At 39.7% G+C, this 60,948-nt stretch overlaps 2 protein-coding genes and 1 non-coding gene across 7 annotated transcripts; 2 read left to right on the top strand and 1 right to left on the bottom strand.

The window, feature by feature from the left end:
- Positions 1–915: 915 nt before the first annotated feature.
- ZNF383 (zinc finger protein 383) lies at positions 916–22,918 on the top strand. Of its 5 annotated transcripts, none has more exons than XM_026482432.4 (5): positions 916–1,267; positions 10,594–10,682; positions 15,080–15,206; positions 15,515–15,610; positions 20,669–22,918. In XM_026482432.4, exons 2-5 carry the CDS (start codon positions 10,674–10,676, stop codon positions 21,862–21,864), a joined length of 1,428 nt encoding a protein of 475 aa, XP_026338217.1. In that variant the 5' UTR covers positions 916–1,267; positions 10,594–10,673; the 3' UTR covers positions 21,865–22,918. The 5 variants fall into 5 exon arrangements, with proteins under 5 accessions (XP_026338217.1, XP_048079513.1, XP_048079510.1 ...); XM_048223553.2 differs by having other exon boundaries at positions 956–1,267; positions 10,116–10,682; XM_048223556.2 differs by lacking the exon at positions 15,080–15,206 and having other exon boundaries at positions 15,263–15,610.
- Positions 22,919–23,045: 127 nt separating this feature from the next.
- Positions 23,046–23,117, bottom strand: TRNAN-GUU (transfer RNA asparagine (anticodon GUU)). Its single transcript has one exon. It is a non-coding gene; the product is annotated as a tRNA-Asn (tRNA).
- Positions 23,118–50,431: 27,314 nt separating this feature from the next.
- On the top strand, positions 50,432–56,722 carry LOC113243263 (zinc finger protein 568-like). The gene is made up of 6 exons (XM_057314636.1): positions 50,432–50,486; positions 50,747–50,805; positions 53,597–53,717; positions 54,931–55,057; positions 55,759–56,302; positions 56,378–56,722. The coding sequence occupies exons 1-6, from the start codon at positions 50,432–50,434 to the stop codon at positions 56,720–56,722; spliced, it is 1,251 nt and encodes a 416-aa protein (XP_057170619.1).
- Positions 56,723–60,948: the final 4,226 nt, after the last annotated feature.

Genomic DNA, 60,948 nt, shown 5'->3' with positions numbered 1-60,948 from the left:
ATGATCTTTTAAAAAATATATATATATTTGAAACTATGTGTTTTTGATTTTCCAAAAGTCAAGTAAAATTGATGGTACCAGAACATGCACTCCAAGTACCATTAGTTTCAAGATGAAGAAAATGAGGTAACTCACCCAAATTCACATATCACCTTATACACATTGGGGCCATTCTCTGAGTCACCACAATCATCTTACACACACGCAGCCTGACATTCCAGACAACGTGCCACCAGCCCCTTTCCAGGCTTTTGGATTACTCATCTTCAGTTTCTCTTGTGGTATTCAGGTCTGAGACTCCCAGGTTCCTGTTCCCTGAGCAGTGTCCAGGTCTTGCTCCACACTCATCCACTGAGGAAGGCAAAAATGGCAATGTAGTCAGTCAATCCTAGGTAGTGTCAGTAGGTTATGTGAAAATACGGGGAAACCTCACTAAAGTAGAGTCAGGAGGCTAAAAGAGGGTCTGTCAGTTAGAGGAAGAATTGTCAATTAAGGACCCTCAACAGGAAAGAATGTAATGTAAATTACAAGCCCCAAAGGGGAAGGATGTACAGTGCGTCACCTACAAGAAATTGACTACCCCTGCAGTGGATTTTCCTTCAAAATAATTTCCCAACTTCCTCCTTTTCCATGAAAGAGCTGTTTCTCTCCTTTGTTAGCAGGACTTGTCTACCATCTTGGCAGAGCTTTCACTTAATGAATTGCAATTCTGTTATTCCCAACAAACCCATTTTGGTGGTCAAGTAACTGACAGTTTTATTTTCAAGGTTAACAGTTACAAGTTCCAAAAGAGTCTTGGGTGAGGCTCCACTCTTCACTGCGGGCAAGCTTAGCGCAGTTATCTGAGACAAGATACATGGGCGGTAGCCTCGCTCGTTCCACTTCTAGACTACATTTCCCACAAGTTCTTGCGGCTTTAATCAACTTCCGTGGGAACCAGCAACATTTTTCTATTTCTTCGGAAACATGTGGCTCCCAGGCACTCGCAGAGCCCATGGAGGAAGCTTATCTCCAGGACGTCTCCTGTGGGAACCTGACTCGGAGACTGCACTTGGCTCTAAAAGACCCCTTGCAACGATCTGGAGAGGGGAGCAGGGATATCGGCTTGGCCCAGGTTTTTGTGCCAGCAGGAAATCAAAGCGCCAGGCGCCATCTTGTCTGAGTCGACCTGCTTCCGGACTACATTTCCCAGAGGCCCCCGGAGGAACAGGGCCGCTCCTTCACTCTCTTGCCCGACCCTCGGCCTCCTGGCAAGGAGAATTACAAGGTGAGCGGCCTAAGTCTTGGGGGTTCGACCAGGCTGCGCAGGTGCGTCCGTGGGTTGGGGCGGAGCAGCCTGAAGGGGCGGTCTGAGCGGGTCTGGAGTCTCGGGCGCGTGTGAGTTCCTCGGACTAGGGGAAGGGACAAGAGGAACAGGATTCCATGTGTGCGACTGTGACCTTATGTGACTGTGCGGCGCTCCGTGTAGGGGTGTGATTGTCTGTCCCTGTGGTGGGTGTGTCATTGCGACTGACCATGCGCGGACCTCTGTTTGCAGGTGTGGCTGGATATCCCTGCTGTAGGTGTGTGGTTCTGACTGTGCGGCTCCGTGTGTGTAAGGTGTGACTGTCCCCACTGTGGGTCTGTGAGTGTGTGCGTTCGTTTTGTGTGACATTGTGTGTAGGAGGTGGGGAGTGTACAGAATCTGTGATTATGCGGCCATGAGTGTTATCTGAGGAAGTGTTATGTGTGTGCGTGCTTGTGATTGTATGATTGTTAGTAACACTAAGCCTCCTGGGTATCTATGACTTTGTGAGGACGTGTGAGTGTGATCATGTAACTTTTTGTGGCACCGTGTGTGCAGTTGGAGCGTGCCTGTAGTTGTTGCCAGGGTGGCAGTGTGTGTTGTCCCAGGAGTTGTGTGAGGTCAAGACAAGATTTTGGTCTTGGACAGCAGAGACTTCTTCCCTTCTGACATGCTCAGACAGGAATGCTCTGAACAGTCTAGACTCTGACCTCTCTCCATCCCTCCTCTCCATGGGTGGTAGGTGTGATTTCAGAGCCACTACTGCTCTGGTCAGTCGGGCCACAATAAAGGGGTGGTATCTCAGGATTCCTTTCTCCTTTCTCAGCTCTGCTCTTCTCAGATAGGTCCCCAGAGGAAGAAGGAGGGATGGCTGTTGAGGAAGCCAAATAGAAGGTGCAAGGGGTTTGCCTTTTTAAGCTTTCTTCTTCTAGATGGCCTTGTTTAGCATAGACGCATCTATGTGACCTGGACAAATTTCCATTAAAGAAAATGATGGGAAGCTGTAGGGGTGGACACACAGATCCCAACAGTTCCCCTCATTTCCTTCTACATAGTGTTCACATACTAATTTAGAAAATAGCTCAATTTCTCCAATGTATTAAGCTTTTGCTTCTTTTTAAACACACACATAAACACACACATACACACGTACACATGATTATTTTAGAGAATTTGGAAAATGGGAAGTTACAGAAAGCAAGAGTAAACTCCTACCACACAGATAATAACCATTGTTATTGATCGATTTCATTCTAGCACATTTCCTGTGTACATACAGTATACATTATTTCAAGATCAGACTCTCATAGCATTTATCATTTCATATTTTATGTTTTCACTAAAATTTATAGCTATTATGTAATTAATTTTTCCTTGGTTAAAAATTTCTGAATATTACATACATACACAAAAATGCTTAAAATATAGACATACGGTTTAAGACTTATAAAGGGAGGGGTGCCTGGGTGGCTCAGCCGTTAAGTGTCTGCCTTCGGCTCAGGTCATGATCCCAGGGTCCTGGGATCAAGCCCTGCATCAGGCTCCCTGCTCCTCGGGAAGCCTCCTTCTCCCTGTCACACTCCCCTCGCTTGTGTTCCCTCTCTCGCTGTCTCTCTCTGTCAAATAAATAAATAAAATCTTTAATAAAAAAGAATTATAAAGGGAATCTCTATGTAATAAAAACTTGTGTCAGCCCTTCCAGAAGCCTCTGTTCTTCCTGCCCCCAGAATAAACCTATTCTCTTCACCTCTTTAGGTAACCTTTATTCTGACTTTGGTGATAATGTATTTTCTTGTTGGTGTTTAAAAAAAACAATCAAACAATTTATCATATATCTACACATCCCTAAGTAATATAGTTTTGTCTTTTTAATTTTATAGTAATTAAATTGTGCTGAGTAATACTGTTTTGAGTCTTTTTTTCACACAGTATTGTATTTCTTAGGCTTAATCTTATTGCTATAAACCACAGCTATGTATTTGGACATTGATTGTTTCTTGTTTTGGGCTCACTTAAAAGGGCTACTCAGAACATATTTTTATAAGTACTCTGGTGCACATATGCATGCTTTTCCTAGGGTATAAACATGCAAATGGAATTGCCAGGCCATATCTTCAAATTTCCTAGATTAATGCTGAGCTGGTTTTCAATATGGTTATACCAGTTAAAGTCTTGCCAGCAGTTTATCAACGTAGTCATCTGTGTTCTCTCTAATACTTGGTCACTTGATATTTTCATTTTTTATTTGCTGATACAAAGATATATCATATTGTTTTTAAAGTATTACCTACATTCCAAAAGTACAGAAATCAAAGTGTATGACTTGATGAATTTTTTAAAGTGAGCATATTCCTTTAACCAGATCTCAAATCAGATTAGGAAATAGAACATTACCAGCATTTTAGAAGCCCAATTCTTGTCCCATCCATTCACTACTCACCTCTCCCACAGATAACCATCGCTCTGTCTTCTACAGCCATAGATTAATTTTGTCTGTTCTGGAATTTTATATAAATGGTATCACATAATTTGTGCTTGGCTTTTTTTGTTTAACACTGTATTTCACAGGTGGTATGACTGTAATACATAATAATATTATGTAGTATGAATATGCAGGATTCATCCATGTTTCATCCTGTTTTTATGGATCATTCATTATTATTGCTGTTGAAAATTCCATTGTATGAATATAACACTATTTATTTATCCATTCCATTTTTTTTTAAAGATTTTATTTATTTATTTGACAGAGATAGAGACAGCCAGCGAGAGAGGGAACACAAGCAGGGGGAGTGGGAGAGGAAGAAGCAGGCTCATAGCAGAGGAGCCTGATGTGGGGCTTGATCCCAGAACGCCAGGATCACGCCCTGAGCCGAAGGCAGACGCTTAACCGCTGTGCCAACCAGGCGCCCCTATCCATTCCATTATTGACTGGCATTTGAGTTGTTTTCAAGATTTCATATTGGGGCAATTATGGAAAAGGCTACTCTGAACATTCTTCATGTCTTTTGGTGCACAAGTAAATGCCTTCTGTTGGGTATACCCCTAGGAGTGAAATACTTATGTTGTAGGTTATACATATATTCAGCATTAATATACACTGGTAGTTTTCCTAAATAATTTTATCAATTTACATTCCTACTTCATTGTATGAGGACAGACTTTAGAACAGAAGCTTTGCCAGGAAGAGCAATAATTTATAATAAAAAGGTTAGTCCACCAATAAGAAACTATAGTCCTAAATGTACATACCTTTGTAAAATGTTTCAAATATATTTGACAGAATGAAAAGATGCAGTGGACAAATCACAGTCATAGTAGGGGATGTGTTCCCGTCTCCCATTAGCCATTCACAGTGTTTCTTCCATCCTCAATTTCCTTGTCCTTAATAGGAAATAAGAGCTATTGCCTCTTCCCACATGAATGGGAATGCCTTCTGGAAAGTAAGGGATGATACTGGATATTACATTAGAAAAGAATTCTAAAGAATTGAGTTCTTAAAAACTAATTTCACTCAGCATCATTAGTCATAAGGAAAATGTAAATCAAAACCACAATGAGATACCGCTTCTATGTGTAGGATACCTATGATAAAAAAAGAGATAATAACAAGATGAAGCTTTTAGAAATTGCTGGTGGGATGCAACATGGTTCAACCTCTTTAGAAAATGGTTTGGCAGTTCTTCAAAATGTTAAACAGAGTTGCCTTATGACTTAGCCGTCCCATTTCTAGGTATATACTCAAGAGAACTCAATACGTATATTCACACAAAAACTTGTCCGTGAATGTTCATAGCAGCATTATTCACAATAGCCAAAAAATGGAAATAATCCAAATGTCTATCAACTGATGAATGGATAAACAAAATGTGACCTATCCATACAATGGAATATTATTCAGCAATAAAAGGGAATGAAGTACTGATAACATGCCACAATGTGGATAAACCTTGAAAACGTGATAAATGAAAAAATCTAGTCACAAAAGGCCACATGTCCTATGGTTCCATTTATATGAAATGTTAGACAAGTCCATAGAGGCAGAAAGTAGATTCATGTCTGCTTAGGGCTGAGGGAGGAGGGGGAAAAGGAGATTGTTAACGGGTTTTCTTTTGGGGAAGTGAAAATGTTCTAAAATTACATCATGGTGATATAGTAAAAAACATAGAATTTATGTATTTTAAATGATTGACTTATATAATATGCAAAGTATATCTCAATAAAGCTATTTAAACAAAAATCAAAGCTAACCTAAAATGAGTAGAGGAGAGTCTAGATAAAACCATATTGCCCATGACCTGATAATTTTTTTTTAAGATTTTATTTGTTTGAGAGAGAGAGAGTGAGCAAGAGAGAGAGAACACAAGCGGGAGGGCCAGAGGGAGAGGGAGAAGCAGATTCCCCTGTTGAGCAGGTCCCCTGATTTCTTTCAATCACAAAATCAGTCTCATTTTAGTAATTAGAACGTCTGTTTCACTGACTAATTGATGCCATAAACTTTTGTTTTATTTATTTTTTAAAGATTTTATTTATTTGTTTGAGATAGAGCGAGAGCGAGCGAGCGAGAGAGACAGAGAACGCATACAAGCAGGGGGAGCAGCAGGCAGAAGGAGAAGCAGGCTCTCCACTGAGCAGCGAGCCTGACTCGGGGCTGGATCCCAGGACTCTGGGATCATGACCTGAGCCGACGGCGGACGCTTAACCGACTGAGCCACTCAGGCACCCCTAAACTTTTGTTTTAAAAGTTTAACCTCCTGGCTCCTTGAGCTAGAAGCTTCCAGTGAGAAAACATGATGATTGCTTCTCTTTTTCTTTCTCCTAAACTTCTCTGTTTCACTAGACAACTCCTTGAAGTGGGGAGCAGCAAAAAGAGAGGGAAAGAAAAATCTTAATTGTAGGGATGCTGGTTTTCAATTGCCTTGGGGCATGTTCACAACCACTGAGCAGAGGGCAGTGGCTCCACTCCAGGATTACAGCCTGGGCATTAGTCCTCCACGGAGCTCTTTTCTAGAGCTGGAAATCCTTTTGGTAGGCTTAAGAATAAAGCCAGACCCAGGCCAGTTCCTACTATGGGGTCCATATCTCCTTCCAAGATGGAATGTTGCCCCAGTCTTTGTGCCTTCTAAACTCAAGGAAAATTTTCCCAAGACCTTCTGTCACATTCTACTTGGAACCCTTGCAGCACTGAGGTCCCTTTTTTCTGTCCCTGTGAAGTAGGAGGAATACAGAGCACACCAGTGCTTTCTAAAAATAAATAAAGATCTAAAACAGATCTTTCTCTCAAAGACAGCCTCCTCTCATACACTCTCCAATCTCTGAAACACCTTTAGAATAGATGTTGAATTGAACCAAGGGCACAAAATCAGTTTGCAGCCAGCTCCTTTTGCACGATACATAAGATCGCCAGGGTTCTTAGGGCGCCTGGGTGGCTGTCTGTTAAGAGTCTGACTTCAGCTCAGGTCATGATCTCAGGATCCTGGAATTGAGCCCCGCGTGGGGGTCCCTGCTCAGTGAGGAGTCTGCTTCTCCCTCTCCCTCTGCCCCTCCCCTCCACTTGTGCTCTCTCTCGCTCTCGCTCTCTCTCTCAAATAAATAAGTAAAATCTTAAAAAAAAAAAAAAAAGATGGCCAGGGTTCTCGCTGCAGAATGCAGTGTTTCATGACCCCTATTGTCTTGTTTTTCTTCAGGACTTCTCCTAAACTAAGTATGAGAGAGGCATAGTTTAACATCCTGTTATAGACTGAAAACTGTTACAAATAAGAGAATTCAAAAAGGTACATAGTATCCAGAAATCAATAGAATTTTTTATATTTAAAACAAAAATAGATGGAAGATGCATTGGGAAAAGTATAATAACAATTATAAGTAAACAATAATATAGAACACATTTACATATAATAAATACATACTTATATGTTAATTTTGTTATGTAATTACATCTTATACATATTAATTATTATAATTTTATAAATATAATTAATAATAGCCACAAAAATAGTATAAGATACCTAGAAATAATCTGAAAAAGAAATGAGCATGATACACATGAGGAAAACTTTTCAGTATCCTGAAGGACACAAACATTGACCTGAATAAATAGAAATGTATTCTGTGTTCTAGGAGAGCGAGACTCAACATCACAAAGGTGTCAGAACTCCTTAAGTTAAGGTATTCATTTTATGCAGCCTCAAGAAAAATACCAATACATCTTTTAAACAATTTATGCTCATATAGGAAAGTAAGTCAGAGTATCAGGAAACTTGAAGAAGATGAGTAATGAGGGATTATTTATTTATTTTTAATCTAGACAGTCTAGCTTCAGAGCCAAACTTTTTTTTTTTTAAAGACTTTATGGTTTTAGAGCAGTTTTAGGCTTATAGAAAAATCAAGAGGAACGTACAAAGATTTCCCCCATACACCCATAGCCCCCCGTTCATTATCAACTTCCCCCACCAGGTACATTTAGTACACTTTTTTTTATAAAAGTTTTTTTAAATTTTTAAAAAATATTTTATTTATTTCTTTGAGAGACAGAGAGAGAGCGCATGAGTGGGAAGGGAGGGGCAGCGGGAGGGGGGAAAGCAGACTCCCCGCTGATCAGGGAGCCTGACTTGGGGCTGGAACCCCAGGACCTGGGATCATGACCTGAGCCCAAGGCAGATGCTTAACCAACTGAGCCACCCAGGCGCCCCCATTTGGTACAGTTGATGAACCTATACTGACACCGCATAATCATCCAAAGTTCACAGTTTAGATTATTTATTTGTTGTTTTTATTATTGTTATTTATCTGTTTTTTGTTGTTATATTTATTATTTATTGTTATTATTTATTGTTCATTCTATAGGTTAGGACAAATGTATAATGACACGTATCCATCATTATAGGATCATGCAGAGTAGTTTCAGTGCCTCGAAAATCCTCTGGGTTCTACTTATTTATCCCTCCCCGAGCCCTCGGCAGCCGCTGATCTTTTTACTGTCTTCAGAGTTTTGCTTTTTCCAGATTATATAGTTTGAGTCATACAGTATGTAGCCTTTTCGTATTGGCTTCTTTTACTTAGTAATATGCATCTAAGCTTCCTTTATATTTTTTTATGGCTCCATAGCTCACTTCTGTTTATCACTGAATGACATTCTATTTTCTGGGTGGACCAGTTTATTTAATGATTAACCTACTAAAGGTTCCAAGTTTTGGGAATTAGGAATAAAGCTGCTGTGCAAGTCTTTGTGTGGACATAATTTTTCCGCTCCTTTGGATAAATACTAAGAAGTATGATCGCTGGATTGTAAAAGTATGTTTGGTTTTTTTTTTTTTAAATATTTTATTTATTTGAGAGAGAGCACAGAGGGAGAGGGAGAAACAGGCTCCCTGCTGAGCAGGGAGCCGGATGCGGGGCTCAATCCCAGGACCCTGGGATCATGACCTGAGCCAAAGGCAGACACAACCGACTGAGCCACCCAGGCACCCCAAGTATGTCGAGTTTTGTTAGAAACTGTCAAGCTGTCTTCCAAAGTGGCTGTACCATTTTGCATTCCCACCAGCAATGAATGAGAGCTCCTGTTGCTCCTCACCAGCATTTCATGTTGTCAGTGTTCTGGCTTTGGCCATTCTAATAGATACGTAACAGAAGCGGCCTTTTATTAAGACATATTTTTAAATTATAAGACATATTTATTGACATATTTTTAAATTATAATAAATAGAGTGTGTTGCTGGCAAAAGAATAAAGATGGATCACTGAACCAAAAGAGAACTACAATAAATCCAAACATGTATCATCTGTGATAATGGTATAGCATTTAAATCAATGCTGTAGTCACCTGCTGTGAGGCTCACTTTTTTCCCCCTTTGTTTCAGCATATCTGACGTCAGGTAATATCTTATACAGTTTTTATCTTTCTTAGTGGCATATAAAAAAATAGTGCATTTTAAGTGGTATGTATTATTCACATGTGACTTTGGTACACTTGGGTAGTTGGCTTCCTATGAGAGAAATTAAGTAGGTTTCCTAACTCATAAATTACACTGAAATAAAATTATAATTTATAATCTTACAGTATTTTATTAAATAATATTCTACCAAAATAAAATAATAATTGATTAAAGACCTAAGTGTGACTGTGGAAGAAGCCGAGATGCCCATTAACAGATGTATGGATAAAGAAGACGTGGTCCATATATACAATGGAATATTACTCAGCCATCAGAAGGAATGATCACCCAACATTTGCATCAACATGGACGGGACTGGAGGGGATTATGCTAAGTGAAATAAGTCAAGCAGAGAAAGACAATTATCATATGGTTTCACTTATTTGTGGAACATAAGGAATAGCAGGGAGATCAGTATGAGAAGGAAGGGAAAAATGAAGAGGGGGTATACAGAGGGGGAAATGAACCACGAGAGCCTATGGACTCCAGGAAACAAACAGGGTTTTAGAGGGGAGGGGGCTGGGGGGATGGGCTAGCCTGCTGATGGGTATTAAGGAGGGCACATATTGCATGGAGCACTGGGTGTTATATGCAAACCATGAATCATGGAACACTACATCAAAAACTAATGATGTACTGTATGGTGACTAACATAACATAATAAAAAAATAAATAAATAGAGACCTAAGTGTGACAAAGCATTAAACAGAGAAATTTATATAAATATGTATAGGTAAGAAAAAGTCTTCTTACCCAAAAGCTATAAAAGTTGACACTTCGTTTTGCATGTCAAAAACATATAAGCAAAGTTGATTTTTCTTTCTTTCCTTCTTTCTTTCTCTTTCTTTCTTTCTTTCTTTCTTTCTTTCTTTCTTTCTTTCTTTCGAGAAAAACAGAGCTATAGGGTAAGAGTGAGGAGTGCCTCTGTGTATGACTGAGGTCGGGAGTTCTGGGGAGAAGGGAGTTGACAGACTGTTTTGAGCTTGGGAAGTGAGAAGACTTCATTAGGGAAGTCTTAGTCCTTCTAATCAGAGCATACCGGGTTCCTGCACAAAGGATACCATTTGGGTGAATCTGCTTGAGGGCTGCAGAGGCGGGATCTCCTCAAGCAGGTCAAAGCAGCTCTGTCTCCGGTTCACTGAAGTGGGACCAGGTCTGACCTGAATCACGTGGTTAATCAGAGGAAGGAGAAGGAATCTGAGTCTGTATTCCTTTGAATCCACTAGCCAGGATCCATTTTACTGTAGCTAAAACTTCTGGAGCTGAAGAAGTATGATTTATCCCATACTCCCACTGACCACAGTTACATCATAAGACCCACAGTGAAAGCTGTAAAGCCAGTGTGATTTCTAGAGCATGTCTTTGCTTCCCCAGTCCTGCTTTCTCAGAATACTGTCCTTTCTCAAGAAAACAGCCCCAAGGAGGACTGATCCTCTCCTGCAATACTGAAAGCCATGGCCCAGGTGAGTTGATGCTTTTTCTTACCTTCCTGACATTTAGTTTCAAATTAAAAACCTAAATTTTTTTAATGGTCATGTGAGTATTTGTTTTCCTACTCCTGACATTTTTGGCTATGAGGTTTCCCTTTCAGGATCCTTGGTCTCCTTTTTCCCTTGAGTCTAACCAGAGAATCCCTTACCATTCTTAAGTACCACCTTCTTTTGACCCAGCATTAATATTTTCATCTCGCATCTCTTTCCTCAGCCCTGTCCCAGGAGCTATGATGGAAAGGAAATGTATTCTTAGGAAATGAGAATAGATTTGTAGAATGAACTTTTGCTTTCCAGACAGTGATTTGATGAGGTGGCGAAGTATGAATTGCTTAGTTGGGAGCAAACATGGGTTTGTTCTACAGATCAGTATTTACCAGTGAGACAGAATAGGAAGGGATGTTGGTAGTTCCAGATGTTAGGCTGTTGCAAGACCTCCTGGTTTATGAGCGTGGAAGATTGTGGTCTTGGTAGCTGATTCCGACAGACCTCTGTGACTTTTAGGGCATCCACAAACAAAGTTCAGTTTGAAGTTAGATAGGAAGTGTGGATCATGGGGAATTTCTAAATGAATCACCAGTTTTCTTTATCTCAGAAATAAGGGTACTCCCTAAAGGGAGATACCTGCATCTCTTTTAGCTGATTCCAATAGAATATATCCATATTTTAATTAATATTCCTATATTGCTATTTCTTGATTAATCAAATTTTTAGACATTTTGTAGTTGTTTTTTTGCAAGGTATGTGTGGATTTGGATTTGCTATATCACACTCTACTTCGTTTTCCCACAGCAGAGTTGTTTCACAGTTTTGTTTAAATCAATGCTGTTCATATGATTAGAGCCTTGCAGATATTCTGTTCTCTACCAACCCCCCCCTTTTTAAGATTTTATTTGACAGAGAGACACACAGCGAGAGAGGGAACACAAGCAGGGGGAGTGGGAGAGGGAGAAGCAGGCTTCCTGCTGAGCAGGGAGCCTGATGCGGGGCTGGATCCCAGGACCCTGGGACCATGACCCGAGCCGAAGGCAGACGCTTAACGACTGAGCCACCCAGGCGCCCCTTTACCGACCCCCTTTAAAAACCTTTATAATAATAAATTTCAGACATAGGAACGTAGAGGAGTTATGAACTCGCATATACTCACCATCCAGCTTCAACTCCGAGTCAGTCTTGTTTCATTTATACTGATAACCTGTTTCTTCCTTGCACATTACCCTACCCTCACTTCTACACAGGATTATTCTGAAGCAAATACAAATGAGTATGTGTTTCTAAAAGACAAGGATTATTTTTTAAAACAACTATTATGCCATTATTGCCTCTAGAAAAGTTGGAAATAATTTGTGTCATCAGTATCTAGCCAGTGTTTAAATTTTCATAATTGTTGAATTCTTTAATCATTTATCCAGATTAGAATCCAAATAAGGACTGTGCACTGCAGTTCATTGAGGTCTTTTGAGTCTCTTATTTATAGAGGTATAGAAGGTACCCTTCTACCTCTTTTCTTTCTCTGTATGTGTTAGAAAAGAAAAAAAAAATGGTTCATTTGTCCTGTTTGGATTTTGCCGATTGCATCTCTGTGGCATCATTTAACTGTTTCCTGAAAATTGGTAGTTAAGTCTAGATGCCGATCAGATTCAGTTGGGATTTTTTTTTTGTCATGAATGTATCATAGGTGGTGATATGTGATTCCATCAGGAGGCACATTATATCTGGTTCTCTTTCTTTATGTAATGCTATCCACCCTTGATGATTACTGTCTAGATTAGAGGTTGCAAAATGATATTTTAATTCTGCCATTCCTCCTTCAATGATTAGGTGAAATACTCTTCATAAAGTAAAACTTCTCATCAACTGTTTGGTTACCCTAAAGGACAGTCTGTCTAGGAAGGAATATTTGAATAATGAGTTGGTTTCTTAGAATCCTAAAAAGGTGACCAGTAGGTTTTTATTCATTGTTGTTAGGAGCTCAAGAATTAAACTTTTTTTTTTTTATATCTATAGGTCCATTATACTAGACCCTCAAATTATACTATTTTTGGCCAGGCCATTGAGAGGCTCTTCAGTTCGGTGCCTGAGTCCTTGTAACATGATTCTAATAGTTTTTGATAGCTCTCTTGCTGTCTGATGTAACAGAATGTTCAGACTCATCCTGTGCATTTCTGACTCAATCCTGAAATCATTTCTTTCCCCCAAAGGACCTTGGTTCGTTTTATTTGAATATGCTACTTAGGGACTACAATCTAGACACTAGGGGTGCTTATTCCTACCGGATGAATGATTATTTCTAGGCCTTTTCAGTAGATAGAGTCAGGAACTTGTTTGTTTTCAATATATAGTAAACTGATTACCCTTTTTGTTTAGTTAACATACAATGTTATATTCGTTTCAGGTGTACAATATAGTGATTCAACAATTCCATATATTACTCAGTGCTCATCAAGATAAGTGTTTTTCTTAATCCCCTTCATTTATTTCACCCATCCCCCCGACCACCTCTGCTCTGGTAACCATTTGCTTTTTCCCTACAGTTAAGAGTCTTGTGTTTTTTTTTTTTTTTGTTTGTTTTTTTGTCTATCTCTTTTTTTTTTCTTTGTTGATTTGTTTTATTTTTTAAATTTGACATATGAGTGAAATTATATGGTAGTTGTCTTTCTCTGACTTGCTTATTTTGCTTAGCGTCATACTTTTTAGATCCATCCATGTTGTTGCAGTGGCAAGATTTCATTCTTTTTATGGCTGGATAATATTCCATTGTCTATATAAGTACCACATCTTTATCCATTCATCTATCAATGAACACTTAGGTTGCTTCCATAATTTGGGTATTGTGAATAATGCTGCTATGTAAACATAGGGGTGCATGTATCCCTTTGAATTAGTATTTCATATTCAGTAATGCAATTACCGGATCGTAGGGTGGTTGTATTTTTAATTTTTTGAGGAACTTCCATACTGTCTTCCACAGTGGCTGCACCAGTTTGCATTCCCACCACAGTGCAAGAGGGTTCCTCGTTTTCCACATCCTCACCAATACCTGTTGTTTCTTGTGTTTTTGATTTTAGCCGTTCTGATAGTTGTGAGGTGATTTCTCATTGTGGTTTTGATTTGCATTTCCCTGATGATCAGTGATGTCTTCCTTGGAGGAATGTCTGTTCATGTCTTTTGCCTGTTTTTTAATTGGATTATTTGTTTTTGGGTGTTGAGTTGTATCAATTCTTTATATATTTTGGATACTAACCCTTTATCAGATATGTCATTTGCATATATCTTCTCCCATTCAGTAAGTTGTCTTTTAGTTTTGATTGTTTCCTTTGTGATGCAGAAACTTTTTATTTTGACGTATTCCCAATAGTTTATTTTTGCTTTTATTTCCCTTGTCTCAGGAGACATATCTAGAAAGTTGTTGTTACAGCCGATGTCAGAGAAATTACTGCCTTTGGTCTCTCCTAGGATTTTAGTGGTTTTAGGTCTCACATTTAGGTCTTTAATTCATTTTGAGTTTGTTTTTGTGTATGGTGTAAGAAAGTGGTCCGGTTTCATTCTGTTGTATGTAGTTGTAGAGTTTTCCCAACACCATTTGTTGAAGAGACTGTCTTTTTCCCACTGTATATTCTTTTCTCTTTTGTCAAATTAATTGGCCACATAATTGTGGGTTTATTTCTGGGCTTTCTGTTCTGTTCCATTGATCTATATGTCTGTTTTTGTGCCCGTTCCATACTGTTTTGATTACTACAGCTTTATGATTTAACTTGAAGTCTGGAATTGTGATACCTCCAGTTTTTTTTCCTTTTTAAGATTGCTTTGGCTCTTTGGGGTCTTTTCTGGTTCCATGCAAACTTTAGGAGTGTTTGTTTTAGCTCTGTGAAAAATACTGTTGGTATTTTGATAGGGAGTGCATTAAATCTATAGATTGCTTTGGGTACTGTAGAAATTTTAACAGATTTGTTCTTCCAGTCCATGAGCGTGGAATGTCTCCATTTATTTATGTTGTCTTCAGTTTCTTTCATCAGTGTTTCATAGTTTCCAGAGCATGGGTCTTTCATATCTTTGGTTAGGTTTATTCATAGATTTTTTTTTGTACGATTTTATTTTTGGGTGTAATTTCTATACCCAACGTGGAGCTTGAACTTAAAACTCCGAGATCAAGAGTCGCATGCTCTACCAACTGAGCCAGCCAGGCGCCCTCTAGATATTTTATTATAAAATAAACTAATTACTCTTGCATCTCTTTTTTAAGATCCAAAGATACTGATTCTGGGTGATACCAGTACAGTCACTCATTTGCTTTACCCCACAATACAAGTCCAATAGTCTGTGAATTATTTCTTTTATTACACAAGTAATACATATGTTTATTGTTTCAGGGATCAGTGATGTTCAGTGATGTGTCTGTAGACTTCTCACAGGAGGAGTGGGAGTGCCTGGACCCTGGTCAGAGGGACTTGTACAGAGATGTGATGTTGGAGAACTATAGCAATCTGCTGTCAATGGGTAAGGGCTTCTATACCAGTCATTTAGAGTTCTCCTCTGGAATGTTTCTTCCACAGTGAATTTCCCATCTGCTTTTCGAGTTACCGGCTGAATTTCTGCTCCTTATTCCCAAATAAGTGGTTTGAGCTGCAATGAAAAGGAAGAGTTGGAAAATGGGCACCTCCAGTGACTGTGGCAGAAGCTTCATCCTCTTTCTTTGGCTGTTCCTGTAGTGGCATCTCCTCTTTGGCCATCAAGGGACTGGATCTGATTTCTGGATCTGGTTTACCCACAGCATAACCATGTCCCATATCTTTTCTTGTGAGCAGGACTTTACATTCCTAAGCCTCAAGTTATCTCCTTATTGGAACAAGGAAAAGAGCCCTGGATGGTTGGCAGAGAGCTGACAAGAGGCCTGTGTTCAGGTGAGTGAGAAATGACTGGGCAGGAGCAAGGCACTACAGTAAACTCAGCACCTTTGAGATGTTAACTGGGCTTCCGGGAAAAACTAAGTCCTCTTAGCATGAGTTTACAAACGACTTGTTTCATTCCTTCTCTCACTACTCTTTCTGCTGCTCTTCTCCAGCAACCCTCATAATTTCAAGTAGGACAGGCCCTTTACTTCCCCTCCAATAAAACTCTTTTACCCATATTTTAGATTCTGTTCCTTGCTGGCTTTTCTTCCTCTTAGACTCGTCTAAATGTTTTGTGTGTGTGCATGCATGCATGTGTGTGTATGCACTGCCCCTCCTCCAGGTACTGGTCTTCATGAATAATACTTGCCAGTGACCTGTTTTATCAGTTCGTTGTGCCTTTTTCCTTTACCCAGTGTTTTTCATTTACTGATTGTGCAAGGGAGCCTGCCAGGTGCTGCCATTTGCTAATCATGTCAGCTGTTAAGAACTTGGGAGTCAAGGGGCGCCTGGGTAGCGCAGTCGTTAAAGCGTCTGCCTTCGGCTCAGGGCGTGATCCTGGCATTCCGAGATCGAGTCCCACATCGGGCTCCTCCGCTGTGAGCCTGCTTCTTCCTCTCCCACTCCCCCTGCTGTGTTCCTCTCTCGCTGGCTGTCTCTGTCAAATAAATAAAATCTTTAAAAAAAAAAAAGAAGAACTTGGGAGTCAAAAAGTAGTGCTAGGGGCGCCTGGGTGGCGCAGTCGTTAAGCGTTTGCCTTTGGCTCAGGGCGAGTGATCCCAGTGCTTTGGGATTGGGCCCCGCATCAGGCTTCCCCGCTGGGAGCCTGCTTCTTCCTCTCCCACTCCCCCTGCTTGTGTTCCCTCTCTCGCTGGCTCTCTCTCTGTCAAATAAATAAATAAAATCTTAAAAAAAAAAAAAAGTAGTGCTAAAATATATCCATAAATAATTTCCACAAAGTAGAATCTAGTAAAGAGAATCAGGGAGCCCAGCAGAAAGTCCGAGGCTAAATATGCAGAAGTGGAAAATCCATACTGAATAAATAGTTGGGAGTCTTGCAAGTGATTGCAGTCACCTTCTATGATGACAATGTTGGGGAAAACAGAAAGGCCTATAAGGGAAAGGAAGAGGTGGCAGAGAAGGAGAGATTTAGGATAAAGTGTGATTTTATCCTAAATGCTCCAGAAAAGCATTACTATATAGTAAGTATGGGTCCCAGTGCTGGGATTACAGCATTGAATACGACATTCAGAGTTTTGCTGTTCTGGAGCCTATGTTCTAAAGGGTGAGAGAGGAAAAATAGGTATGTTTATAATGTCAGATGGTGGTAAGTGATACGAAGGGAGGTGAGAGAAGGCCTCTTTGATGAGGTGATCATTTAACCAAAACCTGAAGGAAGTGAGGGAACAAGTGCTGTAAATGTCTGGTAGAAGAGATTCAGGCAGAAGGAAAAGGAAGAACAAAGTCCCTGAATTAGGAGCTGTTTGGCTCCTACCATTGCGGTTGGAACAGAATAAGCAAAGAGGGACTTGTGGGAAAGGAGATCAGCAAAGTGGCAGGACGTACGTGCGTTAGTGTGTTTGTGTGTGAGTGCAGGCGAGAGGTGGGGTGGACCTGCAGGTGATGTGGGGTCTTGTGGGCCTTGGTATGAGCTTTGCGTTCTATTCTGAATGAGATGATTGGAGCAGGGGAGTGACATCATGTTTTTAAGGAGGTTGCTAATTTTGGGTTCTTTTTTTTTTTCATATTTTAGCAGATTAATTTTAGATTCTTTTGGATAGAATTTAGGGAGTCTATGAACTTGCATGAGGAGAAGACATACATCTTTATATTTACTAACCTCAAATTGAAAATTGAGTATTCCTGTAACTTTGACATGAATGGAAATCACAGATATTTTCGTATCATTTTACTGTTAATGTAGACATATTGAAAAATTATTTGTGCTCATCTGTATTTCAGAATTACTATAGTACTAAGCTCAGTACTAGGTCTTACTGTTTAATGTATTAAGAAAACTCCAGGGCAACTGGCTCAGTCAGTTAAGCATCTGCCTTTGGCTCAGGTCATGAATCCAGGGTCCTGGGATCGAGGCCCATATCGCGCGCCCCGCTCAGTGGGGAGTCTGCTTCTCCCTCTCCCTTTGCCCTTCCCCCACAACTTGTACACTCTCCCTCTCTGTCTCTCAAAAAAAAAGAAAAAAAATCTTAAAAAAAAAAAAACAGAAAGAAAGAAAACTCCAGGCAGGTGGAAGAACCCCTGTGAAGGCCCTTCTAGGAGGGGAAAGCTTGATGTGTTTGAAGAACTGAAAGAAAGTCAGGGTTACTGGACTAGTGAGCAGGCGACAGTGGAGCATGAGTCAGGATTGGAGATCAGTTGGTCTTTGCCAGTGAGTGTGAGGAGTTTGGATTTGAGCAGTGGAAGGCCAGGCCACATTAATTTTGGTTGCTGAATAGATTAAAGTGTGTGAGAACTTGGTGGGGAGATGGATTGGGAGGCTACTTCAGTGGCCTGAGTAAGAGGTGATTCTGGTTTAGAAGAGAGGCCATTGGCTGTGGACATAGAAGAGGATAGTTTTAAAACTTACTTAGGAGCTTAACTCTATGGAAATTGCTGAAATTTTCTATGGGAATAGGAGAAAAAAAATGCTGGAACGAATTCCTTGTTTCTGGCTTGAGATGTTCCAATAGGCTCCATTTTGATGTCTTAAACCATTTAATTTGCCTAAAATCCCCATTTTTGGTAAGAAATCCTTTCATAATAATAGCTATCAAATACTGAACACTTGACTCAAAGACATTTACAGGCATTATGCCTTTCCCTCCCAGGAATCATGAGGTAAAGATTATCTCCCTTTTGCAGATGAGGAAATGAGGACTTAGATTAAATAATTGCCCAGGACCCTATAGTGAGTAACTGTCAGAGTTGGAATTCCACTCTAATGAGCCTGCTTCCACTTCTTGTCATCTTTCCATGACAGTATTTTCTTTCTGTCTGCCTTAAACTTTAGCCGCCTCCTCTCTCAGCCACTGCAGTGGTATATGAGTAAGTCTCTCTCTTCTCCCAAGATCAGCATCATAAAATACCAAGACAAACAGTATTTTTACTGACTCACCAGAACATAACATATTCTGGGGCGCCTGGGTGGTGCGGTCATTAAGCGTCTGCCTTCGGCTCAGGGCGTGATCCTGGCGTTCTGGGATCGAGCCCCACATCAGGCTTCTCCACTGGGAGCCTGCTTCTTCCTCTCCCACTCGCCCTGCTTGTGTTCCCTCTCTCGCTGGCTGTCTCTCTCTGTCAAATAAATAAAATCTTAAAAAAAAAAAAAAAGAACATAACATATTCTGAGTCTTCCCTATCTGCTACTCACACCAATTTAGCTTAATACCCTAGACTGACTTCAGGTTCTGCCCCGTTGTGGCTAGCCCTTTGTAATCTCTTTCAAATTTCGGCCAATCTATCCTTGCTTTGGAACCTATTCAGTTTCCATTGCAACTGGGAGTGCTGCTGTGCTGACACTAACTGCCCAGAGTTAGCGTAGACCCCACAGATGAATAGCAGAGTTGTAGGGGCGCCTGGGTGGCTCAGTCAGTTAAGCTTCTGTCTTCGGCTCAGGTCATGATCCCGGGGTCCTGGGATCAAGTCCCGAGTTGGGCTCCCTGCTTAGCGGGAAGTCTGCTTCTCTCTCTGCCCCTCCCCCCTGCTCATGCTCTCGCTCTTTCACTCTCTTTCTCAAATAAATAAATAAAATCTTTTGAAAAAACCAGCAGAATTGTACACAAGACTGCCCTCACTTTATCTTATTTTACTTTTGAAAAGATTTTATTTATTTGAGAGAGAGAGAGAGCAAGCACGAGTGGGGGAAGGGGCAGAGGGAGAGGGAGAAGCAAACTCCCTGCTGAGCAGGGAACCCAATGCAAGGCTTGATCCCAGGACCCCGGGATAATGACCAGAGCCAAAGGCAAACACTTAACTGACTGAGCCACCCAGGTGCCTCAAGACTGCCCTCACTTTAGATGGCGGCTGCCAAGTCTCAGAGTTCTTAGACACCTACACTTCTGAGCAACTGGCTATAAATTTGGGGAATTCCATAACTACTGAAAGTTTAATAATTTGCTAAAATGATTCACAGAACTCCAGAAAGCTCTGTACTTATAATTGCAGTTCTACTCTGAAGGATATATATTAGGGCAAGGTCTAGTAGGCTTCCAGATGCAGAGGTTTCACTCCCTTTCCCTGTGTAATCAAAGTGTGTCATCTTCTTGGCACATCACATGTGTTCACCAACCAGAAAGGTCTACTGAGCTTTGATGTCCAGAGTTTTTATTGGGATTTAATCACACTGGCATGATGGAGTGGCCAATGACTCAGTCTCTGGCTTTTCTCTTCCCTCAGAAGTCCAGTAGCTGAAAGTCTACTTTCTAACAACATGCTAGATCTTTCTGGTCACCAGTTCCTATCCTGCAGCTTTCTAGGGATCTGCCATGAGTCATCTCATTAGCATAGCCAAAAACACTCCATCACTCAGAAAAGTCCAAGGGTTTTTGAAGCTCTGTGTTAGAAACCAGAGACAAAGACCAAATTTATTGATCATACTACAGAGCCCAGAAATCTTCCCGCTGTGTGCCTTTATTCCTCTCAGGAAACCTTTAATGGAGGTCAGAAAATTATCCACTTTTTTTAAATACACGTAGTATAATGGTTTCTTACGTGTACATGCTTGCATGCTTACATAGATGTATACATGACTTGTAATCTTTTCATATGCCCAAGTATTATATATTTACCGTCCTTTCCTTATGATTCTGGTCCATCAATATTTGAGAATCATTGTGGTTTCCTTTTTCTGTAGTCTCCTCCCTCACATTCTGTGTTATATCTCATTTCAGTGCATTTTGGGGGTTTATTTTCAGATTAAACAGATCTACTTGAGAACTGTATGTCATTTACGACCAGATACTATTTTCACTTTAATTTGTCCATTTCTATTGTTAAAGTTTAACTTTTCACAAATGGGTGGTGGGAGTGGGGTCGGGCAGTAAGAATATTTACCATTTCATTTTCTTTCAGATTTGGAATCAATGTGTGAAACCAAGTTACTGTCTCTGAAGAAGGAAGTTTATGAAATAGAATCATGCCAGAGGGAGATAATGGGACTTACAAAGCATGGCCTTGAGTACTCCAGCTTTAGAGACATTTTGGAATATAGAAGCCACTTTGAAAAACAGCTGGGATATCAAAGTGGGCATTTCAGCCAAGAAATAGTCACTCATGAATACATGCCCACATTTATTCAACAGACATTCTTTACTCTACATCAAATAATTAATAATGAAGAGAAACCCTATGAATGTAAGAAGTGTGGAAAGGTCTTTAGTCAGAATTCACAATTTATTCAACATCAAAGAATTCATATTGGTGAAAAATCTTATGAATGTAAGGAGTGTGGGAAATTCTTTAGTTGTGGCTCCCATGTTACTCGACATCTGAAAATTCACACTGGCGAAAAACCCTTTGAATGTAAGGAATGTGGGAAGGCTTTCAGTTGTAGCTCCTACCTTTCTCAACATCAACGAATTCATACTGGTAAGAAGCCCTATGAATGTAAGGAATGTGGGAAGGCCTTTAGCTATTGCTCAAATCTTATCGACCATCAGAGAATTCACACTGGTGAAAAACCCTATGAATGTAAAGTATGCGGGAAAGCCTTTACTAAGAGCTCACAACTTTTTCAACATGTGAGAATTCATACAGGTGAGAAACCCTATGAATGTAAAGAATGTGGCAAAGCTTTTACTCAGAGCTCAAAGCTTGTTCAGCATCAGAGAATTCATACTGGTGAAAAACCCTATGAGTGCAAGGAATGTGGGAAAGCCTTTAGTAGTGGCTCAGCACTTACTAATCATCAGAGAATTCACACTGGGGAGAAACCTTATGATTGTAAGGAATGTGGGAAAGCTTTTACTCAGAGCTCACAACTTCGTCAACATCAGAGAATTCATGCCGGTGAGAAACCCTTTGAATGTCTTGAATGTGGAAAGGCCTTTACTCAGAACTCACAACTTTTTCAACATCAGAGAATTCATACAGATGAAAAACCATATGAATGTAGTGAATGTGGAAAGGCCTTTAATAAATGCTCAAACCTTACGCGACATCTGAGAATTCATACTGGTGAAAAGCCCTATAACTGTAAGGAATGTGGGAAGGCATTTAGCAGTGGCTCAGATCTCATTCGTCATCAGGGAATTCATACTGATGAATAATAAAAGTTAAAGCTCTTGTTACCTTCCTAACATTTGAAACAAACAAACAAACAAAAAATTCACATTTGATAGTTACACTTTCACTATTTTTTGTTTTTAAATTTTATTTTACATTTCTTTTTAATTCAAATGTATTTTACTCTAAGTTATGAATTAAGATTCTAAGTTGACGTTTGTCCTGTCCCCCAATCTTATACTAAGGGCAGTTGTTCAATAATGCTTTTCTTGCCCATTATTTTGTTTTACCTTCTTGGTGAGACATTATATCCTTGTTGATATTTGCTTGTATTTTTTTCTTCTCTGACCTATGTATTTTTGCTTACACCAATATCACACTGTTTAAAATTGTGTGACCTTGTATTTTTTAAGTGTAGAATTGTAACCTTGTTTTTGAAGTCAGTATTAATCTTGTGTTTCATTTCACAAATTTGTATTTTCTTATATAAAACAGAAAATCAGAAAACCAGCAACTAAAAACCAAGATTAACAGCAATCATAGCAACTGTCAATGATTACTCTTAAGTTGATAGAGCAAACTTCCCAGAATTTGTTTTTAAAGTCATGATATGCATGCATGTTATCCCTTCACCTGTTTTGATCATGCCAAAAAATATGGTTGCCATTCAGTAAATATAGGTTTTTTAAATGAGTTATATATACTTAGTGACTTTTCAAAATGACTTTATTACTCATGTTCTGTTTGCATTAAATGTTTGCAGTTATGAAATATGCCCTGATTACTATGACCCCAGATTTATCTTTGAATGTTTGTTTCTTTCTTTTAAAACATCTATTTTAATTGCTGAAAGCATGCACATTTTCTCCCTATAAACTGTTTTGTTTCTTTTTATCCACCCCAGTCTCATACTAGAAAGGTAATTAACCACTGTTATCAAAGTGGTGTTTATCCTTCTAGTTTTGTTTTGTTTTTACTTTTTACTTATATATGTTAGTGGCATTTTATTTCGTATGTATTATTAAAAATAATCATGCTGTGTGTATTGGTTTGTTGTGAAGATTCAATGAATTAATAAATGTAAAGTGCTTAGAACTATTCCTATTACACAGTAAATGTTTAGTAAAAGTTGTCCACTATTTTCACTGATACACTCATTTTCATAGTTATCTTCATTATTATTTGTGGAAAGGATTTTTTTTTAAGTTTATTTAAGTAATCTCTGTACCCAACATGGGGCTTGAACTCATGACCTGTGATCAACAGTCACACACTCTTCCGACTGAGCCAGCCAGGTGCTCTTCTTTGTAGAAAGGATTTTGACCATGTTGCTTACCTTTGTCTAAATCAAAGAATTCCTAATGAAAAAAAGAGAAATGAACACAATTAGTATAGGAAAGATTTTCTCATCACTCATTATTCAGCATAGAATTTTAAAAGGAAAAAAATTGTGGATAGTCTTCCTTCAGACTTCTGTGCTTGCACAAAAGATTAATGCCAGTCTGAAACCCTACAACTATAATGGTGAGTAGTTGAAACCACAGCTGTCAAAAAACAGGAAGAGATCAAGAATATTTTTCCTAATAATTTGTTGCCTCCCAAAACAGAAAACATACAGGTCACAGAATTTGACCAGAATGGAGGAAACAGTAACAATAGGATAGCCATCAATTATCTGAATTTTAACTTACTGCTCTCTATTGATTAACATGGGTTAGGGAAATAAGTCCTTAATATACATATTATTTAAATATGAATGAAAATGAACACAATTGAAAAACCTGTGAATGGCAGGTTGTATTGGAAGTTTTATAAGCCATTACGCGTGTATATATTAAAATACTAGAGAGGCCGTTAATAAACAACATAGAACTCAAGGAGCTTAAATAAGCAAAAAAAAAAAAAAACAGTCTAAAATGTGGGTAGAGAAAGGCATTATTAGTTATGCAGAAATAAATGAAAAGTAAACAAATAGAAAATTTGATTATTTGACAGAAAAAGTAGGCATACTTTAGTCATTTGGGGAAGTAAGGATAATGGATGAGCAACATTGTGAAATTGAAAAGACTACATTTAAATTAAAGGGACTTTATCTTCTTGGGTAATGAGAATGTTCTGACATTTGTGGTGTATGGTTGCACAACTTTGTGAATATACTAAAAACCACTGAACAATATACTTTAAAAGGATGACTATAATAGTAATATGAATTTTATCTCAAGGTAAAAGTACTGTAGCTATTTTTATACCGTATCTGAAAATCTGACAAAATATGGGATTTTTATAAAGAAGATGAACTGACATCAAAATTGACTACAGCAGAGGTGTAAAATCTTAATAGCTTCCCCTCCAAAAGGAACATTTTTAAGTTAGAACAAAATTACTTTATTTATTTATTTTTGGTTCTAAGACCTTTTATTTATTTAGTTTTAAATAATTTTTTATTATATTATGTTAGTCACCATACAGTACATTCTTAGTTTTTGATGTAGTGTTCCACGACTCATTTTTTGCGTTTAACACCCAGTGCTCCATGCAATATGTGCCCTCCTTAATACCTATCACCGGCCTATCCCATTCCCCCACCCCATCCCCTCTGAAGCCCTCAGTTTGTTTTCCCAGAGTCCATAGTCTCTCATGGTTCATTCCCTCTTCTGCTAAGTGAAATAAGCCAAGCAGAGAAAGATAATTATCATATGGTTTCACTCATTTATGGAACATAAGAAATAGCAGGAAAATCAGTAGGAGAAAGAAGGGAAGAATGAAGGGGGGGTAAACAGACCAAAATTACTTTAAATGCCAAGAAGCTATACTAAGGAAGACACCAAATTATATATATTTAATAGATGAAAACTATGAAATGTTTTAGAAACTCCTTTAGGACACAGACTGAGATAGCAAGTTATCTATTTCTATTAATTTATAATCCTAATGTTAAAACTTGCTAAAAGAACACAAAAAGATCATATGCCGAGAATTGGTTATGAAAATATGCAATGTTATAAATGCATGGATCAAATCTAGTCATCTATTGAAAGAAAATAAATACCTGTCACAATCTGGATTTAGAAACAAAATGCTTCTGATAAACCCTTATCCAAACTTGCTATTTGCTTTCTGAAACTTGAAAATCAAATTGATTTAGATAACATAGTATCCCTTAGTATCAGAAACTCAGGAACCAAATGGATTGGGACAGTAGGAATTCTTGGAATATAACACAAGATAATTGACATGGATTTTCTAGAGTTCAAATAACTAAAGCACTATATGTGAAAATACACTATCAAGCCCCAATACCTTCTAGATGCACTCTTCTTTTTTTCTTAGCAGTATTTGACAGAATTGGATTTATCTTATAAATAAAAAGAGTTATCCTACTTGCTGCAAAACCACTGCGTTCATCCATTTGTATCCTGTCTAGTTCTCACTTGAAGAGTCTTTAAAACATAGCCAATGAATGCAATTACTGCCATGCAAATTAGCATGAGGGTGTATTAGGAGGAGGGAAGGAGCTTATTAACCACAGAATTTCAACTTTGATTGCAATTAGAGCGTAGAGGACTATGAAAAGCCTTCACTTCCATGACCGCAAGAGAAACCTTGACAAGATGAAAATCATACTTTCATATGGGACTGTATAAGAGAGGTGGAGACAAAGAAGCATTGAACTGAATTTCTGAGGCAAAAAAGCTCTTTTTAGGTAAACAGATTGCTGTGTGACTTTCCATACCTAAGTGCAGTGCATGTTATGGGGATGAAGATGAAGGAATACAGATGAAGAGACCGTAGAGATCAAGAGAAATGAGAGCCTACAGTGATACTTAGGACTTTCCGGATGGATTAAAATCTGGAAAAGCCCCAAATGCAAAAGATTTAAACAATACTATCGACCAACTTTACCTAATTGATATATTTTTTAAATGATACTTTCTGTACAATCTCTACCACAGAACATACTTGCTCTTCAATAATACAGGAAACACTATGATAGACCAAATGTTGGGTCATAAAAAAAGATTCAATAACTAGCAACAGACCTACATCACACAGATTATGTTCTTTAATACAGAACAAAATGCAGCTCAATGATTAAAGATTATATAGAAAATCCTGTTTTCTTCCAGATGCTTAATAGTCTTAGCTTTTAACTTAGTATATGATTCACCTAGAATTAATATTTGTGTATTAGGATAAAGTACAGGTTGGGGTTCTTCCCCCCCCCCCAATGCAGATACTCAGTTGTTCCAGTACTTTTTGGGTTTTTTTAATAATTTTTTATTATGTTATGTTAGTCACCATACAGTACACCCTTAGTTTTTGATGTAATGTTCCATGATTCATTATTTGTGTATAACACCCAGTGCACCGTGCAATATGTGCCCTCCTTAATACCCATCACTGGCCTATCCCAATCCCTCACCCCCCCTCCCCTCTGAAGACCTCAGTTTGTTTCCCAGAGTCCACAGTCTCTCGTGGTTCATTCCCCCTTCTGTTTACCCCCCCTTCATTCTTCCCTTCCTTCTCCTACCAATCTTCCTATTTCTTCCATAAATGAGTGAAACCATATGATAATTGTCTTTCTCTGCTTCACTTATTTCACTTGGCATAATCTCCTCCAGTCCCATCCATGTTGCTGCAAATGTTGTGTAATCGTTCTTTCTGATGGCTGAGTAATAATATTTCATTGTATATATGGACCACATCTTCTTAATCCAGTCATCTGTTGAAGGGCATCTTGGCTCTTTCCAAAATTTAGCTATTGTGGACAATGCTGCTGTGAACATTGGGGTGCATATGGCCCTCCTCTTCACTACATCTGTATCTTTGGGGTAAATACCCAGTAGTGCAATTGCTGGTTCATACTGTAGCTCAATTTTTAACTTTTTAAGGGACCTCCACACTGTTTTCCAGAGTGGCTGTACCAACTTGCATTCCCACCAAGAGTGTAAGAGGGATCCCCTTTCTCCACATCCTCTCCAACATTTGTTGTTTCCTGCCTTGTCCATTTTTGCCATTCTAACTGGCATAAGGTGGTATCTCAATGTGGTTTTGATTTGAATTTCCTTGATGGCTAATGATTTTGAACATTTTTTCATGTGTCTGTTAGCCATTTGTATGTCTTCATTGGAAAAGTGTCTGTTCATATCTTCTGCCCATTTTTTGATTTGATTATTTGTTTCTCGTGTATTGGGTTTGAGAAGTTCTTTGTAGATCTTGGATACTAGTCTTTCCCTTAAGATCAGGAACACGACAATGATGCCCACTCTCGCCACTATTATTCAACATAGTACTAGAAGTCCTTGCAACAGCAATCAGACAACAAAAAGGGATAAATGGTATCCAAATTGGCAAAGAAGAAGTCAAAATGTCTCTCTTCGCAGATGACATGATACTCTATATGGAAAACCCAAAAGAAGCCACTCCCAAACTATTAGAAGTTATAGAGCAATTCAGTAATGTGGCGGGATACAAAATCAATGCTCAGAAATCAGTTGCATTTCTATACACGAACAATGAGACTGAAGAAAGAGAAATTATGGAATCCATTCCATTTACAATAGCACCAAAAATCATATGTTATCTCGGAATTAACCAGAGACGTAAAGGACCTATATTCTAGAAACTACAAATCACTCTTGAAAGACACTGAGGAAGACACAAAAAGATGGAAAAATATTCCATGCTCATGGATCAGAAGAATTAACATAGTTAAAATATCCATGCTACCCAGAGCAATCTACACTTTCAATGCCATCCTGATCAAAATACCAATGACATTTTTCAAAGAACTGGAACAGACAGCCCTTAAGTTTGTGTGGAACCAGAAAAGGACCCGAATCGCCAAGGAATTGTTGAAAAGGAAAAACAAAGCTGGGGGCATCACGTTGCCGGATTTCAAGCTGTACTACAAAGCTGTGATCACAAAGACAGCATGGTACTGGCACAAAAACAGACACATAGACCAATGGAACAGAATAGAGAACCCAGAAATGGACCCTCGGCTCTTTGGGCAACTAATCTTTGACAAAGCAGGAAAAAACATCCAGTGGAAAAAAGACAGTGTCTTCAATAAATGGTGCTGGGAAAATTGGACAGCTATATGCAAAAGAATGAAACTTCCAGTACTTTTTGTTAAAAAAGACTTTCATCTCCATTGAGGTGCTTTGGCACTTTTATCAAAAGTCAATTGACCTTCGGGTGCCTGGGTGGCTCAGTCAGTTAAGTGTCTGTCTTTGGCTCAGGTCATGATCCCAGGGTCCTGGGATCAAGCCCTGCATCAGGCTCCCTGCTCAGTGGGGAGTCTGCTTCTCCCTTTCCCTCTGCTACTCTCTCTCTCTATCAAATAAGTAAAATCTTTTAAACAAATCAATGGACCATAAATAAAGCAACACTTTTATATGAACAATGTATAATTGTAAAATGAAACAAAAATACAGTTTATAATAATATCAAAGAATATAAAATACTTAGGAATAGGGTAATAAAAGATATGAAAGACCTTTATATGGAAAACTGCAAAACATTGCTGAGAGAAGTTAGACAAGATCTAAATAAATGGAGATGCCATGGCTGTGGGTTGGAAACTCAGTATCTTTGGTCAATTTTCCCCAAATTATCTACAGATTCAGTGCCACCCCAATCAAAATATCAGCATGTTTTTTAAATTTTTAATTGGTAAAATTATTCTAAAATTTGTACTGTAGTCCCCCCACCCACTGCTTTATCTGCAAGGGATATGGTTCCAAGACCCTCAGTGAATGGCTGAAACTGCAGCTAGTACAGAACCAGATTTTTTTCTTTTCTTTCCTTATTAAGTTAAGAACTTGCACCTTTTCACTTAAAGGAAGTACTTTACAGCTTCTCGTTGACATATCCAAATTGCCAGCACCACTACTCTTGTGCTTTGGGGCTATTAAATAAAACAAGGATTACCTGAGCACAGGTGCTGTGATACCACAACGGTTGATCTGAGAACCTAGACAGCTAAGTGGCTAATAGGCGGGTGGCATAGACAGTGTGGATACACTAGACAAAGGGACACGTCCCGGGTGGGACTGAGTGGGATGGCAGGAGATTTCATCACACTACCCAGAATGGTGCATGAGTTAAAACTTACAAATTGTTTACTTCTGGAATTTTACATTTACTATTTCTGGACTGTGGTTTGACTGTGGGTAACTGAAACCCAGAAAGGGAAGCTGTGGCTAAGATGGTAGCTACTATCTGTACCCAAAGACCTAGAATAGTTAAAAATCAGTATTGAGAAAGAACGAATTGGAGGACTTGTGGCATCTGAATTCAAGCCTTGCTATAAAGCTATGATAGGCCGATAAAGACTAGAGTGTTTGTCTAAGGATAGACAAAGAGGTCAATGCAGTAGAATAGAGTCTAGAAATAGAAAACAATAAACCCGAGTTCAACTTGTATATTCTGGTGTGTCACAAATTAATTTGACCATGCAAACCATTTTCTTCCTCATGGTCATTAACATTTGTGAGAAATAGACACATCTGGGAAATAGTTACTAACTAAAGCACATGAATAGAAGAATAAAGTTGTGGAAAATACTGTAGGTAGTTAGCCAAGTATCTGGGGCTAGCGCTCTTCCACGTCTCTAGTATTAGGCTCTAGTTTGTCAGGGAAATGGGTCCTGCTCTGCAGAAGGAATTGTCCCCCACCAAAGATCTCATAAATCTTTCATTCCTATATAACTTCCTCTCCAGTCAGATCCTGTGAGAGAGATTTTCTTGAACACTGAATTATGGTAATTTTTATAGGAAAAAGTGATTCCAAACCTTTCTTTTCCTCATATGCATACATTTTTAATGTATCTTTTATTATATTCCTCCACCAAAATTACAGCAGTAATATATTTTCACTAGTAAACAATGAACACTCATATAAATAAATATCATGCCCCCACCTCAATTCTTTCAGACCTGTCCATAATTTCAGCAAAGCTTATTTATCTTTTCATGCCTTTCTCCCTGCTCATATCAACGTCACACACGTCGATCTGATTTGTCCTTGTTCAGGTTTTTAAATGGCACCAAGCTCAGGGCAACCTTCTGGCTCAGTTGGTGGAGCATCGACTCTCGATCTCGGGGATCATGAGTTCAAGCCCCACATTAGGTGTAGAGATCACTTACAAAATAAATAAATGGCACCAAGCTATGCATCATTTTCTGTAACTTTCTTTGCTCAAGCAACAGTCTATCTCGTACATCCCTCCAGATCAGTGGGTTTAATCTTACTCTCTAAAATCTGCATTATATTGTGCATTATGTCCCCGCTCGTGGTTATTTGTGCGTCTTCTTTTTCACTTGATTAGTTTCTGTAGTGGTTTATTAATCTTTTGAAAGAATGACTTCTCGCTTTCTTGATAGTCTCTATTGTGTGGTTCGTCTCTTATTTATTATTTATTTTCTATATTTGTAATTTTCTTACTCAACTTTGGGTTTAATTTAATGCAGTTTTTATAATACAGGTGAATTTTTGTTTCATTGATTTTTACCATTTCTTCTTTTCTAATATGTATATTGATGACTATAAATTTCCTGTAAACTTTACCTCATCCCGTTTCTTATGTTTTATTTTGATTACCATTTAAATAATTTTATAAGTTCAATGGTAATCATTTTCTTTAATCTATAATTGTAGAAGGAGGTCCCACGTACTCTGCACTCAGTTACCCTTAATGGTAATATTTTGCATAACTATAGTACAATATCAAGAAAAGAGTTTACCAGTTTTATATTCCCTTATTTCTGTATGTAACCGTTCTATATAATTTTATCACGTGTGTAAGTTTCTCGTAACCACCACAATACACAAAACTGTTTAATCACAAGGCTACCTTGATGCTATCACTTTATAGCCATGCCCACCCCTTCCCACACCCTTAAGCCCTGCAACTATTAATCTGTTCACCATTTCAATAATTTTTTAAATTTCAAGAATGCTATATAAATGGAGTCCTACAATATGTAGACTAGTGTGACTGGCTTTTTCTCTTTTTTCTCAGTGTAATTCCCTTGAAATCCACCCAAGGTGTTGCATGTACCAATGATTTGTTCCTTTTTATTGTTGAGTACTAGTCCACAGTGTGAATATGCCACAATTTTTTTTGTTTTTTTGTTTTTGCTTTTTAATGTGCTACAATTTAAAAAAAACTAATCCTCCATTTAAGGATATTTGAATTATTTCCCAGTTTTGGCTATAATAAATAAGGCTAATATGAACATTCATGTACAGATTTTGTGTGAACAGAGTTTCCAGTTCTCTGGGATAATTGCATAAGAGTTCCACTGCTGAGTCATATGCTAAGAGCATTTTGAGCTTTATAAGAAGCTGCCAAACTATTTTTAAGAGTAGGATGTGCTGTATTACTATATTACATATACTGCAGTGTATGGGTGATCTAGTTCACCACGTCCTCACCCCCACCTGCTGTTGTCACAATTTTTAGCCATCCTGATAGGTGTGTAGCTCTCCCAGAATGGAATCTTAAACCAGTCATTCAGGAATTGTGTGACCAGCATTAATAAGGTAATCTGCTTAATGGACTCCTGCTATCCTCTAAAGGAAAGTAACCTTGCAATAACAGATCTGGTGGTGGTGGTGGTGGTGGTTATTACTATTATTATTATTTTGCCTAGTACAATTTCCTTGTTCCCGCTCCCTTCTGACTATAAAATCTCTTGCTTTGTATGGCTCTTTGGAACTCCTTTTTACATGCCAGATTGAATGCTACCCAATTAAGGAATGTTGAATAAAGCCAGGGAGATCTTTAAATTTTACCCGTTGAATTTTAATATAGCAGTGGTCTCTAGTTGCCTGGTATCTGGCTCTGGGATGATTTAGGGCAGAGGAAGTACTGATTTGAGGTAGATAAGGAGATGGCTGGGATATATAGACTCTGGTTTGGTTGATTAATATGTAAAAGACATGCTTCTTGCTAAGCCGCTTGCTATCTCTAAGAATTGGCTAGCCCTGGGAGGGACTCCCTCTCAGTCTATAAGGCTCCCAAATGCCAGAACGTAAGAATACAGAAAATAAGAAAATATACTTCATGCAATTGGCCCTGTGGTGAATAGGTGCCAAACAAGACAAACACAGAGTCTAAGAAAACACAGAACACAGATATACAATAGAGGAATACTCATCAATAAAAAGGAGTTAGCCATTGATATGTGCAACAACTTGGACGGAACGTAAGGGCATTATGCTTAATGGAAAAAAGGCAATATCAAAAGGTACATTTTGTGTGAGTCTATTTGACATCTTCAAAACAGCAAAACTATAGTGACAGGGAACAGATAAGTAGTTGCCGGAGGACAGGGACATGGATGGGGTTAAATGGGTGTGGCCATTAAGGGGTAGCAGATGGAGTTCCTATGTGGTTATGGAACTGGTGGTGGTGGCCGTTACAGGAATCTGGACATGAGGTCGACTTGCCTCGCGCTATGTCAGCACACGCATACACACGAGTGTATGTACAAACGGATGAAAATGGAGTAAGGTGTGTAACCTGGCTAACACTATTGTACAAAATCTATTTCCTAGTTTTGATATTGTACCACAGTTTATGTCACTGTGGGGGAAGCTGGGTGAACGGTTCGGGACTGAATGTACTGTTTTTGTAACTTCCTGTGAGTTTATAATCATTATGAAATAAAAAGCTTAAACATAATTTTAAAAGTAAAAAATAAATAAATAAAAATGTGAGAGTGAGTGCCAATCCCAGACCAATCTAAAAGTCTTATTTTTTAAATTTGTTGTCCCTGTTTATTACACTGATCACAGACCTACGATCATAAACTGCTGGTATTGGAGGCAGAGTAATGCTGTCTTCAAATATGTAGGCCTAAGGTGGCATCTCTCATGCAAACAAAGCAAAGCAAAACCAAATCAACGTTTGCAAGCCGTTCGGGGGAGAATGGTCTATGCTTTTTTTTTTTAAATTAATTATTTATTTATTTGTCAGAGGCAGAGAGTGCACAAGCAGGGGGAGCAGCAGGCAGAGGGAGAAGCAGGCTCCCCGCTGAGCAAGGAGCCCTTGCATGGGACTCGATCCCTCATGACCCGAGTGGAAGGCAGACGTTCAACCAACTGAGCCATCCAGATGTCCCATGTTTCATTTTCTTGTACAAAAACCTTTTACTCCCAGTTTTCAGCCTCAGCAGAGCAGCTCTGGCCTCAACCTTTCCATCCCCACAAAGGCGCCCGTGGTGTGGTGGCTGGGGCTCCTGCTCCCAGGCAGGCACAGCCATCACCGGGGAGCTGAAGACTGTCAGGAATGTTGCCATGCGTACAGCCTCCCCTCTGGATGGCCCAGTCAGGATGTCCTCACAGGCCCCAGTATGTCACTGCAGCCTCACAGCAGGCTTCCTGGTGGATCGAGCGGCTTTCGCGGCCACAGCCTGCGCACTCGCAGTGCTCTGACTGGGCTGAGTGGGCACTGCCTGTGTGACGTCTGTTTGGACAAGGAGAGTAAACTGAGGGGCACCTGGGTGGCTCAGTTGTTAAACGTCTGCCTTTGGCTCAGGGCGTGATCCCAGCATTCTGGGATCGAGCCCCGCATCAGGCTCCTCTGCTGGGAGCCTGCTTCTTTCCCTCCCACTCCCCCTGCTTGTGTTCCCTGTCTTGCTGGCTGTCTCTCTCTCTGTCAAATAAATAAATAAAATCTTTAAAAAAAAGAGTAAACAGAAAAGAGCTTCAGTTTTGTCTTTCATTGTCACTTTAAATATGCTCACTGTTGACAAAGCAGGAAAAAACATCCAGTGGAGAAGACAGTCTCTTCAATAAATGGTGCTGGGAAAATTGGACAGCTACATGCAAAAGAATGAAACTTGACCACTCTCACACCATGCACAAAGATAAACTCCAAATGGATGAAAGACCTCGATGTGAGACAGGAATCCATCAAAATCCTAGAGGAGAACGTAGGCTGCAACCTCTTTGACATCGGCCACAGCAAATTTTTCATGACACATCTCCAAAGGCAAGAGAAACAAAAGAAAAAATGAACCTGTGGGACTTCATCAAGATAAAAAGCTTCTGCACAGCCAAGGAAAGAGTCAGCCCACAGAATGGGAGAAGATATTTGCAAATGACATTACAGATAAAAGACTAGTATCCGAGATCTACAAAGAACTTTTCAAACTCAAGGGGGAATGAAGCATGAGAGACTATGGACTCTGAGAAACAAACTGAGGGCTTCAGAGGGGAAGGGTGGGGAATGGGATAGGCTGGTGATGGGCAGTAAGGAGGGCATGTATTGCACGGCGCACTGGGTGTTATATGCAACTAATGAATCATCGAACTTTACATCAAAAACCAGGGATGTACTGTATGGTGACTAACATAATATAATAAAAAAATATTATAATTAAAAAAAAGAACTTCTCAAACTCAATACACGAGAAACAAATAATCAAGTCAAAAAATGGGCAGAAGATATGAACAGACACTTTTCCAATGAAGACATAGAAATGGCTAACAGACACATGAAAAAATGTTCAAAATCATTAGCCTTCAGGGAAATTCAAATCAAAACCACATTGAGATACCACCTTACGCCAGTTAGAATGGCAAAAATTGACAAGACAAGAAACAACAATCCTGGAGAGGATGTGGAGAAAGGGGATCCCTCTTACACTCTTGGTGGGAATGCAAGTTGGTACAGCCACTCTAGAAAACAGTGTGGAGGTCCCTTAAAAAGTTAAAAATTGAGCTACGGTATGATCCAGCAATTGCACTACTGGGTATTTACCCCAAAGATACAGACGTAGTGAAGAGGAGGGCCATATGCACCCCAATGTTCATAGCAGCATTGTCTACAATAGCTAAATTGTGGAAGGAGCCAAGATGCCCTTCAACAGATGACTGGATTAAGAAGATGTGGTCCATATATACAATGAAATATTATTACTCAGCCATCAGAAAGAACGATTACACAACATTTGCAGCAACATGGATGGGACTGGAGGAGATTATGCTAAGTGAAATAAGTGAAGCAGAGAAAGACAATTATCATATGGTTTCACTCATTTATGGAACATAAGAAATAGGAAGATCGGTGGGAGAAGGAAGGGAAGAATGAAGCGGGGGTGAACAGAAGGGGGAATGAACCATGAGAGACTGTGGACTCTGGGAAACAAACTGAGGGCTTCAGAGGGGAGGGGGGGCGGGGGATTGGGATAATCCAGTGTTGGGTATTAAGGAGGGCACATATTGCATGGTGCACTGGGTGTTGTACGCAAATAATGAATCATGGAACATTACATCAAAAACTAAGGATGTACTGTATGGTGACTAACATAATATAATGAAAGATTATTATTAAAAAAAAAGAAAAGAAAACTGAGTGAAGATGAGGGGAGGAAAAACCCTGGAGAAGCATGTAAGTAATTTATTCGGAAAGGGGATGACAAAACGTGTCAAGAAAATGCCCTGGCTTCATTAAATTGAGTAATAAATTTGAAAAAAACAAAGAAACAAACAAATAAATAAATATGCTCACTGGAGCTAGATCTTCCCTAATTCTGTTGAAAATTTATTTAGAGATCATGATTTTTTTTTATCACTCCTACCTACTACAAATGGTTTCAGCTCAGTAATATAAATGTCCATTCTTCATGGCTGAGTGAAAATTAAGACTTCTTCCTCTGCTTCGGTCTGTTTGCTGTTTATGGCAAATTTTATTTTCCAAAAATGAGTGCAACTATAATTTTGGTCCCACATGGTCTTCCAGAACCTTGCCACTTTCCCATCAGGAAGCGAAGACAAAATCCCCTTTCCACTGAATCTGGAGAGGCCTTTAAAATTGTCAGTACTCCTGGCGCCTGGGTAGCGCAGTCGTTAAAGCGTCTGCCTTCGGCTCAGGGCGTGATCCTGGCATTATGGGATCGAGCCCCACATCAGGCTCTTCCGCTATGAGCCTGCTTCTTTCTCTCCCACTCCCCCTGCTATGTTCCCTCTCTCGCTGGCTGTCTCTCTGTCACATAAATAAAATCTTTAAAAAAAGTAAAATTGTCAGTACAATGGAGATGATGCTATGTGATTCTGAAGCTAGGCGTAAAAAGTGATATGGCTTCCATCTGGATTATCCTTGAGACTCTTGCCTTTAGAACCTTGAGCTGCGGTCTAAGATGTCTGAGGCTACCATGCTGTTAAGAAGCCGAACTGGCCCACACAGACCACATGGAGAAACCCTGAGATTACATGAAATAAGAGAGATGTCCCACCAACTCCCAGTGGCTCCTGGAACTCTGCACTGTTCCAGGTTCAGCTATCATGAAAAATTTGAGCCAAAACTCTCCAGTCAGATTGTTCCAGAATTCCTGACCCAGAGAAACCATGAAAGATAATAAATGATTGCTGCTGTTTGAAACCATTAAACTTGACAGACTGGATATACAAACAGACAATGCAGATCATATATGACAACTGAATCCTGACCTACAAACTCTGCAGCAACCAACTAGTTTCCAAGCAGGAAACCAAATTACAACCTTGGCAGTGATCAGCCCACAACATTTAGGCTTTGGACAATGAGTGCTAGCTTCCCAACCCCTACCGCCCCCCCCCCCCCTTTTTATTCCTCTTCTTCCAGTTTAGGAGCAACCAGAGAAAGCCAAATTCGATCCCCAAACCAGTCATATAATATGCACTGCTTCTCTTTAGCTCACCTCCAGCTTCTCTAACCCAATAACCTCCAGGGTATTCCCGAAGCCTTCCATTTTTCACTGTGAAGTTTTCCTACTCCCCTGCCTGCCTTTGAGCTCTGCCAAACACGAGTGACGGTGGTTGTAATACCAGTAAGTTGAAACAACCTAAGGATAACAAGACGATTAAATAAGTGGCAAGTAGAATTTACAAAATATTGTGGAAGAACACCTCGTGTTCAATATATATTTGATTTTAAAAACAGGTTAAGATGACATAAATATTCACATAAAGGATGTAAGCTTAAATACAGCTACATCTAAACAGAGTAATTAGAGGCATTTTTTTACACCTGATTGTAGACGGCGGAGGCACGTGTCGTTTTTGTGCGTGTACATCTAACCCTCACGAGCGGAACGTCTGCTGCTGAGACTCTGGGTTCACCTGCGCGGGCCTCGCCTCCCGGAGGGGCTCCGAGCGCGCCCCCGGCCCGCGCGGGTCCTTCTGGGAATTGTGGTCCAGCCGCCAGGCCCACGCGCCTCGTCGCGCTGGGGCAGCAGCTGCTGGGTCTTCTCGGTCCGCAGCTCGGGTGGGCCGCGGGGGTTCCGGGGGACGCGGCCCATGAAGGTCTCGTGGCAGCCTCCGTGCCCAAGACCTCCAGACGGACGCCTGGAGAGGGGAGTCCCCCAATCTTACGGGCTGAGGGCGGCGGAAATAGCCGAGAGTGCCGGGGTCGTGCTAAGGGGGAACCAGGAAAACCGAACATTCGGGGCTCGCGGGATCCGAGGGGCGACATAGGGGGCTTCTTGGTTCTATTGAGATGCGGCGGATGGCTGCGACTGTGTGTTCCCAGGTTGGTGAGCTGTGATGCATCCTTGGGTTTGGGCGGGGAGGTGCAGAAGCCAGGGACCCTTGGATAAATCCCATCGGGCATTTTGGTTTGGGGGCAGCTGGAACATGGCAACCCCAGGTTGGTGGGGAGAGGACAGTGAGGTAGGGTACGGGGGTGGGGGTGGAGACCGTCTAGGGCTGCACGTTCTTAGATGTTTGTGACGGTGGCTAGATCTGTGCATTCTCAGGTTTGGGAGATGAGGGAGGAGTTCGTAAGTGGATGTTCCTGGGGTTGGGATGTGGGGGGGATCTTGGGTGTTCAGAGTGAGGATGCGCTCTGACATCCCTGGATTTGGGAATGGGGCTTGGACTTTGAGGAGGGGCAGCAGAGTCTTGTATCTCCACTTGTGTTATACGTGTTCTATGAGACCACCTTCACCTTGACTCAGAGGGCTTTTCCAAAAGTGGGCCAAGGGATGTGTTATAAGAGGAATGGGCAGGTTGTTCTGGACACCAGGGTAAGCCAGACCTTCCATGGATTGCCAAAGAACTGCCCCTACGTTGCATCTGAGAAGCCCTAGAGCCCAAAGGAGTCAGCAGCTTCTTAAAGCTCCCAGGTGCCATGGAGTTACATGACCTTCCCCTGGGGACTTGGCTCTGGGGGTAGCAAAGTCAGGGGTATCCCATCTTGTAATCACCTGCACAGGTGTCTTCAAAAGAGAATTCTCCATACTCTTGGCCAGAAAGGCTATAGCGGTGTTGTTTTCACTTTGTTGTCCCAGTGGATGTTACAGCCCCAGATATTAAAGGTGGAGGTGCCCCAGTTGTGAATTTGGTATCCCAGGCCACCCCTGAGTCACAGCCTGGCTGTATCTCTGCAAAGCCCCTCTGAGTGCAGAGATTGCAAGATATGCGTGTTCTACATTCATCATGGTCTTTCAGATGGACGTTGGTTCTTGACACTTTTTTTTTAAAGTTTTTATTTTAATTCCAGTTAACATACAGTGTTATATTAGTTTCAGGTGTACAGTATAGTGACTCAGCGCTTCCATACATCACCCTGCGTTCATTACAAGTGCACTCGTTAATACCCATCACTGATTTAGTCCATCCCCCTAACCCCCATCCCTCTGGTAACCATCAGTTTCTTTTCTATAATTGAGTTGGTTTCTTGATTTCTCTCTCTCTCTCTCTTATTGTTTACCCTTTGCTTGTTTGTTTTGTTTCTTATTTCTACATATGAGTGAAAGTATATGGTATTTATCTTTCTCTGATTTATTTTGCTTAGCATTATACTCTCTAGTTCTCTCCATGTCATTTCAAATGGCAAGATTTCATTCTTTTTTATGGCTGAATAATATTCCATTGTATATATATACTGCCTCTTCTTCATCCCCTCATCAATTGATGGACACTTGGCTGTTTTCATATCTTGCCTACTGTAAATAGTGCTGCGTAAACATCGGGTGCATGTATCTCTTTGAATTAGTGTTCTTGTATTCTTTGCATAAATACCCAGTAGTGTGACTGCTGGATCACAAGGTAGTTCTATTTGTAACTTTTGGAGGAAACTCCATACTGTTTTCCACGGTGGCTACACCAGTTTGCATTCCCACCAACAATGCAAGAGGGTCCCTTTTTCTCTACATCCTCCCCAACACCTGTTGTTTGTTGTGTTGTTGATTTTAGCCATTCTGACAGGTGCGAGATGATATCTCATTGTACTGTTGATTTGCATTTCCCTGAGGATGAGTGATATTGAGCATCTTTTCATGTGTCTGTTGGCCATCTGGATGTCTTCTCTGGAGAAATATCTGTTCATGTCTTTGGCCCATTTGTTAAGTGGATTATTTGCATTTTGGGTGTTGAGTTTTATAAGTTCTTTATATATTTTGGATACTAGCCAAAGCTTTATTGGATATGTTATTTACAAATCTCTTCTCCCATTCCATAGACGCCTTTTGGTTTTGTTGATTATTTCCTTTACTGTGCAGAAGCTTTTTTTTTTTTTTTAAAGATTTTATTTATTTATTTGACAGAGATAGAGACAGCCAGTGAGAGAGGGAACACAAGCAGGGGGAGTGGGAGAGGAAGAGCAGGCTCATAGCAGAGGAGCCTGATGCGGGGCTCGATCCCAGATCGCCGGGATCACGCCCTGAGCCGAAGGCAGACGCTTAACCGCTGTACCACCCAGGCGCCCCTGTGCAGAAGCTTTTTATTTTGATATATCCCAATAGTTTATTTTTACTTTTGTTTCCCTTGCCTGAGGAGAGATATCTAGAAAGAAGTTGCTATGGCCAATCCCAAAGAAGTTGTTGCCTGTGCTCTCTTCTAGGATTTTTACGGTTTCAGGTCTCCATTTAGGTCTTTAATCCATTTCGATTTTATTTTTGTATATGGTGTAAGAAAGTGGTCCAGTTTCATTCTTTTGTGTGTTTGCTGTGCAGTTTCCCCAAAACCATTTGTTGAAGAGACTGTCCTTTTCCCATTGCATAGTCTTTCCTGCTTCATTGAAGATTAATTGACCATACAATTGTCAGTTTATTTCTGGATTTTCTATTGATGCTTTTATTTTCCTTTTAGGTGAGGGTGGATCTGCACAGACTGCGTATGAGGATTTCTGGCATGTGACTCAGTCCTCATTTTTCCCGCTCCCTATTCTGCCCTCTTTGGAATCTGCTGACCCTGAGTGATCTGTGAAAAGATGAGAAAATGGCCGCCAGGTTCCTGGCAGCAAGACCCCCTGTCCCCAGTTAGGTGACATGTTTTTTCACTGCCTTGTGGACCCCACCAGGACTCTAAGACAAACATGAAAGATGGCACAGCTTCAGGATACTCCAGAGGAAAGCCCACTCTCCCTCCGCAATGCGCTCCCCCTACCTCACCATCATATCAGAGCCCTGGCACACCTTAACCTTTGCCCCTACTTTCCATTAATTTAGGTCACAAATGGTTCAGTATCTCTTCCACAAGCCCCAGTGTCTACCATGTACATTGAGAAGTGCTGTCCTTTCTTTAGGGTTTTTGTTTGTTTTTGTTTTATACTGCAATGGATTATAAAATTTAAATGACCTCAAATTTACAGAAAAATTGCAATACTAGAACAAAAAACACCAATATTTGTGTTCACACTCATGTTCATCAGTTGCCAGCTTTTTTGCCACAGTTCCTTTGCCATTGCATGTCTGTGCATTTATCATTTTCTGAATCATTTGAGGGTAAGGTGTAGACATCATCATGTCTTTTACCCCTAATTACTTTGGCACACATCTTCTATAAGCAAGAACAGTCCCTTAAATGACCATGGTATAATTTAGAAAATTTAACATTGATACAATACTATTGTCTGATCTCCACCCCATAATTACAATTTGCCAGTTGTCTCAATAACTTTCTTTATGGCCTTTTTCCCTTTGTTACCTCTCTTTAATCTGGAACACTTTTCCTTAAAGTTTCTCTGTCTTTATTGATCGTGATTTTTGATGAGTGCAGGCTCACCTATTTTGTAGAATGATCCTCAATTAAGATTTATTTGATAGTTCTTCATGATTAGATTTAGGTTTTACACTTTTGGCAGGAATGATGCAGAAGTGATGTGTCCTCAATGTGTCATATCAGATAGCACATAATATTGATTTGTTTCATTCCTAGTGATACTAACTTTGGTCACTGAATTAAATTAATGTAGGGTTGGAGTGCCTGGGCGGCAGTCGGTTAAGTGTTCGACTCTTGATTTTGGCTCAGGTCATGGTCTCAGCGTCCTGGGATTGAGCCCGCCTTGGACTCCATGCTTGGTGCAGAGCCTCCCTCTCCCTCTACCCCTCCTCCCGCTTGTGCTCCCTCTCTCTCTCTCTAAAGTAAATAAATAAATAAAATCTTAAAAGAAAATAATGTAGGGTCTTCCAGGTTTCTCCACTGTAAAGTTTCTATTTGGGGGTTGGAGAGGAAGAGGCAGCCCTCTTAAGCCAGCTGTCCCTGTCATGTGGAAGGTATATCAAAGCCTATGAGGACAGTAAAAAAACCAGTGGTTACCAGGGGTTGATGGGAATGGTGAGTAGGAAGAGTGCAGAGGATTTCTAGGGCAGTGGAAATACTCTGTATGATACCATAATAATGGATACATATCATTATACAAATCTCCAAACCCATCGTATGTACAAGATCAAGAGTGAACTCTAATGTAAACCATGGACTCTGATTATGATGTGTCCATGTAGGATCATCAATTGTACCAAATGCACCTAGTGGGGATGTTGATAACGGAAGAGGCCGAGCATGTGTGGAGGCAGGGGTTATTTGGAAAATCTTTGTACTTTCCCCTCAATTTTGCTGTAAGCCTTAAACTGCTTAAAAAAAAAAAAAAGCTTTGAAAAACCCACATAACATAAAATTTACCATCTTAACCATTTTTAAGTGAACCATATAGTAGTGTTAACTGTATGCACATTGTTGTGCAGCTAATTTCTGGAACTTTTTTTTAATCTTGCAGCACTGAAACTCTATACCCTATTTCCCCCTCCACTCAGCCCTTCACTTCTTTAACCACGGTTTCCCTTAAGTCTGTGAGCATGTTTGTAATAGCTCTTTTGAAGTCTTTTTCTTTTTTCTTTCTTTCTTTCTTTCTTTCTTTCTTTCTTTCTTTCTTTTTTTTTTTTTTTTTTTAAGATTTTATTTATTTATTTGCCAGAGAGACAGCCAGCGAGAGAGGGAACACAGCAGGGGGAGTGGGAGAGGAAGAAGCAGGCTCCCAGCGGAGGAGCCCGATGTGGAACTTGATCCTGGAACGTCAGGATCACGCCCTGAGCCGAAGGCAGACGCTTTAACAACTGCGATACCCAGGCGCCCCTGAAGTCTTTTTCTGATGAATCTGACAACTGGTCATTCTCACAGGCAGTTTCTACTGTCTACTTTTCCCCAGTGTGGGTCAAACTTTCCTGTGAACTTGCATGCCTCGTAATTTTTGTTGAAACTGGACATTTTAGATAACATATTGTAGCAACTCTGGGTACTGGTGTTGTCCCCCATTCCAACCAAGGCTCATTATTTGCTTGTTCGTTTGGCGACTTAACAACACAGGAGGCCAAAGACTTACTTTGTTCCTCAACAAAAAAACTGCTTTCTTTTTTTTTTTTTTAATGATTTTTTATTATATTCTGTTAGTCACCGTACAGTACATCCCCGGTTTCCGATGTAAGGCTCGATGATTCATTAGTTGCGTATAACAACCAGAGCACCATGCAATACGTGCCCTCCTTACTACCCATAACCGGTCTATCCCATTCCCCCACCCCCTCCCCTCTGAGGCCCTCAGTTTGTTTCTCATAGTCCATAGTCTCTCATGTTTCATTCCCCCTTCTGATTACCCCCCCTTTCTTTATCCCTTTCTTCCACTACCGATCATCCTAGTTCTTATGTTCCATAGATGAGAGAGATCATATGATAGTTGTCTTTCACTGCTTGACTTATTTCCTTTAGCATTATCTCCTCCAGTGCCGTCCATGTTGCAGCAAATGTTGAGAACTCGTTCTTTCTGATAGCTGAGTAATATTCCATTGTATATATGGACCACAACTTCTTAATCCAGTCATCTGTTGAAGGGCATCTCGGCTCCTTCCACGATTTAGCTATTGTGGACATTGCTGCTATGAACATTGGGGTGCATATGGCCTTTCTCTTTACTACGTCTGTATCTTTGGGGTAAACACCCAGTAGTGCAATGGCTGGATCATAGGGTAGGTCAATTTTTAACTTTTTAAGGGACCTCCACACTGTTTTCCAGAGTGGCTGTACCAACTTGCATTCCCACCAACAATGTAGGAGGGATCCCCTTTCTCCACATCCTCTCCAACAATTGTTGTTTCTTGCCTTGTCTATTTTTGCCATTCTAACTGGCATAAGGTGGTATCTCAGTGTGGTTTTGATTTGAATTTCCCTGATGGCTAATGATTTTGAACATTTTTTCATGTGTCTCTTAGCCATTTGTATGTCTTCATTGGAAAAGTGTTCATATCTTCTGCCCATTTTTTGATTTATTTGTTTCTCGTGTATTGAGTTTGAGAAGTTCTTTGTAGATCTTGGATACCAGTCCTTTATCTGTAGTGTCATTTGCAAATATATTCTCCCATTCCGTGGGCTGCCTCTTAGTTTTCTTGACTGTTTCCTTGGCTGTGCAGAAGATTTAATCTTGATGAAGTCCCATAAGTTCATTTTATCTTTTGTTTCTCTTGCCTTTGGGGATGTGTCATGAAAAAGGTTGCTTTGGCCGCTGTCGTAGAGGTTGCTGCCTATGTTCTCCTCTAGGGTTTTGATGGATTCCTGTCTCACATCAAGGTCTTTCATCCATTTGGAGTTTATTTTTGTGTATGGTATGAGAGAGTCATCAAGTTTCATTCTTTTGCATGTAGCTGTCCAATTTTCCCAGCACCATTTATTGAAGAGACTGTCTTTTTCCCACCAGATGTTTTTTCCTGCTTTATCAAATATTAGTTGCCCAAAGAGCCAAGGGTCCATTTCTGGGTTCTCTCTTCTGTTCCATTGGTCTATGTGTCTGAAAAAACTGCTTTCTACCACCTTACAGAAGGAGGTGTTAAGAGTTGTGGTAAATTGTTCCTCATGCTGAGGAGTCTAGTTCCTTAATTTAAATTCCAGATTCTGAGAGAGCTGGTTGGCTGGCTCTATGGCAAGGCTGCTTTTATGTACATAGAAAGAATTGGGATTCCCATGATTTGGGAGCAGCTATTATCAGGGAATCATCATTGTTGTCTTGGTAGGACTTTTCCATTGGGACAAATCTTCCTTTTTGGTTATAAAGTAATGTTAGTTTGGCCCCATTGTTGATTTATTTCTTATAGGTTTCAGAGTTAGTCCTACAGTTTGTTGTGAGGTCTATTTGTATCAGTGGTGTTTTCACCTGGATTCTATATACTATCTACAGGATGGTCCTAATTTGAGTCATCTGTATCCCTCTGGCTAAAGCTCATATGGGTATATTCCACTATCCCACCCTCGAATAATTGTAATTTGCTTGTATAGTGGCCCTTAATAAGTGATATGCTACCTAGACACATGTTCTACTTAAATAACTTGGAAGAAACCACTGAGGTAAGGGTATAGAGTAACTAAGTTATTTTCAATTTATATGACATTTTTATTTATTTTATTTTACCTCATTGTATCTTTTTTTAAATAATAATTTTTTTTTATTATATTATGTTAGTCACCATACAGTACATCCCTGGTTTCTGATGTAAAGTTCAACGATTCATTAGTCGCGTATAACACCCAGTGCACCATGCAATACGTGCCCTCCTTACTACCCATCACCAGCCTATCCCATTCCCCCACCCCCCTCCCCTCTGAAGCCCTCAGTTTGTTTCTCAGAAGGGGGAATGAAGCATGAGAGACTATGGACTCTGAGATACCTCATTGTATCTTATTTGATTTTATATTAAAGTAGGCTCTACACCCAGCATGGAGCCCAGTGTGGGGCTTGAACTCACAACCCTGAGATCAAGACCCGAGCTGAGATCAATAGTCAGATCTTCACCGACTAAGCCATCCAGGTGCCCCATGACATTTTTAGTAATATAAAATTGTGTATGCATTAATAAGTAATTATTTTCCTTTAAAAAAATAACCTACTGAAAAACTATTTGAACATTCTAGAAAACCAGCCTATACTCTTCAAAAATGTTAGTGTTGTAAAAGACGAAAGCAGAGAAACTATCTAGATTATAGGGCACTAAAGATATGTGAGAATTAATTGCAGAACTTGATCCTAAACTGGGTGTTCCATTAGGGGAGAATATTTTATAAAGGACATCATTAAGACAGCTGGAAATGGAATATTGTTGATTGATACAATGCTTTCTTATGTAATCTTTGTGACATTTCCTACATTTGGTAATTGTACTGTGATGAGATAAGAGAATTGCCTCGTTCTTAGTAAATATATGCTGAAGGATTATGGGACAAAGGAGTATGATGTATATTTCCTACTCTTAAATAGTTTAGAGAAAAATTATGTGTGTATATTTGTATGGAGAGTGAGAATGGACAAGTGAGTGTGGCAAAATGTTTTTGTTTTTTTTTAGGGTGAATCTGGGTGGAAGGTATATGGGAGATCTTATTTATTATTTATTTAGAGAGCGTGTGCACGCACGTGAGGGGGGGTGGCTAGAGGGAGAGGAGAGAGAGAATTCTAAGCAGGCTCCATATTCAGCTCAGTGCAGAGCCGCATGCGGGGTTCCATCTCACTGCCATGAGATCATGACCTGAGCCGAAGCCAGGAGATGGACGCTCAACCCCGACAGAGCCACCCAGGCGCCCCTATGGGAGATCTTTATACTACTCCTGTAACTTTTCTATAAGTTGAAATTACTTTCAAATAAGATTTTTTTAAAAACTGAAATTAATGGTGCATTTTGCTGATGGAATTCTATGAACCATAATGAAGGAGGAAGAAGCATTTTAAGTACTAACAGGGAATGACCTGAATATATTTAGGAAATCTGGATTGTGGTGGTGGTTACACAAGTATAGATCTTTGCCAAAAGTCATCAAACTGTACCCTCAAAATGGGAGTATTTTATTGTATACAAAGTATACCTCAAAGTTAATTTTTTTAAAAGATTTTATTTATTTATTCGACAGAGATAGAGACAGCCAGCGAGAGAGGGAACACAAGCAGGGGGAGTGAGAGAGGAAGAAGCAGGCTCATAGCGGAGGAGCTTGATGTGGGGCTCAATCCCATAACGCTGGGATCACGCCCTGAGCCGAAGGCAGACGCTTAACAACAGAGCCACTCAGGCGCCCCTCAAAGTTAATTTTTAAATACTATGTGGTTAGGGGGAAAATTGCAGACCGCTGTGCATAGTATGCTATTGTTTGTGTGAAGAAGAGGAAGAAAGAATATATGATTTGCTGGAACATAGGTAAGGATACATAATAAGGAAGGGTACATGAAAAATGTTTAACAGAGGAGACTTAAATGTATATCATGAAGTGAAAGAAGCCACTTTGAAAAAAGGTACATATTGTATGATTCCAACCATACTACCTTCTGGAAAAGGAAAACAGTGGAGACAGGGGAAAGATCAGTAGTTGCCCGGGGTTGTTTGGGAAGTGAGGGATGATAAATACATAGGATTTTTAGGGCAGTGAAAAGACTCTCTATGATCCTGTAATTGTGAATACCTGTCACTATAAATTTGTCCACATCCATAGAATGTACATCACCAAGAGTGAACCTTAACATAAACTATGGACTTTGGGTGATTATGAGGTGTCAATGTGGGTTCATCAGTTGTGCCAAATGTAGTACTCTGGTGGGGATGTTGATAAGGGGAAACTGGGGAGGGGAGGAGGGGGTGTAGGGGAAATCTCTGTACCTTCCCTCAGTTTTGCTGTGAATCTAAAACTGCTCCAAAAATTAGTCTTTTTTTTTTTTAAGTTTTTAAGTTTTTTTTTTTAAAGTTGTCTCCAGGGAGGAAAGTATGTGCTTCTACACACATGAATATATGCATGTATCAAAAGTGGAAATTAGGGACACCTGGGTGGCTCAAGTCGGTTAAGCATCTGTCTTTGGCTTGGGTCATGATCCCAGGGTCCTGGGATCGAGTCTTTCATCAGGCTTCTTGCTCAGTGAGGAGTCTGCTTCTCCCTCTGTCTGCTGCTCCCACTGCTTATGCGTTCTCTCTCTCTGTCAAATAAATAAATAAAATCTTTAAAAAACTTGGAAAGGAAAAGCTATTTGAACAAAAAGGAGTTTAGGAAAGTCATATTTTAGACAGTGAATTTACAAAAATGAAATTTTTATAATAACCATAACTGATTAGGAAAATAAATGAAGGAGAAAAGATTCTATTCACAAAAGCAACAACAACAAAAAAATCAAATACGTTTCCTTGAACCTAAGGAAAAAAACACGCAAGATCTTTAAGAAGAATGCAACAGACTCCCTGAGGGGCAAGAACATTACCCATTTGTTTTTTAGATTTTAAGAGGTGATTTAAAGTTCCAGGTGTATTTGAAACAATGTAAAGTTTTTCAAGGATTGTATGGAAAAATAAATGTTCCAGAACTCACTGGAAAATACATATATAAAACACACACAAACTTTTTATCAGTGTCAAGAATATCTCATCTGTAATATACATGAACATTAAGTAAACTCTGAGATTCATCACTCTTTGTGTGTTTTGGATTTTAGATCTGGATTTCTTTTTTTACTGAACTAGAAGTGCAAAGGAACAGTAGGAAAATTATGATAGCTTTAAGAGAGTAATACAATCTAGTTTATAAATCAAGAAATGGTAGACTGTCAGGGATCTATGGACCTTTAAGAGTATTTACTTTTTAAATGCTTTAGAACCTTTATTATAAATGTTAATGAACACAAGGTAATTAGAGAAATTTTGGAAAATCTACAAAAGATGGAAAAAAGGAACTCATAATTCCACTAGTTTTTAATAAAAGAATAGGAAGTAGAAAGTGAAAGACCTCCCATCGCCCCAAAGGTAACCATTGTAAACAACTTGATATCTCTTTCCAGACTTTTTTGCATTTGCTTCTAACGCACATGTATGTATTCATATGGTTTTTAAATGAAAATATTAATAATCTGCAGTTTGCATTTTTTTCTCCAAACATTGTAACATGGATCTCTTTCTAAGGTAATCTGTAACGTTATCTTCTCTTTAAGGAAAATTTTAAAACTGTGTGTTATTGCATAACTTTGCTAATTAGAGTCTTTTAGAATCACCATCATTTTATAAATTTTTGCAAAGATTTTTTTAAGTGACTGTAAATTACATATAATTACACAAATCTTTAGGTGAAGCGTGATGAATTTTCACATAATTACACACTGATGAAACCATCACACAAATAAATGTATAGAATATTTCTGTTACCTTACAAAGCTCCCTTTGTGCCCCCTCCCAGTTTTTCCATAGGCAACCACTGTCTCTGATTAGCTTTGCTTGTTCTAGAAGTTTGTACTCAGCATAAAGTCTGTGAGAGTTGTCCAACTGAACTTTGACATTTAGTTATTTCATTTCTAAATCTGTAGTCTGTATCTGTTTAAAAACATTTTGCTTATTAAACATAGTGCTTGTTAAAAGATTACAACTGAGTGTAAAGTTAAACATGAAATTAATTAGCCTGTGTCCAATTTCCCATCCAACGCTTTGATGATCATCTACTTCTATGTAAAAAAGTCATACTTTAAAAAAACTTACAAAAATGCATCTTAACAGACTCTGGCTGCTTTCTTTGTGAAGTTATATTAACGTTGCCTTTGTCAGTATGTACAGAGCTGCCTCATTCTTTAGCAGTTGCACAGTATTGTGTGGTCACATGTGGATATACTTTCAGATCATTGAAAGTTCTTCACTATTACAAATGCTGCTACAGTAATTATCTCTGCACTCACACCTTCATGCTTTTGTGCAAGTCTTTTTTTTATAATAATATTTTTATTATGTTAGTCACCATACAGTACATCCCTGTTTTTTTTTATGTAAAGTTCCATGATTCATTATTTGCGTATAACACCCAGTGCACCATGCGATACGTGCCCTCCTTACTACCCATCACCAGCCTATCCCATTCCCCCAGCCCCCTCCCCTCTGAAGCCCTCAGGTTGTTTCTCAGAGTCCATAGTCTCTCATGCTTCATTCCCCCTTCTTTTTTTTTTTTTTTTTTTAAAGATTTTATTTATTTATGTGACAGAGAGACAGCCAGCGAGAGAGGGAACACAGCAGGGGAGTGAGAGAGGAAGAAGCAGGCTCCCAGCGGAGGAGCCCGATGTGGGACTCGATCCCGGTACGCCGGGATCACACCCTGAGCCGAAGGCAGACGCCTTAACGACTGCGCTACCCAGGCGCCCCTTCATTCCCCCTTCTGATTACCCCCCCTTTCTTTATCCCTTTCTTCCCCTACCGATCTTCCTAGTTCTTATGTTCCATAGATGAGAGAAATCATATGATAATTGTCTTTCTCTGCTTGACTTATTTCACTTAGCATTATCTCCTCCAGTCCTGTCCATTTTGCAGCAAATGTTGAGAACTCATTCTTTTTGATAGCTGAGTAATATTCCATTGTATATATGGACCACAGCTTCTTAATCCAGTCAAGTCTTACACATAGAGTTGCAATTGTAGGGCCAAAGGTGTTTTGTACATTAAAAACTTTTTTTAGTAAACTGAATTTTTTGTCTTGAGGATTAATTCACACATGATAAACTGCACATATTTAAAGTGTTAATTTGATATGTTTTGAGGTTTTTTTAATATACTGTGAAACCATCATCTCAATCAAGATAATGTATCTATTACCCCTAAAAGTGTCCTCATTCACTTTTGAAATCCCTGCTTTCTGGCCCTCCCCACCTCCTCAATTCGGAGTATGGGAAATTTCTGTACCTCCTCAATTTTTCTGTGAACCTACAGCTGCTCAATTTGATGGATAAAACTAAATTGCACCCCCCCAAGAAGACTGTACCTATGTATGTTCTAATAGCATATGGGATCATTTTCTCATAGCCTCACTAGTGATAAGTCTTCAGATTTTAGAATATTTACAGATCTAAGAGTAAAAAAGAGAAATTCAAGAATTTCAAAGATTCATCTTTTGAGAACTGTGGATTTACATTCCAAGGTGGGAGGTTTCCAAGAAATCTTCATAGGGGAGGCAGTATTTGCTGCCCTGTGACTTGATCGCCTATGAAGCTATAATCCTGGAAGGGTTAGAGCTGGTTCCCTAGGAAGTGGGGCCATGCCTTGCACACAGTAGGTGCTTAATAAATGTTTACTACTTTAAATGTGCTTTAGTTAACTCTGCTCTTGCTTATATAGAGAGGTCAGGGACCCAGCCTGCAATCTGGGCTGCTGGACATCTCTCCTGCCTACAGGAACAAAGCAGCTGCCTGAGCATGTAGGGTGGAGGAGCTCCCCCCCGCCCCACCCAGGAATTCCATCTTGGTGGTGATGACACTTCTGGAAACTTCTTCCGGATGTTCCAGGTGGAGTTTGGAGAGGCTGAAGAGAGATCCCCCAGTAGAGACACTGGGGCTGAGGGGATTTCCCTCATAACCAGGAGGGCAAGATGTGGGAACATGTAGAAGCTGGAGTGACCTCAAATCTGAGGAGAAAGGTGAGAGGTAAATCTTTATCAGGCATGTATAGTACGTATCTGGTACATTTTTTAGAAGGAGGGAAGGACAAAGAGTCTGGGTTGGAGGGCCATCTGTAAAAGGAGAAGAGGAAAAGACATCCCAGGGGAGGGCATGTCAGGTAATGATGAACAAGGACCAATGTCACCAGCTGAATATAATGTGCTCCCTTCCACCATCTTGATAACTAAGATGCTGGTCTGCTTCAGTTGGTCAGGTTCATTTCTCACTCCTTTCCTCTTTCCCAGCACTGCCTTCTGAGGGCTCTGCCCTTCCTCCAGAAGAGGAGGAAATGCCCAAATTAAAGGTGAGTTGGAGTCTACCTTCACTCCCTGGTGAAATGTCACCCACACACCTCATTTTTAGGATCGGGGAAGGAGAGCAATATAACACAGAGAGTGTGCTGGCCCTGGGCCAGACATGTGTTACTCCACTTCCTCTATTTAATCCTCGAATAATTGTCTAAGCATTGCTTATAGGGTGTAAAATGGTATGCTTTGGAAAGCAGTTTCAGAGTTTCTTATAAAATTAAACACACAATTACTGTTGATCCAGAAATCCCACTGTAAGTTTTACCCAGAAGAAATGAGGTCCACATAAAAATCTGTATGTGACTATTCATAGAAGTTTTATTCATAATAACCCCAAACTAAACCCAAATGTCCATCAACTGCTACACGAATAAACAAAATGTGCTAATCCATATACTTAAGACCTACTCTTAGTAATAAGACGTAATAAAATGAACAAACTACTGATACGTGTAATGACATGAATGAATCTCAATCTTCTGGCTTATGCTGAGAAGGATAAGCCAGACACAAAAGGGTACATACTATATGATTCCATTTATATGAACTTCTAAGAACAGGTTAAAAATCTATAGAGACCGCAGATCACTGGTTGTTGAGAGCAAGGAGCAGGGGCAGGAACGAACCGGAAATAGCACAAGGGAAATTTCTAGGGTGATAGAAATGGTCTATATCATGGTTGATGTGTGAATTACCTAGGGCTATTCTTTTGTCAAAAGTCATCAACTGGTATGCTTAAGATTCATATAATTCACTTTATGTAAATTGTACCCAAATTATAAAAAATTTGTAAACAAACAACAAAAGAAAACTCCCCTCTCAAAAAAAAAAAAACGTACGGTGTTGGGCACATCCCTATTTTAGGGAAGAGGAAAAAGGCTCAGAGAAGGTCATTTTTTTTTGCCCCTGGCATCATCTGTTTGGCCTCTTGGACTTTGCACAAAAGCATCATCTAGGCTGGCTCTCATCATCCCCACCTTGTGAGTTACCAGCCCTTTGCAAACCCTCCTGTCCACATTTCTGATTGGACAGGCTTAACATTTATGAAAGAGACCAGACTACTGGGGTCTGACACCTGCCTGTCGTCTGATCCTTGTACCATCTCTGACTCCCCCTCATCACTGTTCTAAGCCTTGCCCTCTCTCTTCATGCTGCCAACCACTCGCTTCCCAGAAGTGAGCACTCTTTTCCCACAAAGTGGTAGCCACTCTTCTGACTTCTAGTGCTGTAAATTAGTTTTGCCTGAATTTGAACTTAATTTAATGGACTCATACAGTATGTACTCTTTTTTTTTTTTTTTTGGTCTGGCTCTTTTCAATACATGTGAGATTGACCTGTGTTGTTGCTTGTAGTTGCACTTTGTTCAGTTTCACTTTTGTATAGCAATAGTTCTAAACATTCTTGGGCTTAGGACCTTTTACAGTTTTATTTTTATTTTTTTAAGATTTATTTATGTGAGAGAGAGGGAGGGAAATACCAGAGCGAGAGTGAGAGCACAGGTGGGGGGAGGGGCAGAGGGAGAGAGAATCTCAAGCAGACTCCCTACTGAGTGTGGAGCTGGATGCGGGGCTTGATCCCAGGACCCTGAGATCAGTGACCCCAGCCAAAATCAAGAGTTGAATGCCGAACCAACTGAGCCACCCAGGTGCCCCCCCCCACCTTTGCACTTTTAAAAACAGCTTTGATTATGTGGGTTATCAATATTACCATGTTAGAAGGTGAAACTAACAAAATTAGAAAATATTTATTAATCCATTCAAAAAGAAATCCATTACATATTACTATCACATTTTATGAAAAACACTTCATTTTCAAAGACAAAAAAAATTTAAAGAGAAGACTGAAAACATTTTACATTTTTGCTCATCTCTTTAATGTCTGGCTTAATGGAAGACAACTAGAATCTCATATCTGCTTCCACATTTTCTCTGTTGCAAGAACAGACGTCATGTAGCCTCTGGAAATCTCCTTTGTATACTTGTAAGACAATGAGAGTGAATAAGCCCAATAATACATTGGAATTATTGGGAAAATAATTATTGACTTTACAGAGTCCCTTGACAGGGTCTTGGAATGTTAGGGGTCCGTGGACCACACTTTGAGAACTGCTACTGAATATTAGCCCTTCATGTGACTAAACCATCACTCATAAATTATTTCTTCTGTGGATCCGTGAGTGGAGATTTGGGGTCCACAATAAACATTGTTAATACATAATCATCAGAGAGTGTTTCCCTGGATTGCATTTCTCATTAATCAAAGAGTCCTTACCATTGATACACTTCTTGCTCCTTCCCACACAATTTTCCACTCAATCTTCTTGCCAGCTGCAATTCCCCACCTCCCTTCCCTCTATTCACATTTTAACCATCCCATGAAGCTGGTACCTGGCTCTCACTATGGCACTTCCCCTTATGGCCCCAGTCCATCCTGGTCTCCCTCTTCTCTGGATACTTCTCTGAGTGAATCTTAAGCTTATTCTCCTGATTCATACAATGTGATGTGTACAGCACCTCTGGAATTGTGCAGCTTTGGATATATGCTGGTTGAAGTTTGAGTCTTCCCATCAAAGAAATGTTAAGGGCTGGAGAGCTTTAAATGTGTCCCATATGTCTTTTCCATCTCCTACATAATATAAAGCAAGCAGGTGCATGGATGTTTGCCAAAATCAGGACCCGAAAAACTGCCAGGACTGCTTATAGATGTCAGGATTCACTGGTACTTGTCAACTGCATTCCTCTGTGGGAATGGGTATCTCTGTGGTGACTATGTCTGTTGTTTTCACAGCTGGTGACATTCAAGGATGTGGCTGTGGACTTTACCCAAGAGGAGTGGGAGCATCTAGACCCTTCTCAGAGGCACCTGTACAGAGAAGTGATGTTGGAGAACTATGGGAATCTCATCTTGGGTAAGAACAACATCTTCCTGAACCCATCTGTTCTCTCAGGGGTTCAACCAAATGGATCAAATCCCGAGGGGACTAGCATTTGGGCACCCACATATTCCAGATCCCTTATGGCAGAGGGTATCGGATTTGAGAGTGAGGAAAAATACCTGATTGATAGAAATGCCTGTTCCCGTCCAAATTAAAGAAGACTAAAGACACATCACACCTAAATGTAATGCTAAAACATGTCCAGGAAAAGAGTGCCAAAAGGGACATAATTGAGACAATTGGTGTCGTTCGCAAATTAACTAGATTAAGTAATGATAGTGTGTCAATGTTAAGTCCCTTGATTTTGATGACTGTGCTGTCATGATGGGAGAGAGTGTCGTAGTTCTTAAGAAACACCTACTGAAGAATCAAGTCATAGAGAGCCATGGGGCCTGTAACTTTCCCTCACATGGTGTAGAAAAGAATTGTGTGTGTGTAGAGAGAGAGAATAATAAAGTAAAAGGGCCAAATCTTAACAAACTGGTAAATATGGGTCAGGGATCTATGGGTGTTCTTGGTGTTACTCTTGCTACTTTTCTATAAAATAAAAGGTTATCCAAAAAACTACAACCCTGGGGGTGCCTGGGTGGCTCAGTCATTAAGCGTCTGCCTTCAGCTCAGGGCGTGATCCCAGAGTCCTGGGATCGAGCCCCGCATCAGGCTCCTCCGCTGGGAGCCTGCCTCTTCCTCTCCCACTCCCCCTGCTTGTGTTCCCTCTCTCACTGACTGTCTCTCTCTCCATCAAATAAATAAATAAAATCCTAAAAAAAAAAAAAAAAAACAAAACCTACAACCCTGTGTTCTATCACCAGGGTCACTGATTCAGGGGATTTAGGATGGAGTCTGCATTTTTGACAAGTCTCTTCAAACCATACTTGGGGCAGCGCTTCCCTAGCCTCATCATGGTCTGTTCAACCCATTGAGCATTTTTACTGTTTTATGTTGCAAATGGGTCTCTTCACTGAAGTTCCCAAGAATTCCTGGAACTTCTCTTGTTTAGGGAATATATATACATATTTGTATGTATATAAGTAAATACAAAATGTGATATTAATATATAATAGATTTATTCACTTTTCTCAGTCTTCAGAGAATCTTCATGGACACCAAGGCCTAGATTTGACTTGTGTGAGGGTCCTTAGTCACACTGCAGGGCCCTAATCCACATGTCTTTCCCCTCAAGCAGGGCATCTGCTGTGCAAACCAGAAATGATTTTCAATTTTGAACAAGAAGATGATGTATGGGTGGAGGAAGAAATGCCAGGAAACTCCTATTCAGGTGAGAACCAGTCAGCCAGCAGTAAATGGCATCAGTAACCTTCGAATCCATAGAGGAATGGGTAGCAATTTTAAAAATACATATTATTTGACTTTTTATGCTTTTAATTTAATTGAAAATATTTAAATATTTTTTGATTGGGGACAAATACCTTTTTTTTTAAAAAAGCATTAAGTGCTCAGGCTCCTTACATGCTTAGGAACCAGCCTTACCATCTTATTGGTTCCTCATGAAAATTTTTGATAGATGTTTACTCCGTATTTGGTGTGTGTGTGTGTGCGTGTGTGTGTGTGTGTGTGTGTGTGTTAAGCTCTATACCTAACACACAGCTCGAATTCACAACCCTGAGATCAAGAGTCGCATATTCTCCCAACTGAGCTAGCTAGGTGCCCCTGTTCACTTCATATTTGCAAAAGTTATATTTTTAACTTTTTGATAATTATGCTTTAACAACACTAACACATTTGTAGTTCACAGAGTTTAATCAAGTGTTTTAGTAACATTTCGTTTCCTCACTAAGGAAAGGGTCCTCCGTATGTCCCCTTTACCCCTGAAGCAAAAATGAAAAACCTAAGATCAAGAGGACAAAGACCAGCAGCCTGATACTTCTCTACTTTGAGAAGCTTCTTGGCCTTAACCAGCACTGCCTGAGAGTGTGTCCAGGTGCACCATGCAGCCTTGGACAAAACCCTGCTCACTTTCATCATCTAATTTTTTTTTTGCCCTGGGTGTCAGGGATGAGAATGATGAGATTCTCCCTTGGCAAGTATCTCCAAGAGAAAAACCCTACAGGTGTTCCCAGTGTGGCCAAGACTTCAGACAGCTCAGAAACCTTCTACTTCACCAGCAAACCCATACAGGAGAGAAGCCCTCTCCATACGATGGGTGTGGAAGACCCTTCAGGGTAAGGACAGCAGACCTTAACCTTCTCAGGATCCTTCCCAGAGAAAAACCCTACCAATGCATAGAGCGTTCCAGAGGCTTCAACTCAGGATCCACTCTGAGAAGGCACAGGAAGGACCACATGGGAAAGAAACTTCACACCTATAAGGAATGTGGGAAGGACTTCAGCCGTAGCTCCAACCTGTCCCCCCATCCGCGAGTCCACACGGGCGAGAAGCCCTACACATGTAGTGTGTGCAGGAAGGACTTCAGCTGGAGCTCCACCCTCTCCATCCACCAGCGCATCCACACAGGCGAGAAGCCCTTCAGGTGCCGCGACTGTGGCAAGGATTTCAGCCGCAGGGTGGCCCTGCAGATCCACCAGAACGTCCATACAGTAAGGAAGCCCCATGCTTGTGAGGTGTGTGGCCGGGGCTTCACTTCACGGTGTGCGCTGGTGTGACACCGGCAGGACCATGCAGGAGACAAGGCTTACGTGTGTGACACTTGTGGCAGAGGTTTCAGCCGGAGAGCCAACCTCTACCTGCACCAGCGTGTCCATGCTGAGGAGAGACCGTTCCGGTGTGAGGCCTGTGGGAAGCAATTCAGCCAGAGCAAGGACCTGGGCGTCCACCAGAGGGTCCACACGGGAGAGCAGCCCTACAGGCGTGGGGCTTGTGGAAGGAACTTCAGGCACCATTCAGTCCTCAAGAGACACCAGAGGGTGCACTCAGGGGAGAAGCCGTATCCCTGTGCCGTGTGTGGGAAGGGGTTTAGTCAGAGCTCACCTGCCGACGCACCAGAAGGTGCACTGTAGGGAGAGGCTTATGGGACTGGCGTGGCACAGCCAGGTGCCTTCCAGAGCCCGGGGGGAATGCCGGGTGTGGGTGCTAATATGCACGGCATGGATCAGGCTTAAGAGTACAGGACATTTATTCCTGTTTATATGGAAAAGACATCAGAAGGAGGCAGGTTGATAGATTTTCACAAAGTGAACACACCTGTGTCCAGCACTTGGCTGGAGAAACAGAACATTTCCAGCTCTTCCTAGAGACCTCTGCATGCTCCCTTCTGCTCACTAGCCTACAAAGGAAATCAGTTTCCTGTCTTCTAAAACCATATATTAGTTTTGCAAGTTCTAGAATATCATGTAAGTGGAATTACACAGCGTGTAGTCTTTTATGTAGGACTTCATTCACTCAGTGTTTGCAGGAATCACCCATGTTGTTGCATGTACTGGTAAGTTCATCTGTTTTATTACTAAATAGTATTCCATACAACACAGCTGCAGTTTGCCCATTTGCTTGCTAATGGACATTTACATTTGGGTTGTTTCCAGTTTGGGGCTGTTATAAATAAAGCTGCTGTGAACATCTGGGTATGCATATACTCTGTGTGGACATATACTCTAATTTCTTTTGGGTATATGTCTAGGAGTAGAATTGACGGGTATTCTAAAACTTTTTTTTTTATAATTTATTGAAGTTCTAAAACACATGATTAATTTCTACTGTATGTCAATATACAGAAAATGATTATACAATTTAACAATATTATCTTGTACATTGGATTTTTACATGTGCCTAGAAATTTTCAAACAAATATAGAAATAGAACAGTGTAACAAACTCATGTCCCCATCATCTAGCTATTCGTGATGAATTATCTTCTTTATTCCATCCTCTTTCCCCCCCCACACACACAATCCTGGAGTATTTTAAAGCAAATCCTAGATTATGATATTGTTTCATCTTTAAATACTTTGGTATATATCTTCAAAAATATTTATTTAAAAATTTTTTCAAAAATCACCCTTTGCTTTTAATTTTTTTACTGAGGTAAAATTCAGGTAACATAAAATTTATTATTTTAACCTTTCAAAGAGCACAACTGAGTAGCTTTTAGTGCATTTACAAAGTTGTCTAACCATCACCACTATCTAGTTCCAGGGCATTTTCATCAGGCCAAAAAGAAAGACCCTTACCATTAAGCAGTCACTACCCATTCTTCCCTCCCGCCTACCTCTGACAACCACTAACTTGCTTTCTGTCTCTATAGATTTGCCTATTCTGGACTTTTGATATAAATAGAATCACACACTATGTGGCCTTTTATGGCTGCTTTCACTTTGCAATATTTTCACGGTTCATTCATGTCGTAGCAGGTGTCTGTACTACATTCCTTCTTATGGCTGAACAATATTCTGTTGTATGGATATACCACATATTTTATCCATTCTTCAGCTGATGGGTGTTTGGGTTGTTTCCAGTTTGGGGCTATTATGAATATTGTTACCATGAACATTCGTGTACAAGGTTTTCATTGAGTATATGCTTTAATTCTCTTGGGAATATATGGAGGAGCGGAATTGGTGGACCATATGGTCATTCTATTTTTCGCTTTTTGAGGAGCTGCCAAATTGTTTCCCATGGTAGTTACACCATTTTACTTTGCCACTAACAATGTATGAGGCTTCCAGTTTCTCCATATTTTCACCAACAGTCATCATTCCCCGCCCCCCACCTCCGGCCCTTTTTAAAAATCCTAGTCCCATTGGTAGGTGTGAAGTGGTATCTTATCGTGGTTTTGATTTACATTTCTGTAATTACTAATGATGTTGCATTTCTTCTCATGTGTTTATTGGCCATTTGTATATCTTCTTTAGAGAAATGTCTATTCAAGTCCTTTGCCCATTTAAAAACTGGATTATCTTTTTGTTGAATTATAAGAATTATTTATGTATTACTATCATTTGCAAATATGTTCTCCCATTCTGTGGGTTGTATTTTCACTTTCTTGTTGGTGTCCTTTGATGCACAAGTTTTTAATTTTGATGAAGTCCAATTTATTTGCTTTTTTCTTGATATTTGTGCTTTTGATATTCTATTTAAGAAATGGTTACCTAATACAAAGTCACACAATTTTATACCTGTATTTCCTTTTAAGAGTTTTATAGTTTTAACTCTTACATTTAAGTCCTTGATCCATTTTTAATTAGTTTTGTATATGGTGTAAGGTAGGGGTCCAAATTCACCCTTTTATATATTGATACCCAGTTGTCCCAGCACCATTTGTTGAAAAGACTGTTCTTTCCCCACTGAATAGTCTGGCACACTTGTTGAAAATTGACCTTAGATGTATGGGTTTATATCTAACTTCCCAATTCAATTTCATTGATATATGTCTAGCAATTGCCAGTACCATACTAGTTTGATTTTGTAACATTGTAGTAAGTTTTGGAAAACAAGAAATGTGAATCTGCCAATTTTCTTCTTTTTCAAGATAGTTTTGGCCATTCTGAGTCTTTTGCAATACCATATAAATGTTAGGATCAGCTTGTCTATTTCTGCAAAAAAAGGCCATTGGGATTTTGATTGGGATTGCATTGGATCTGCAGTAACTTTGGGGAATATTGCCATCTTAACAACATTAAGGCTTACAATCCATGAACAAAGGATGACTTTCCATTTATTTAAGTCTTCTTTAACTTCTTTCAGCAATGTTTTATATTTTTCAGTATACAAGTCTTTCACCTTGCTAGGTAAAGTTAAGAATCTTATTCTTGTTTAAATTTCATTTTGGGATTGTTCATTACCAGTATATAGAAATACAACTGATTTTTGAACATTGATTTTGTATCCTGCAACTTTGCTGAACTCATTTATTAGTTCTGATACTTTTTAGTGGATTCTTTAGAGTTTTCTATATACAAGATCATATATATGAACAGAGGTAGTTTTGCTTTTTCCTTTCCAATTTGGATGATTTTTACTTCTTTTTCTTGCCCAGTTGCCATGGCTAGAACTTCCAGTATAATGTTTAAGAGAAGTGGCAAGAGCAGACATCCTTGTCTTGTTCCTTGTCTTAGAGGAGAAAGCTTTCACTATTAATTTTCATAGATGCCCTTTTCTCTTTGTTCTATTAATATATTACATTCATGGATTTTCCTATGTTGAACCAGCCTTACATTCCTGGGATACATCCCACTTGGTCATGGTGCATAGTTTTTTTATATGCAGCTTAATTCAATTTGCTAGTGTTTTGTTGAGGATTCCTGTATTATTTCTATTCATAAAGAATATTGGTCTGTAGTTTTCTGTGATGTATTTGTCTGGCTTCGATACTAGGGTAATGCTGGCCTCATAGGATGAATTTGGAAGTATTCTCTTCTATTTTTTTTTTTTTTGAAGAGTTTCAGAAGTATTAGTGCTAATTCTTTAAATGTTTGGTAGAATTAATCAGTGAAGCTATATGATTCTTCTATTTGTTAAAAGTTTTCTTAGTCATTTTGGGGTGCTATAGTAAAATAACCATAGATGATGTAGCTTAAACAACAAATATTTATTTCTCACAGTTCTGGAAGCTGGGAGTCCAAGATCAAGGTGCCACCAGATTCAGCATCTGGTGAGGACCTTCTTTCTGATTTGCAGACAGCTGCCTCATACAGCAGAGGGAGAGAGAGAGCACACTCTCTGGTTTCTTCTTATAAGGGTACTAGTTCCATCATGGGAACACTGTCCCCATGACTTCATCTAAGCCTAATTATCTCTCAAAGGCTTGAAATATTTTCATGTGGAGGGTTAGGACTTCAACATATGAGTTTTGAGAGGGACACAAACATTCATTCCATAACAGAATTTACTTGCTTTCTGATTCAATCTCCTTACTTGTCATGGAAAGACTGTTGCATTCTCCTCTTGAATAGATTATGATAGTTTGTGTGTTTCTAGGAACTTGTCCATTTCATCTGAGTCATCTGATTTGTTTATAAAATTGTTCATAGTATTCTCTTATCATTTTTTTTATTTCTGTAAGGTCAATAGTAATGTCCCAACTTTCATTTCAGATATTAGTAACTTGAATCCTTTATTTTTCTTAGTCTATCTAATAGTTTATTAATTTTCTCAATCTTTTCAAGGAACCAATTTTTGATTTTGTTGATTCTCTGTTGTTTTTCTATTTCCTATTTTATTTATATCCTTTCTAATCTTTACCATTTCCTTCTTTCTGCTTACTTTGTGTTTATTTGCTCTTCTTTTTTGAG

This window comes from Ursus arctos, unplaced genomic scaffold (assembly GCF_023065955.2).
Source record: "Ursus arctos isolate Adak ecotype North America unplaced genomic scaffold, UrsArc2.0 scaffold_19, whole genome shotgun sequence".
NCBI lineage: Eukaryota > Metazoa > Chordata > Mammalia > Carnivora > Ursidae > Ursus > Ursus arctos.
The sequence above is the reverse complement of the archived record's forward strand: the minus strand, read 5'-3'. Positions and strand labels throughout refer to the sequence as shown.

What these genes read in the sequence shown, in the direction of transcription:
- ZNF383 (XM_026482432.4), top strand. An exon ending in TAGCAATCTGCTGTCAATGG is followed by an intron (nt 15,207 to 15,514) that starts GTAAGGGCTTCT and finishes TCTTGTGAGCAG; the next exon opens with GACTTTACATTCCTAAGCCT. An exon ending in GACAAGAGGCCTGTGTTCAG is followed by an intron (nt 15,611 to 20,668) that starts GTGAGTGAGAAA and finishes ATTTTCTTTCAG; the next exon opens with ATTTGGAATCAATGTGTGAA.
- LOC113243263 (XM_057314636.1), top strand. Translation starts at nt 50,432, where the DNA reads ATGTGGGAACATGTAGAAGCTGGAGTGACCTCAAATCTGAGGAGAAAG. An exon ending in AGGAAATGCCCAAATTAAAG is followed by an intron (nt 50,806 to 53,596) that starts GTGAGTTGGAGT and finishes TTGTTTTCACAG; the next exon opens with CTGGTGACATTCAAGGATGT. An exon ending in GCCAGCAGTAAATGGCATCA is followed by an intron (nt 55,058 to 55,758) that starts GTAACCTTCGAA and finishes CCTGGGTGTCAG; the next exon opens with GGATGAGAATGATGAGATTC.